At 44.1% G+C, this 60,989-nt stretch overlaps 1 protein-coding gene across 1 annotated transcript; it reads right to left on the reverse strand.

Annotated features, from left to right (window-relative positions):
• Positions 1-8,736: 8,736 nt before the first annotated feature.
• Positions 8,737-40,374, reverse strand: LOC140379541 (MAM domain-containing glycosylphosphatidylinositol anchor protein 2-like; the record flags this gene model as incomplete). The annotated part of the gene is made up of 13 exons (XM_072464214.1): positions 8,737-8,761; positions 8,839-9,016; positions 10,851-10,999; positions 14,230-14,496; positions 14,916-15,090; positions 15,511-15,629; positions 16,865-17,245; positions 23,004-23,276; positions 23,426-23,558; positions 23,988-24,181; positions 38,259-38,433; positions 40,060-40,199; positions 40,273-40,374. Coding segments are annotated over 13 exons (2,311 nt in total), but the record flags the coding sequence as incomplete, so codon positions are not given.
• Between the last annotated feature and the right edge of the window lie 20,615 nt (positions 40,375-60,989).

Below are 60,989 nucleotides of genomic sequence, written 5' to 3' on the forward strand. Positions count from 1 at the left end.
AGTATAAAGTATAGAGTATAGAAAGTATAAAGTATAGAGTATAAAGTATAGAGTATAAAGTATAAAGTATAGAGTATAAAGTATAGAGTATAGAGTATAAGTATAAAGTATAGAGTATAAGTATAGAGTATAGAGTATAAAGTATAGAGTATAAAGTATAGGAGTATAGAGTATAGAGTATAAAGTATAAAGTATAGAGTATAGAGTATAAAGTATAGAGTATAAAGTATAAAGTATAGAGTATATAGTATAAAGTATAAAGTATAGAGAGTATAAAGTATAGAGTATAGAGTATAAAGTATAAGAGTATAGAGTATAAGTATAAAGTATAGAGTATAAAGTATAAGTATAAGTATAAAGTATAGAGTATAGAGTATAAAGTATAAAGTATAGAGTATAGAGTATAGAGTATAGAGTATAAAGTATAGAGTATAGAGTATAGTATAAGTATAAAGTATAAAGTATAAAGTATAAGTAAGAGTATAGAGTATAGAGTATAAAGTATAAAGTATAGAGTATAAAGTATAAAGTATAGAGTATAAGTATAAAGTATAAGAGTATAGAGTATAGAGTATAAAGTATAAAGTATAGAGTATAGAGTATAGAGTATAGAGTATAAGAGTATAGAGTATAAAGTATAAAGTATAAGTATAAGTATAGAGTATAGAGTATAGAGTATAAAGTATAAAGTATAGAGTATAGAGTATAGAGTATAGAGTAAGTATAAAGAGTATAAAGTATAGAGTATAGAGTATAGAGTATAGAAGTATAGAGTATAAAGTATAGAGTATAAAGTATAGAGTATAGAGTATAAAGTATAAAGTAGAGTAGAGTATAAAGTATAGAGTATAGAGTATAAAGTATAGAGTATAAGTATAAAGTATAGAGTATAAAGTATAGAGTATAGAGTATAAAGTATAGAAGTATAGAGTATAAAGTATAGAGTATAGAGTATAGAGTATAAAGTATAAAGTATAAAGTATAGAGTATAAAGTATAGAGTATAGAGTATAAGTAAGTATAGAGTAGAGTATAAAGTATAGAGTATAGAGTATAAAGTATAAAGTATAGAGTAGAGTATAAAGTATAGAGTATAGAGTATAAAGTATAGAGTATAAAGTATAAAGTATAGAGTATAAAGTATAGAGTATAGAGTATAAAGTATAGAGTATAGAGTATAAAGTATAAAGTATAAAGTATGGAGTATAGAGTATAAAGTATAAAGTATAGAGTATAGAGTATAAAGTATAAAGTATAGAGTAGAGTATAAAGTATAGAGTATAGAGTATAAAGTATAGAGTATAAAGTATAAAGTATAGAGTATATAGTATAGAGTATAGAGTATAAAGTATAAAGTATAGAGTATAAAGTATAGAGTATAGAGTATAAAGTATAGAGTATAGAGTATAAAGTATAGAGTATAGAGTATAGAGTATAAAGTATAGAGTATAGAGTATAAAGTATAAGTATAGAGTATAAAGTATAGAGTATAAAGTATAAAGTATAGAGTATAAAGTATAGAGTATAGAGTATAAAGTATAAAGTATAGAGTATAAAGTATAGAGTATAGAGTATAAAGTATAGAGTATAAAGTATGGAGTATAGAGTATAGAGTATAAAGTATAAAGTATAGAGTATAGAGTATAAAGTATAGAGTATAAAGTATAAGTATAGAGTATATAGTATAGAGTATAGAGTATAAAGTATAGAGTATAAAGTATAGAGTATAGAGTATAAAGTTTAGAGTATAGAGTATAGAGTATAGAGTATAAGTATAAAGTATAAAGTATAAAGTATAGAGTATAAAGTATAAAGTATAGAGTATAGAGTATAAAGTATAAGTATAAAGTATAAAGTATAGAGTAGAGTATAAAGTATAGAGTATAGAGTATAAAGTATAGAGTATTAAAGTATAAAGTATAGAGTATAAAGTATAGAGTATAGAGTATAAAGTATAAAGTATAGAGTATAAAGTATAGAGTATAGGTATAGAGTATAAGTATAGTATAAGTATAGAGTATAAAGTATAGAGTATAGAGTATAAAGTATAAAGTATAGAGTAGAGTATAAAGTATAGAGTATAGAGTATAAGTATAGAGTATAAAGTATAAAGTATAGAGTATATAGTATAGAGTATAGAGTATAAAGTATAAAGTATAGAGTATAAGTATAGAGTATAGAGTATAAAGTATAGAGTATAGAGTATAAAGTATAGAGTATAGAGTATAGAGTATAAAGTATAGAGTATAGAGTATAAAGTATAGAAGTATAGAGTATAAAGTATAGAGTATAAAGTATAAAGTATAGAGTATAAAGTATAGAGTATAGAGTATAAAGTATAAGTTATAGAGTATAAAGTATAGAGTATAGAGTATAAAGTATAGAGTATAAAGTATGAGTATAGAGTATAGAGTATAAAGTATAAAGTATAGAGTATAGAGTATAAAGTATAGAGTATAAAGTATAAAGTATAGAGTATATAGTATAAGTATAAAGTATAGAGTAGAGTATAAGTATAGTGTATAGAGTATAAGTATAAGTATAGAGTATAGTATAGAGTATAGAGTATAGAGTATAAGTATAGAGTATAAGTATAAAGTATAGAGTATAGAGTATAAAGTATAAAGTATAGAGTATAGAGTATAGAGTATAGAGTATAAAGTATAGAGTATAGAGTATAAAGTATAAAGTATAGAGTAGAGTATAAAGTATAGAGTATAGAGTATAAGTATAGAGTATAAAGTATAAAGTATAGAGTATATAGTATAGAGTATAGAGTATAAAGTATAGTATAGAGTATAAAGTATAGAGTATAGAGTATAAAGTATAGAGTATAGAGTATAAAGTATAGAGTTATAGAGTATAGAGTATAAAGTATAGAGTATAGAGTATAAAGTATAAAGTATAGAGTATAAAGTATAGAGTATAAAGTATAAAGTATAGAGTATAAGTATAGAGTATAGAGTATAAAGTATAAAGTATAGAGTATAAAGTATAGAGTATAGAGTATAAGTATAGAGTATAAAGTATGGAGTATAGAGTATAGAGTATAAAGTATAAAGTATAGAGTATAAGTATAGAGTATAGAGTATAAAGTATAGAGTATAGAGTATAGAGTATAGAGTATAAGTATAAAGTATAAGTATAAAGTATAGAGTATAAAGTATAAGTATAGAGTATAGAGTATAAAGTATAAGTATAAAGTATAAAGTATAGAGTATAAAGTATAAAGTATAGAGTATAGAGTATAAAGTATAGAGTATAAGTATAAAGTATAGAGTATATAGTATAGAGTTATAGAGTATAAAGTATAAGTATAGAGTATAAAGTATAGAGTATAGAGTATAAAGTATAGAGTATAGAGTATAGAGTATAGAGTATAAGTATAAGTATAAAGTATAAAGTATAGAGTTATAAGTATAAAGTATTAGAGTATAGAGTATAAAGTATAAAGTATAAAGTATAAAGTATAGAGTAAGAGTATAAGTATAGAGTATAGAGTATAAAGTATAGAGTATAGAGTATAGAGTATAAAGTATAGAGTATAGAGTATAAAGTATAAGAGTATAGAGTATAGAGTATAAAGTATAGAGTATAAAGTATAGAGTATAGAGTATAGAGTATAAAGTATAAAGTAGAGTATAAGTATAGAGTATAGAGTATAGAGTATAGAGTATAAAGTATAGAGTATAAGTATAAAGTATAAAGTATAGAGTAGAGTATAAAGTATAAAGTATAGAGTATAGAGTATAAAGTATAAGTATAAAGTATAAGTATAGAGTATAAGTATAAGTATAAAGTATAAGAGTATAGAGTATAGAAGTATAAAGTATAGAGTATAGAGTATAAGTATAAGTATAAAGTATAAAGTATATAGTATAAAGTATAGAGTATAGAGTATAGAGTAAGAGTATAAAGTATAGAGTATAAAGTATAGAGTATAGAGTATAGAGTATAAAGTATAAAGTATAAAGTATAGAGTATATAGAGTATTAAGTATAAAGTATAAAGTATAGAGTATAGAGTATAAAGTATAGAGTATAAAGTATAAAGTATAGAGTATAAAGTATAAAGTATAAAGTATAGAGTATAGAGTATAAGTATAAAGTATAGAGTATAAGTATAGAGTATAGAGTATAAAGTAAAGTATAGAGTATAAAGTATAGAGTATAGAGTATAAGTATAAAGTATAGAGTATAAAGTATAAAGTATAGAGTATAGAGTATAAAGTATAAGTATAGAGTATAGAGTATAGAGTATAGAGTATAGAGTATAGAGTATAAGTATAAGTATAAAGTATAAAGTATAGAGTATAAGTATAGTATAAGAGTATAGAGTAGAGTATAGAGTTATAGAGTATAAAGTATAAGTATAAAGTATAGAGTATAGAGTATAAAGTATAAAGTATAGAGTATAAGTATAAGTATAGAGTATAGAGTTTAGAGTATAGAGTATAAAGTATAAAGTATAAAGTATAAGTATAGAGTATTAGAGTATAGAGTATAGAGTATTAGAGTATAGAGTATAAGTATAAAGTATAGAGTATAGAGTATAGAGTATAGAGTATAAAGTATAGAGTATAGAGTATAAAGTATAAAGTATAAAGTATAAAGTATAAGTATAGAGTATAGAGTATAAAGTATAGAGTATAGAGTATTAAAGTATAAGTAGTATAAAGTATAGAAGTATAAGTATAGAGTATAGAGTATAGAGTTATAGAGTATAGAGTATAGAGTATAAAGTATAAAGTATAGAGTATAGAGTATAGAGTATAGAGTATAAAGTATAAAGTATAGAGTATAGAGTATAAGTATAAGTATAAAGTATAAGTATAAAGTATAGAGTATAGAGTATAAGTATAAGTATAGAGTATAAAGTATAAAGTATAGAGTATAAGAGTATAAAGTATAAAGTATAGAGTATAGAGTATAAGTATAGAGTATAGAGTATAAGTATAGAGTATAAGTATAAGTATAGAGTATAGAGTATAGAGTATAAAGTTTAAAGTATAGAGTATAGAGTATAGAGTATAGAGTATAAGTATAAAGTATAAAGTATAGAGTATAAAGTATAGAGTATAGAGTATAAAGTATAAGTATAGAGTAGAGTATAAAGTATAGAGTATAGAGTATAAGTATAAAGTATAAGTATAGAAGTATAGAGTATAAAGTATAGAGTATAGAGTATAAAGTATAGAGTATGAGTATAAAGTATAAAGTATAGAGTATAAAGTATAGAGTATAGAGTATAAAGTATAGAGTATAAAGTATAAAGTATAGAGTATATAGTATAGAGTATAGAGTATAAAGTATAGAGTATAGAGTATAGAGTATAAGTATAAAGTATGGAGTATAGAGTATAAAGTATAAAGTATAGAGTATAGAGTATAAAGTATAAAGTATAGAGTAGAGTATAAAGTATAGAGTATAGAGAGTATAAAGTATAAAGTATAGAGTATAGAGTATAAAGTATAAAGTATAGAGTAAGAGTATAAAGTATAGAGTATAGAGTATAAAGTATAAAGTATAGAGTATAAAGTATAGAGTATAGAGTATAAAGTATAGAGTATAGAGTATAAAGTATAGAGTATAGAGTATAGAGTATAAAGTATAGAGTATAGAGTATAGAGTATAAAGTATAAAGTATAGAGTATAGAGTATAAAGTATAAAGTATAGAGTATAGAGTATAAAGTATAGAGTATAAAGTATGGAGTATAGAGTATAGAGTATAAAGTATAAAGTATAGAGTATAGAGTATAAAGTATAGAGTATAGAGTATAAAGTAGAGTATATAGTATAGAGTATAGAGTATAAAGTATAGAGTATAGAGTATAGAGTATAGAGTATAAAGTATAAAGTATAAAGTATAAAGTATAGAGTATAGAGTATAGAGTATAGAGTATAAAGTATAAAGTATAAAGTATAAAGTATAGAGTAGAGTATAAAGTATAGAGTATAGAGTATAAAGTATAGAGTATAGAGTATAGAGTATAAAGTATAGAGTATAGAGTATAAAGTATAAAGTATAGAGTATAGAGTATAAAGTATAAAGTAGAGTATAAAGTATAGAGTATAGAGTATAGAGTATAGAGTATAAAGTATAGAGTATAGAGTATAGAGTATAGAGTATAGAGTATAAAGTATAAAGTAGAGTATAAAGTATAGAGTATAGAGTATAAAGTATAGAGTATAAAGTATAAAGTATAAAGTATAGAGTAAAGTATAAAGTATAAAGTATAGAGTATAGAGTATAAAGTATAAAGTATAAAGTATAGAGTAGAGTATAAAGTATAGAGTATAGAGTATAAAGTATAGAGTATAGAGTATAGAGTATAAAGTATAGAGTATAGAGTATAAAGTATAAAGTATAGAGTATAGAGTATAAAGTATAGAGTATAAAGTATGGAGTATAGAGTATAGAGTATAAAGTATAAAGTAGAGTATAGAGTATAGAGTATAGAGTATAAAGTATAGAGTATAAAGTATAAAGTATAGAGTATAGAGTATAAAGTATAAAGTATAAAGTATAAAGTATAGAGTATAGAGTATAGAGTATAAAGTATAAAGTATAAAGTATAGAGTATAAAGTATAGAGTATAGAGTATAAAGTATAAAGTATAGAGTATAGAGTATAAAGTATAAAGTATAAAGTATGGAGTATAGAGTATAAAGTATAAAGTATAGAGTATAGAGTATAAAGTATAAAGTATAGAGTAGAGTATAAAGTATAGAGTATAGAGTATAAAGTATAGAGTATAAAGTATAAAGTATAGAGTATATAGTATAGAGTATAAAGTATAAAGTATAAAGTATGGAGTATAGAGTATAAAGTATAAAGTATAGAGTATAGAGTATAAAGTATAAAGTATAGAGTAGAGTATAAAGTATAGAGTATAGAGTATAAAGTATAAAGTATAGAGTATAAAGTATAGAGTATAGAGTATAAAGTATAGAGTATAGAGTATAAAGTATAGAGTATAGAGTATAGAGTATAAAGTATAGAGTATAGAGTATAAAGTATAAAGTATAGAGTATAGAGTATAAAGTATAGAGTATAGAGTATAAAGTATAAAGTATAAAGTATGGAGTATAGAGTATAGAGTATAAAGTATAAAGTATAGAGTATAGAGTATAAAGTATAGAGTATAGAGTATAAAGTATAAAGTATAGAGTATAAAGTATAGAGTATAGAGTATAAAGTATAGAGTATAGAGTATAAAGTATAAAGTATAGAGTATAAAGTATAGAGTATAGAGTATAAAGTATAGAGTATAGAGTATAAAGTATAGAGTATAGAGTATAAAGTATAAAGTATAGAGTATAAAGTATAGAGTATAGAGTATAAAGTATAGAGTATAAAGTATGGAGTATAGAGTATAGAGTATAAAGTATAAAGTATAGAGTATATAGTATAGAGTATAGAGTATAAAGTATAGAGTATAAAGTATGGAGTATAGAGTATAGAGTATAAAGTATAGAGTATAGAGTATAGAGTATAAAGTATAGAGTATAAAGTATAAAGTATAGAGTATATAGTATAAAGTATAAAGTATAAAGTATAAAGTATAGAGTAGAGTATAAAGTATAGAGTATAGAGTATAAAGTATAGAGTATAGAGTATAGAGTATAAAGTATAGAGTATAGAGTATAAAGTATAAAGTATAGAGTATAGAGTATAAAGTATAGAGTATAAAGTATGGAGTATAGAGTATAAAGTATAGAGTATAGAGTATAGAGTATAAAGTATAGAGTATAGAGTATAAAGTATAAAGTATAGAGTATAGAGTATAAAGTATAGAGTATAAAGTATAGAGTATAAAGTATAAAGTATAGAGTAGAGTATAAAGTATAGAGTATAGAGTATAGAGTATAAAGTATAAAGTATAGAGTATAGAGTATAGAGTATAAAGTATAGAGTATAGAGTATAAAGTATAAAGTATAGAGTATAGAGTATAAAGTATAGAGTATAAAGTATAGAGTATAAAGTATAAAGTATAGAGTAGAGTATAAAGTATAGAGTATAGAGTATAGAGTATAAAGTATAAAGTATAAAGTATAAAGTATAAAGTATAAAGTATAGAGTATAAAGTATAAAGTATAAAGTATAGAGTATAGAGTATAGAGTATAGAGTATAGAGTATAAAGTATAGAGTATAAAGTATAAAGTATAGAGTATAAAGTATAAAGTATAAAGTATAAAGTATAAAGTATGGAGTATAGAGTATAAAGTATAGAGTATAGAGTATAAAGTATAAAGTATAGAGTATAAAGTATAAAGTATAAAGTATAGAGTATAGAGTATAGAGTATAGAGTATAGAGTATAAAGTATAGAGTATAAAGTATAAAGTATAGAGTATAAAGTATAAAGTATAAAGTATAAAGTATAAAGTATGGAGTATAGAGTATAAAGTATAGAGTATAAAGTATAAAGTATAGAGTATAGAGTATAAAGTATAGAGTATAAAGTATAAAGTATAGAGTATAAAGTATAAAGTATAAAGTATAGAGTATAAAGTATAAAGTATAAAGTATAGAGTATAAAGTATAAAGTATAAAGTATAAAGTATAAAGTATAAAGTATAAAGTATAGAGTATAAAGTATAAAGTATAAAGTATAAAGTATAGAGTATAAAGTATAAAGTATAGAGTATAAAGTATAAAGTATAGAGTATAAAGTATAAAGTATAGAGTATAGAGTATAAAGTATAAAGTATAAAGTATAAAGTATAAAGTACTCACTGAGATGTGGATTGACTGGAGCTGAGGAAAAACACAAAACACGGTGAGATCCCAGACTCTGACCATGTGACCGTGAGCCGCGCTGTGATTGGCCGCACCTGTGTAGGCGATGATGCGCTCGGAGGCGTCGCCCTCACCGAAGCGTGTGATTGGTGTAAGTCTGACCAGGTACGACTCGGGTTTGACCAGCTCTGTCAGGTTATGGCTCAGCAGCGCCCCCTTCTGGATCACTGCCTCTATGGGGATCTCCTGCTCCCACCAGCGAGTCTGGGACAACTGAGGGGTCAGAGAGGGGTCAGACTGAGGTCAGACTGAGGTCAGACAGAGGTCAGAGAGTGGTCAGAGAGGGGTCAGACTGAGGTCAGACTGAGGTCAGACAGAGGTCAGAGAGTGGTCAGAGAGGGGTCAGACTGAGGTCAGACTGAGGTCAGAGAGGGGTCAGAGAGGGGTCAGACTGAGGTCAGACAGAGGTCAGACAGAGGTCAGACAGAGGTCAGAGAGGGGTCAGGCTGAGGTCAGACTGAGGTCAGACAGAGGTCAGACAGAGGTCAGAGAGTGGTCAGAGAGGGGTCAGACTGAGGTCAGACTGAGGTCAGAGAGGGGTCAGAGAGGGGTCAGACTCAGGTCAGACTGAGGTCAGACTGAGGTCAGAGAGGGGTCAGGCTGAGGTCAGACTGAGGTCAGACAGAGGTCAGACAGAGGTCAGAGAGTGGTCAGAGAGGGGTCAGACTGAGGTCAGACTGAGGTCAGAGAGGGGTCAGAGAGGGGTCAGACTGAGGTCAGACTGAGGTCAGACTGAGGGGTCAGAGAGGGGTCAGGCTGAGGTCAGACTGAGGTCAGACAGAGGTCAGACTGAGGTCAGAGAGGGGTCAGAGAGGGGTCAGACTGAGGTCAGACTGAGGTCAGACTGAGGTCAGACTCAGGTCAGACTGAGGTCAGACAGAGGTCAGAGAGGGGTCAGAGAGGGGTCAGACTGAGGTCAGAGAGGGGTCAGACTGAGGTCAGAGAGGGGTCAGGCTTAGGTCAGACAGGTCTGACTGAGGTCGGACAGAGTTCGGACAGAGGTCAGAGAGGGGTGAGACTGAGGTCAGAGAGGGGTCAGACTGAGGTCAGACTGAGGTCAGAGAGGGGTCAGACGGAGGTCAGACTGAGGTCAGACTGAGGGGTCAGAGAGGGGTCAGACTGAGGTCAGACCAGGACTAAACCAGGTGTATAAACTTTACGCTGCAGTTTTACATCAGAGTTTCCACGGCAACGATTCATCACCATCAGAAAAATAAGAATGTTTTATTTATACAACGAAAACACCTGAAGTGACTCAGCGTTTGTGAGGACAGAACGAGGACAGAACGAGGACAGAACGAGGACAGAACGAGGACAGAACGAAGACAGAACGAGGACAGAACGAGGACAGAACGAGGACAGAACGAGGACAGAACGAAGACAGAACGAGGACAGAACGAGGACAGAACGAAGACAGAACGAGGACAGAACGAGGACAGAATGAGGACAGAACGAGGACAGAACGAAGACAGAACGAGGACAGAACGAGGACAGAACGAGGACAGAACGAAGACAGAACGAGGACAGAACGAGGACAGAACGAGGACAGAACGAAGACAGAACGAGGACAGAATGAGGACAGAACGAGGACAGAACGAAGACAGAACGAGGACAGAATGAGGACAGAACGAGGACAGAACGAGGACAGAACGAAGACAGAACGAGGACAGAACGAGGACAGAACGAAGACAGAACGAGGACAGAATGAGGACAGAACGAGGACAGAACGAGGACAGAACGAAGACAGAACGAGGACAGAACGAGGACAGAACGAAGACAGAACGAGGACAGAATGAGGACAGAACGAGGACAGAACGAGGACAGAACGAAGACAGAACGAGGACAGAACGAGGACAGAACGAAGACAGAACGAAGACAGAATGAGGACAGAACGAAGACAGAACGAGGACAGAACGAAGACAGAACGAGGACAGAACGAGGACAGAACGAGGACAGAACGAAGACAGAACGAGGACAGAACGAGGACAGAACGAGGACAGAACGAGGACAGAGAAGTCCTGGTCCGGACCCGGTCCTTGTCCCTCACCTGTCTCAGGCCCAGTCTGTAGGCCAGGACCCGGTCCACAGAGTCGGGTTCTCGTTGGGTCCAGAGGAGCCTGAAGCCGTAAACTGAGGCTCGGTTCTGCCACAGACTCGAGTCCAAGTCGTAGTAAAACTCTGGAGCGAAGGCTTTTCCTGCAACACAAGAGTTAAGACACTTACAGAGGGTCAAGGGTCAAACAGAGGAGCCAGCACAACACGGACACTGGCACGACACGGACAATGACACGACATGGACACTGGCACAACACGGACACTGGTACGACATGGACAATGGCACGACACGGACACTGGCACGACATGGACAATGGCACGACACGGACACTGGCACAACACGGACACTGGCACGACACGGACGCCAGCACGACACGGACGCCAGCACGACATGGACACTGGCACGACATGGACACTGGCACGACACGGACACTGGCACAACACGGACACTGGCACGACACGGACGCCAGCACGACATGGACACTGACACGATACGGACACTGGCACAACACGGACACTGGCACGACACGGACACTGGTACGACATGGACAATGGCACGACACGGACACTGGCACGACATGGACAATGGCACGACACGGACACTGGCACGACACGGACGCCAGCACGACATGGACAATGGCACGACATGGACACTGGCACGACACGGACACTGGCACAACACGGACACTGGCACGACACGGACGCCAGCACGACACGGACGCCAGCACGACATGGACACCGGCACGACATGGACACTGGCACGACACGGACACTGGCACAACACGGACACTGGCACGACACGGACGCCAGCACGACATGGACACTGGCACGATACGGACACTGGCACAACACGGACACTGGCACGACACGGACGCCAGCACGACATGGACAATGGCACGACACGGACAATGGCACGACACGGACACTGGCACGACACGGACGCCAGCACAACATGGACACTGGCATGACACGGACACTGGCACAACACGGACACTGGCACGACACGGACGCCAGCACGACATGGACAATGGCACGACACAGACACTGGCACGACACGGACAATGGCACGACACGGACAATGGCACGACACGGACAATGGCACGACATGGACGCCAGCACGACATGGACACTGGCACGACACGGACACTGGCACGACATGGACAATGGCATGACACGGACACTGGCACGACACGGACGCCAGCACGACATGGACAATGGCACGACACGGACACTGGCACGACACGGACACTGGCACAACACGGACACTGGCACGACACGGACGTGAGCACGACATGGACAATGGCACGACACGGACAACGGCACGACACAGACACTGGCACGACACGGACACTGGCACAACACGGACACTGGCACAACACGGACGCCAGCACGACATGGACACTGGCACGACACGGACACTGGCACAACATGGACACTGGCACGACGCGGACAATGGCACGACACGGACACTGGCACGACACGGACGCCAGCACGACATGGACAATGGCACGACATGGACCCTGGCACGACACGGACAATGGCACGACATGGACCCTGGCACGACACGGACACTGGCACGACACGGACGCCAGCACGACACGGACACTGGCACAACACGGACACTGGCACAACACGGACGCCAGCACGACATGGACACTGGCACGACACGGACACTGGCACGACATGGACAATGGCACGACACGGACACTGGCACGACACGGACGCCAGCACGACATGGACAATGGCACGACATGGACACTGGCACGACACGGACACTGGCACAACACGGACACTGGCACGACACGGACGCCAGCACGACACGGACGCCAGCACGACATGGACACTGGCACGACATGGACACTGGCACGACACGGACACTGGCACAAAACGGACACTTGCACGACACGGACACTGGCACGACACGGACACTGGCACGACACGGACACTGGCACGACACGGACGCCAGCACGACATGGACAATGGCACGACATGGACACTGGCACGACACGGACAATGGCACGACACGGACACTGGCACGACACGGACGCCAGCACGACATGGACAATGGCACGACATGGACCCTGGCACGACACGGACAATGGCACGACACGGACACTGGCACGACACGGACACTGGCACGACACGGACACTGGCACGACACGGACGCCAGCACGACATGGACAATGGCACGACATGGACACTGGCACGACACGGACACTGGCACGACACGGACACTGGCACGACACGGACACTGGCACGACATGGACAATGGCACGACACGGACACTGGCACGACACGGACGCCAGCACGACATGGACAATGGCACGACATGGACACTGGCACGACACGGACACTGGCACAACACGGACACTGGCACGACACGGACGCCAGCACGACACGGACGCCAGCACGACATGGACACTGGCACGACATGGACACTGGCACGACACGGACACTGGCACAAAACGGACACTTGCACGACACGGACACTGGCACGACACGGACAATGGCACGACACGGACACTGGCACGACACGGACAATGGCATGACACGGACACTGGCACGACACGGACGCCAGCACGACATGGACACTGGCACGACACGGACACTGGCACAACACGGACACTGGCACGACACGGACGCGAGCACGACATGGACAATGGCACGACACGGACACTGGCACGACACGGACACTGGCACAACACGGACACTGGCACAACACGGACGCCAGCACGACATGGACACTGGCACGACACGGACACTGGCACGACACGGACACTGGCACAACACGGACACTGGCACGACACGGACGCGAGCACGACATGGACAATGGCACGACACGGACACTGGCACGACACGGACACTGGCACAACACGGACACTGGCACAACACGGACGCCAGCACGACATGGACACTGGCACGACACGGACACTGGCACAACACGGACACTGGCACGACACGGACGCCAGCACGACATGGACACTGGCACGACATGGACAATGGCACGACACGGACACTGGCACGACACGGACACTGGCACGACACGGACGCCAGCACGACATGGACAATGGCACGACATGGACACTGGCACGACACGGACACTGGCACGACACGGACACTGGCACGACACGGACGCCAGCACGACATGGACAATGGCACGACATGGACACTGGCACGACACGGACACTGGCACGACATGGACACTGGCACGACACGGACAATGGCACGACACGGACGCCAGCACGACATGGACACTGGCACGACACGGACGCCAGCACGACATGGACAATGGCACGACATGGACGCCAGCACGACACGGATGTGGGTTTGACTCCTGGTGTTTGTCATGAGGTCGTGGGACTCAAACTCACCTGTCACGTGGAAGCTGCACCTGCCGGCTCCTGCCTCGTTGCTGATCTCGCAGGTGTAGACTCCGTATCCTTCTCGGTTCAGAGCCCGGACCTGGTACTGGGTCTGGCCCTGGAGCAGTTCTCCCCTCGTCAAGAGCCTCGAGCCCAGTTTCCACTCGAAGCGCAGGCCCCTGGACGGATGGGCCCCCAGGAGCCCACAGGAGAGAGAGAAGGCCCTGCCCAGAGCCTGACGCACCTCAGCGAAGACAGGCTCCACAACCGGAGGATCTGAGGGAGAGCGAGAAGTTAGAGCTGATGTGACACTCCAGGGGACGCTGTCCTCAGACACATGTGAGCGTCCTCCAGGGGACGCTGTCCTGAGACACATGTGACCGTCCTCCAGGGGACGCTGTCCTCAGACACATGTGAGCGTCCTCCAGGGGACGCTGTCCTCAGACACATGTGAGCGTCCTCCAGGGGACGCTGTCCTCAGACACATGAGAGCGTCCTCCAGGGGGCGCTGTCCTCAGACACATGTGAGCGTCCTTCAGGGGGCGCTGTCACATCAGAGCTGCTTTAAACACATTTTACACTTGGACTTTTACTGTAAAAACACAAAATAGTGTTTGTCTTGTATCTGCAGTGGGTCAGTGGGTCAGTGGGTCAGTGGGTCAGTGGGTCAGTGGGAGGGCATCTGATACACTCACAGTGCACGTGCAGCAGGATCAGCGCTTGTCTCGGCCGCACGTTGAATCCGTTCAGTTGACTCGTCTGACAGCGATACACTCCGGACATTCCTCTGGAGACGTTGGACAGACGCAGCAGTCCGTCTGCACTCTCCCACAGGGGGGGCCCCAGGGGGGCCCCGGTGAGCTCAGGGCCGTGGTACGAGTCCAGGGTCGACCCCCCAAGAGGTTGCTCCGAGTCCTCTACTCGCTCCCCCAAAAGTTTGCTTTTGTCCCCCCCAGACATCCTTGCCCGGGCCCCCTGTGTCCCCCCCTGTGGCCCCCCCTGTGTCCCCCCCTGTGTCCCCCCCAGTGTCCCCCCCTGTGGCCCCCCCTGTGCCCCCCCCTCATGTGTGTCCAGGGTCTGGTTGAGCTGTTGGTTGGATTCCTGCTCCTCTGTCTGCTTCAGAGGGCTGGGCTGTGGGTCCTGGTCCTGGTCCTGGTCCTGGTCCTGGTCCTGGTCCTGGTCCTGGTCCTGGTCCTGGTCCTGGTCCTGGTCCTGGTCCCGGTCCCGGTCTCGGTCCTGGTCCTGGTTCTCCAGCGTCTCGAGGATCCTCTGCTCCTCTCGGGGGCCCAGTTTGTACCACAGAACTGTGGGTTTGGGTTTCCCCGACACGAGGCACTGCAGCTCCACAGACTCCGCCTCCTGCACCAGCAACACCGAGCGGCCCCTGGGAACCACCAGCTCTGGAGGGACTGAACCAGGAGAGACAAGGGTTAATGTGAGACACAGACCAGGACTAAACCAGGACTAACCAGGACTAAACCAGGACTAACCAGGACTAAACCAGGTCTAAACCAGGACTAAACCAGGTCTAAACCAGGTCTAAACCAGGACTAAACCAGGTCTAAACCAGGACTAAACCAAGTCTGAACCAGGACTAAACCAGGACTAAACCAGGTCTAAACCAGGACTAAACCAGGTCTAAACCAGGTCTAAACCAGGACTAAACCAGGACTAAACCAGGACTAAACCAAGTCTGAACCAGGACTAAACCAGGACTAAACCAGGTCTAAACCAGGACTAAACCAGGTCTAAACCAGGTCTAAACCAGGTCTAAACCAGGTCTAAACCAGGACTAAACCAGGTCTAAACCAGGTCTAAACCAGGACTAAACCAGGTCTAAACCAGGTCTAAACCAGGACTAAACCAGGACTAAACCAAGTCTGAACCAGGACTAAACCAGGACTAAACCAGGACTAAACCAGGACTAAACCAAGTCTGAACCAGGACTAAACCAGGACTAACCAGGACTAAACCAGGTCTAAACCAGGACTAAACCAGGTCTAAACCAGGTCTAAACCAGGTCTAAACCAGGACTAAACCAGGACTAAACCAAGTCTGAACCAGGACTAAACCAGGTCTAAACCAGGTCTAAACCAGGACTAAACCAGGACTAAACCAGGACTAAACCAAGTCTGAACCAGGACTAAACCAGGACTAAACCAGGACTAAACCAGGACTAAACCAGGACTAAACCAAGTCTGAACCAGGACTAAACCAGGACTAAACCAGGACTAAACCAGGACTAAACCAGGCCTAAACCAGGACTAAACCAGGTCTAAACCAGGTCTAAACCAGGTCTAAACCAGGACTAAACCAGGACTAAACCAGGACTAAACCAAGTCTGAACCAGGACTAAACCAGGACTAAACCAGGACTAAACCAGGTCTAAACCAGGACTAAACCAGGACTAAACCAGGTCTAAACCAGGTCTAAACCAGGTCTAAACCAGGTCTAAACCAGGACTAAACCAGGACTAAACCAGGACTAAACCAGGACTAAACCAGGTCTAAACCAGGTCTAAACCAGGACTAAACCAGTACTAAACCAGGACTAAACCAGGTCTAAACCAGGACTAAACCAGGACTAAACCAGGACTAAACCAGGACTAAACCAGGACTAAACCAGGACTAAACCAGGACTAAACCTGTGGTGGAGGAGATGTTGACGTCGATGCTGATCTCTGGACTTCCTCCGTTCCTCAAAGAGGCGACGCAGCTGTACGTCCCAAAGTCGGTGAATTTCAGGTCGATGATGTCGAGGCTGGACCGACCCGGGCCCTGACCTGACCCTGGTCCTGACCCGAGTCCTGACCCAAGCCCCGCCCCCAGTGCCGCCGTGTCTGAGTGGGTGATCACCATTCGCTCCGAGCTGCGCAGAGGACGACCATTCTTCAGCCAATCAAACGCCAGCTCCTCTGGGGGTGTGGCCTCCACCTGACATGTGATTTTCACCTCGCGACCAATCTGGATGTGGTCGTCGCCATGGTACGGGTCAGGAGTGATCCAGAACCGGGCGCCGCGCAGACCTGAGGAGACAGGAGAACCATCAACCTCTAAGACCTGAGGAGACAGGAGAACCATCAACCTCTAAGACCTGAGGAGACAGGAGAACCATCAACCTCTAAGACCTGAGGGGACAGGAGAACCATCAACCTCTAAGACCTGAGGAGACAGGAGAACCATCAACCTCTAAGACCTGAGGAGACAGGAGAACCATCAACCTCTAAGACCTGAGGAGACAGGAGAACCATCAACCTCTAAGACCTGAGGACACAGGAGAACCATCAACCTCTAAGACCTGAGGAGACAGGAGAACCATCAACCTCTAAGACCTGAGGAGACAGGAGAACCATCAACCTCTAAGACCTGAGGAGACAGGAGAACCATCAACCTCTAAGACCTGAGGAGACAGGAGAACCATCAACCTCTAAGACCTGAGGACACAGGAGAACCATCAACCTCTAAGACCTGAGGAGACAGGAGAACCATCAACCTCTAAGACCTGAGGAGACAGGAGAACCATCAACCTCTAAGACCTGAGGAGACAGGAGAACCATCAACCTCTAAGACCTGAGGACACAGGAGAACCATCAACCTCTAAGACCTGAGGAGACAGGAGAACCATCAACCTCTAAGACCTGAGGAGACAGGAGAACCATCAACCTCTAAGACCTGAGGGGACAGGAGAACCATCAACCTCTAAGACCTGAGGAGACAGGAGAACCATCAACCTCTAAGACCTGAGGACACAGGAGAACCATCAACCTCTAAGACCTGAGGACACAAGAGAACCATCAACCTCTAAGACCTGAGGAGACAGGAGAACCATCAACCTCTAAGACCTGAGGACACAGGAGAACCATCAACCTCTAAGACCTGAGGAGACAGGAGAACCATCAACCTCTAAGACCTGAGGAGACAAGAGAACCATCAACCTCTAAGACCTGAGGAGACAGGAGAACCATCAACCTCTAAGACCTGAGGAGACAAGAGAACCATCAACCTCTAAGACCTGAGGGGACAGGAGAACCATCAACCTCTAAGACCTGAGGAGACAGGAGAACCATAAACCTCTAAGACCTGAGGAGACAGGAGAACCATCAACCTCTAAGACCTGAGGACACAGGAGAACCATCAACCTCTAAGACGTGAGGAGACAGGAGAACCATCAACCTCTAAGACCTGAGGAGACAGGAGAACCATCAACCTCTAAGACCTGAGGAGACAGGAGAACCATCAACCTCTAAGACCTGAGGAGACAGGAGAACCATCAACCTCTAAGACCTGAGGGGACAGGAGAACCATCAACCTCTAAGACCTGAGGAGACAGGAGAACCATCAACCTCTAAGACCTGAGGACACAGGAGAACCATCAACCTCTAAGACCTGAGGACACAGGAGAACCATCAACCTCTAAGACCTGAGGACACAGGAGAACCATCAACCTCTAAGACCTGAGGAGACAAGAGAACCATCAACCTCTAAGACCTGAGGAGACAGGAGAACCATCAACCTCTAAGACCTGAGGACACAGGAGAACCATCAACCTCTAAGACCTGAGGAGACAAGAGAACCATCAACCTCTAAGACCTGAGGAGACAGGAGAACCATCAACCTCTAAGACCTGAGGAGACAGGAGAACCATCAACCTCTAAGACCTGAGGACACAGGAGAACCATCAACCTCTAAGACCTGAGGAGACAGGAGAACCATCAACCTCTAAGACCTGAGGAGACAGGAGAACCATCAACCTCTAAGACCTGAGGAGACAGGAGAACCATCAACCTCTAAGACCTGAGGAGACAGGAGAACCATCAACCTCTAAGACCTGAGGACACAGGAGAACCATCAACCTCTAAGACCTGAGGAGACAGGAGAACCATCAACCTCTAAGACCTGAGGAGACAGGAGAACCATCAACCTCTAAGACCTGAGGAGACAGGAGAACCATCAACCTCTAAGACCTGAGGAGACAGGAGAACCATCAACCTCTAAGACCTGAGGACACAGGAGAACCATCAACCTCTAAGACCTGAGGAGACAGGAGAACCATCAACCTCTAAGACCTGAGGAGACAGGAGAACCATCAAACTCTAAGACCTGTGAAGACAGGAGAACCATCAACCTCTAAGACCTGAGGAGAAAGGAGAACCATCAACCTCTAAGACCTGAGGGGACAGGAGAACCATCAACCTCTAAGACCTGAGGACACAGGAGAACCATCAACCTCTAAGACCTGAGGACACAGGAGAACCATCAACCTCTAAGACCTGAGGACACAGGAGAACCATCAACCTCTGAGACCTGAGGAGACAGGAGAACCATCAACCTCTAAGACCTGAGGAGACAGGAGAACCATCAACCTCTAAGACCTGAGGACACAAGAGAACCATCAACCACTAAGACCTGAGGACACAGGAGAACCATCAACCTCTAAGACCTGAGGAGACAGGAGAACCATCAACCTCTAAGACCTGAGGAGACAGGAGAACCATCAACCTCTAAGACCTGAGGAGACAGGAGAACCATCAACCTCTAAGACCTGAGGAGACAGGAGAACCATCAACCTCTAAGACCTGAGGAGACAGGAGAACCATCAACCTCTAAGACCTGAGGAGACAAGAGAACCATCAACCTCTAAGACCTGAGGGGACAGGAGAACCATCAACCTCTAAGACCTGAGGAGACAGGAGAACCATAAACCTCTAAGACCTGAGGACACAGGAGAACCATCAACCTCTAAGACCTGAGGACACAGGAGAACCATCAACCTCTAAGACCTGAGGAGACAAGAGAACCATCAACCTCTAAGACCTGAGGGGACAGGAGAACCATCAACCTCTAAGACCTGAGGAGACAGGAGAACCATCAACCTCTAAGACCTGAGGAGACAGGAGAACCATCAACCTCTAAGACCTGAGGAGACAGGAGAACCATCAACCTCTAAGACCTGAGGAGACAGGAGAACCATCAACCTCTAAGACCCGAGGACACAGGAGAACCATCAACCTCTAAGACCCGAGGACACAGGAGAACCATCAACCTCTAAGACCTGAGGAGACAGGAGAACCATCAACCTCTAAGACCTGGAGGGACAGGAGAACCATCAACCTCTAAGACCTGAGGACACAGGAGAACCATCAACCTCTAAGACCTGAGGAGACAGGAGAACCATCAACCTCTAAGACCTGAGGAGACAGGAGAACCATCAACCTCTAAGACCTGAGGAGACAGGAGAACCATCAACCTCTAAGACCTGAAGAGACAGGAGAACCATCAACCTCTAAGACCTGAGGACACAGGAGAACCATCAACCTCTAAGACCTGAGGAGACAGGAGAACCATCAACCTCTAAGACCTGAGGAGACAGGAGAACCATCAACCTCTAAGACCTGAGGAGACAGGAGAACCATCAACCTCTAAGACCTGAGGAGACAGGAGAACCATCAACCTCTAAGACCTGAGGACACAGGAGAACCATCAACCTCTAAGACCTGAGGAGACAGGAGAACCATCAACCTCTAAGACCTGAGGAGACAGGAGAACCATCAACCTCTAAGACCTGAGGAGACAGGAGAACCATCAAACTCTAAGACCTGTGAAGACAGGAGAACCATCAACCTCTAAGACCTGAGGAGAAAGGAGAACCATCAACCTCTAAGACCTGAGGGGACAGGAGAACCATCAACCTCTAAGACCTGAGGACACAGGAGAACCATCAACCTCTAAGACCTGAGGACACAGGAGAACCATCAACCTCTAAGACCTGAGGACACAGGAGAACCATCAACCTCTGAGACCTGAGGAGACAGGAGAACCATCAACCTCTAAGACCTGAGGAGACAGGAGAACCATCAACCTCTAAGACCTGAGGACACAAGAGAACCATCAACCACTAAGACCTGAGGACACAGGAGAACCATCAACCTCTAAGACCTGAGGAGACAGGAGAACCATCAACCTCTAAGACCTGAGGAGACAGGAGAACCATCAACCTCTAAGACCTGAGGAGACAGGAGAACCATCAACCTCTAAGACCTGAGGAGACAGGAGAACCATCAACCTCTAAGACCTGAGGAGACAGGAGAACCATCAACCTCTAAGACCTGAGGAGACAAGAGAACCATCAACCTCTAAGACCTGAGGGGACAGGAGAACCATCAACCTCTAAGACCTGAGGAGACAGGAGAACCATAAACCTCTAAGACCTGAGGACACAGGAGAACCATCAACCTCTAAGACCTGAGGACACAGGAGAACCATCAACCTCTAAGACCTGAGGAGACAAGAGAACCATCAACCTCTAAGACCTGAGGGGACAGGAGAACCATCAACCTCTAAGACCTGAGGAGACAGGAGAACCATCAACCTCTAAGACCTGAGGAGACAGGAGAACCATCAACCTCTAAGACCTGAGGAGACAGGAGAACCATCAACCTCTAAGACCTGAGGAGACAGGAGAACCATCAACCTCTAAGACCCGAGGACACAGGAGAACCATCAACCTCTAAGACCTGAGGACACAGGAGAACCATCAACCTCTAAGACCTGAGGAGACAGGAGAACCATCAACCTCTAAGACCTGGAGGTACAGGAGAACCATCAACCTCTAAGACCTGAGGACACAGGAGAACCATCAACCTCTAAGACCTGAGGAGACAGGAGAACCATCAACCTCTAAGACCTGAGGAGACAGGAGAACCATCAACCTCTAAGACCTGAGGAGACAAGAGAACCATCAACCTCTAAGACCTGAGGAGACAGGAGAACCATCAACCTCTAAGACCTGAGGAGACAAGAGAACCATCAACCTCTAAGACCTGAGGGGACAGGAGAACCATCAACCTCTAAGACCTGAGGACACAGGAGAACAATCAACCTCTAAGACCTGAGGACACAGGAGAACCATCAACCTCTAAGACGTGAGGAGACAGGAGAACCATCAACCTCTAAGACCTGAGGAGACAGGAGAACCATCAACCTCTAAGACCTGAGGAGACAGGAGAACCATCAACCTCTAAGACCTGAGGAGACAGGAGAACCATCAACCTCTAAGACCTGAGGGGACAGGAGAACCATCAACCTCTAAGACCTGAGGAGACAGGAGAACCATCAACCTCTAAGACCTGAGGACACAGGAGAACCATCAACCTCTAAGACCTGAGGAGACAAGAGAACCATCAACCTCTAAGACCTGAGGAGACAGGAGAACCATCAACCTCTAAGACCTGAGGAGACAAGAGAACCATCAACCTCTAAGACCTGAGGAGACAGGAGAACCATCAACCTCTAAGACCTGAGGGGACAGGAGAACCATCAACCTCTAAGACCTGAGGAGACAGGAGAACCATAAACCTCTAAGACCTGAGGACACAGGAGAACCATCAACCTCTAAGACCTGAGGAGACAGGAGAACCATCAACCTCTAAGACCTGAGGAGACAGGAGAACCATCAACCTCTAAGACCTGAGGACACAGGAGAACCATCAACCTCTAAGACCTGAGGAGACAGGAGAACCATCAACCTCTAAGACCTGAGGAGACAGGAGAACCATCAACCTCTAAGACCTGAGGGGACAGGAGAACCATCAACCTCTAAGACCTGAGGGGACAGGAGAACCATCAACCTCTAAGACCTGAGGAGACAGGAGAACCATCAACCTCTAAGACCTGAGGACACAGGAGAACCATCAACCTCTAAGACCTGAGGAGACAGGAGAACCATCAACCTCTAAGACCTGAGGACACAGGAGAACCATCAGCGTGGGAGGGCATCTGGCTCACCTCGCACTAGAATGGTGGTGCTCTTTTTGGCTGGACTGCCCACGTTGTTCATAGCGATGCAGGTGTACACGCCTCCATCCTCCACCGTTACCGCGGTGACAGTCAGAGCGCCGCGATTGGCCGAGCTGTGTTTGGGAAGCTCCGCCCCTCCGGCGCGCACCCAGGCGAGTGTGGGCGGCGGGTCGCCCGCCGAGGGCACGCAACCCAAGGTCACACTCTCACCCGGGTTCACCACGACCGGGTCAGGCAGCAGCAGACGCACGGCAGGGGGCGCTGTGGAGCACACAGAGGTCAGAGAGGTCAGAGAGGTCAGCAGGGGGCGCTCTTGTCTCTCACCTGTAGTGTTGGTGAGCCTGAAGGGGGCGCTCTTGTCTCTCACCTGTAGTGTTGGTGAGCCTGAAGGGGGCGCTCTTGTCTCTCACCTGTAGTGTTGGTGAGCCTGAAGGGGGCGCTCTTGTCCCTGATGCCGCACACGCCTTTAACTGATGCGACACAACTGTATTCGGAAAAGTCGACCGGCCGAAGGTTCTTCAGCTTCAGGATCTTTGTCTCCCCCTGAGGACGAGACTGGTTATAGACCAGGACTAGGTCCAACCCAGGACTAAACCAGGACTAACCCAGGACTAACCCAGGACTAACCCAGGACTAACCCAGGACTAACCCAGGACTAAACCAGGACTAAACCAGGACTAACCCAGGACTAACCCAGGACTAAACCAGGACTAAACCAGGACTAAACCAGGACTAAACCAGGACTAACCCAGGACTAACCCAGGACTAACCCAGGACTAACCCAGGACTAACCCAGGACTAACCCAGGACTAAACCAGGACTAAACCAGGACTAACCCAGGACTAACCCAGGACTAAACCAGGACTAAACCAGGACTAAACCAGGACTAACCCAGGACTAACCCAGGACTAAACCAGGACTAACCCAGGACTAACCCAGGACTAACCCAGGACTAACCCAGGCCGTTGGTACCTGAGTGAAGAGCGGTTCGTAGATGTCGACTCCTTGGTCGGAGCCTTCGCTCAGAGGCGTCTTCCCTCTGAACCAGGTGTATTCTGGACCCGGGTTGGACCGGGCCTCACAGCGAAGGAACACGGTCCGGTCCGAGTAGAACTGGTCCGTCTCCCCCAGACTCTGATGGACCGAGATCACAGGAGGGTCTAAGTCTGAGGACAAAGAGGACCAGGGTTAGACCGGGGCCTGGACTGGGACCAGGACCAGGACCAGGACCGGGGCCTGGACCAGGACCAGGACCAGGACCAGGACCAGGACCGGGACTGGGACCAGGACCAGGGCCTGGAACAGGACCAGGACCAGGACCAGGACCAGGACCAGGACCAGGACCAGGACCAGGACCAGGACCAGGACCAGGACCAGGACCAAGGCCCTAACAGGCTGAGAAATAGATTTTCAAAGTTAGGGGCCTGGGGGGCCAGGGGCCCCCAAGCAATTTCAGGGGCCACAAGCGCGCGGTGTCATAAGAACAAGATAAATGTGTTTTAAAACAGGACGTAGATACCATCCTCATAGCCCCCCGCTGGAGAGTCAAGGTCCCCGTATAAGAAGGGTTATAAAAAACCTGTCTTTCCTAGAGGATTTTTTTAGACGAAATCTTCAGGAGGTATAGACCCCGCCACGAGCCGCACGCACCACGAGCGAGCGGCTCCGCTTCTCCTCCGCTGCACCGGCGTTTCCACGCCCGAACACCGGCTCCGCGCTCCCGCACCCGCCGCCCCGGAGGTCTGTACCTGGGCGAAGGTGTGGCCCCAGCCCGCCACAGGAGCAGACACGGAGAGCGGGGCACCGGCTCCACCCGGAGAAAAGCAGCCCCATACAACCAAGGTACAGCCCTGTTTCTCTGCTTTCCCCGCTCCACAGACGGGGGCGATCTGGTCACAAAACTGGACTCAAATGCGTCTTGATTGGGCTAGAGCAACGCCGGCGTCTGGTATGTGGACTGCCGCTTCTGTCCCAACGTCTTTGTTTTGTTAGTCGTTTCCATTGTTTTGTTTTGTTCCCGCGTCTCTGTGTTGTCTTCTGTCTACATCCCTGTTCCTTAACTTCATCGGACATTACTGCACCGTCCATCGCTCATCTCCTCCCTCACTCCTGGACTATCTACTGCCCTAGCCGCCAGCTAACAGCTGGCTTAACACCTGCGGAGGTCCGTCATGGTATCGCGGGGCCTCCCTGCCGTGCAGACAAGGTCTGGGGCAACCAACGCCACTCACTCCACCAGCTTCAACACCCGGTCCACTGCTGCTTTTTCACAACTCTCTGCCCACCAGCTTCTAGTTAACCAGCCTCTAGCCACCGCCAACATTCTAACTGGATTACTCTCATCTGCTGCTACGTTCCATCTCCTCCTCGGACTATCACTCCCGCGCCTCCAGGCCACCGCTCCACCAACTTCTCGCCTACTCACCTACACCGCTGCTGACCTTCACCTCCTCAACCATAACCACCGTCTCCCAGCTGCTGCTGCCTCTGCAGCTAGCTCAGCTGGGATCCTTCGCCGGCCCCGCTACATCCACAGGAGCTCTGGTCTCTCCCATAACCAACACTCCAACGACGGCTCACCTATCCCCTCACTCTGGACTAGTTTTCGCCCTCCCGTCACCCCCACCTGCCGCACTGCCAACCTCAGCAACCTCCGCCCCCCCACCCCTGCGCCCCCATCCATCTCCCTTGCACTGCTGAACTGCCGCTCCCTCTCCAACAAATCACCTGTTATATCTGAACTGCTACTGGACAATAACATTGATCTGCTTCTCCTCTGTGAAACATGGTAACAGCCCCTGGACTTCTATGCTCTCAACCAAGCCACTCCCTCCAACTACACTTACACTGCCAAACCCCGCCTCTCCGGGCGTGGGGGAGGTCTTGCTGTTATTCATAAAAAATCTACATCCATCACTGAACTGAACCTCAACCTTCCATCCATCTCATCATTTGAATACCTCGCCTTCTCCCTCCCCAACTCTATCACCGCTATCCTGATCTATCGTCCCCCAAAGCCCCACCCCTCTTTCCTCACTGAATTGTCTGAACTCCTCACCATCGCATCCTCTCTCTCTGCCCGCCTCCTACTCACTGGTGACTTCAACATCCACATTGACTGCCCCAACGCCCCACTGACATCCGACTTCCTCTCTCTCCTGGACTGCTTCCATCTCACCCAACATATTGACTTCCCCACCCATACCAAAGGCCACACTCTGGACTTAGTCTGTTCCTCTCTCCTACCCATATCTAAGCCCCACCCCCTCCCCTTCCCACTCTCTGATCATCTCTGCATCCTTTTCTCCGCCCCCCTACCCTCGCCCCACAACCCCAAAAAACGCACCATCACCTACCGCAATATCAAGTCAGTCAACCCCCTCACGCTCTCCCAGCTCATATCCTCTGCTTTCCCCCCTGACTCCCCCCCCTCTTCCCCCGACGACTATGCTGTCATGCTCAACACCACCCTCTCCGACTCCCTTGACTCCCTAGCCCCCTGGAAAACCTCCTCCGTCTCATACATCAACCCCGCCCCCTGGTACACCCCTGAACTCCGCACCATGAAGCAGACTGGCCCCCAACTCGAACGACTCCTCAAAAGAACCCGCCTCACCGTCCACGCCGAAGCTTTCAAATTACACATCTCCTCCTACCGTGACGCTCTCCAAGCCGCCAAATCTGCCCACCTCTCCACCCTCATCAACAGCTCCCACCGGAGCCCTCGCACCCTGTTCTCCACCGTCAACAAGCTGCTCCAGCCACCGGACATCACTCCACCCTCCTCCCCTGACCTCTGCAACTCTTTCCTCCTTGCCTTCAATGACAAAATTTCCAAAATCAACAGCTCCATGACTGCCGTCTCCATTAACTCCATCACCACCCCCACCCCTGCCCCCTCCTCTCCCTGACCACCCACCCTTCCCTCCCCTCACCACCTTCTCCTCTGTTAACTCCTCTCATATCATAGACCTCATCACCGCTTCCAAAACCACCACCTGCTCTCTCGACCTCCTCCCAACGACTCTAACCAAGGCCTGCCTCCCTGCTCTCATCCCCCATCTCACCACCCTCTTCAACCAGTCTTTATCCCTCGGCCATGTTCCTTCCATCTACAAACTGGCCTCCATCACCCCCATCCTCAAAAAACCCACCCTAGACTCCGCCAACCTCTCCAACTACCGCCCCATCTCCAACCTGCCGTTCCTCTCAAAAACGCTGGAACGCATCGTCGCCGCCCAACTTCACACCCACCTCCAGTCAAACAACCTCTATGAACCCCTCCAATCTGGCTTCCGCCCACTTCACAGCACTGAAACAGCCCTGGTCAAAGCACTCAACGATCTCCTCACCTCTGCAGACTCCGGGGCCCTCAACATCCTGTTACTACTAGACCTCAGCGCAGCCTTTGACACTATAAACCATTCCATCCTCCTACAAAGGCTGCGCCAACTGGGTGTTGAGGGCTCTGCACTTGACTGGCTCACATCCTACCTCACCAACAGGCAAGAGTTCATTTCCCTCTCCGGTCACTCATCCACCCTCTCCCCAGTAACGCAGGGGGTCCCCCAGGGCTCAGTCCTCGGCCCCCTCCTCTTCATCTGCTACATCTTCCCCCTTGGTCACATCCTCCGCCAACTCAACCTGGACTTTCACTGCTACGCTGACGACACCCAGATATACCTCACCACCAAATCCACCCAAAACCCTCCCCTCAGCCACATCCACACCCCCTCACCCACACCCACACCCACACCCACACCCCCTCACCCACACCCTCCCCTCAGCCACATCCAAACCTGCATCTCTACAATAAAATCATGGCTCACTCTCAACTTCCTCAAACTGAACAGTGACAAAACAGAGCTCCTCCTCATTGGCACCAAATCCACTCTCAATAAAACTGGTCCCTTTTCACTCAGCATCGACACCTCGACCATCACCCCCTCTACCCTGGTACGCAATCTCGTTGTCATCATGGACCCCACCCTCTCCTTCACTCCCCATGTCAGCCACATCGTCAAGACCTCATACTTCCACCTCCGCCGCATCGCCAAAATCCGACACTGCCTCACCCTCCCCGCTGCTGAATCCCTCATCCATGCCTTCATCTCCTCCCGCTTTGACTACTGCAACTCCCTCCTCACTGGCATCTCCTCCCATTCCCTCCACAGACTCCAAATGGTCCAAAACTCCGCTGCCCGCCTCCTCACCCACACCCGCCTCCTCACCCACACCCTCCTCCTCACCCACACCCGCCTCCTCACCCACACCCTCCTCACCCACACCCTCCTCACCCACACCCGCCTCCTCACCCACACCCTCCTCACCCACACCCGCCTCCTCACCCACACCCGCCTCCTCACCCACACCCTCCTCACCCACACCCTCCTCACCCACACCCGCCTCCTCACCCACACCCGCCTCCTCACCCACACCCTCCTCCTCACCCACACCCGCCTCCTCACCCACACCCGCCTCCTCACCCACACCCTCCTCACCCACACCCGCCTCCTCACCCACACCCGCCTCCTCACCCACACCCGCCTCCTCACCCACACCCTCCTCACCCACACCCTCCTCACCCACACCCGCCTCCTCACCCACACCCTCCTCACCCACACCCTCCTCCTCACCCACACCCTCCTCCTCACCCACACCCTCCTCCTCACCCACACCCTCCTCACCCACACCCTCCTCCTCACCCACACCCTCCTCCTCACCCACACCCTCCTCCTCACCCACACCCTCCTCACCCACACCCGCCTCCTCACCCACACCCGCCTCCTCACCCACACCCTCCTCACCCACACCCGCCTCCTCACCCACACCCGCCTCCTCACCCACACCCGCCTCCTCACCCACACCCGCCTCCTCACCCACACCCTCCTCACCCACACCCTCCTCACCCACACCCGCCTCCTCACCCACACCCGCCTCCTCACCCACACCCTCCTCACCCACACCCTCCTCACCCACACCCGCCTCCTCACCCACACCCTCCTCCTCACCCACACCCTCCTCACCCACACCCTCCTCACCCACACCCTCCTCCTCACCCACACCCTCCTCCTCACCCACACCCTCCTCCTCACCCACACCCTCCTCACCCACACCCTCCTCACCCACACCCTCCTCCTCACCCACACCCTCCTCCTCACCCACACCCTCCTCACCCACACCCTCCTCACCCACACCCTCCTCCTCACCCACACCCTCCTCCTCACCCACACCCTCCTCCTCACCCACACCCTCCTCCTCACCCACACCCTCCTCACCCACACCCGGTCCCGTGATCACATCACTCCCGTTCTCCTCTCTCTCCACTCTCTCCCCATCAAGCAGCGCATAAACTTTAAAATACTCCTCCTCAAAGCTCTTCACCACCGCCCCCCCTACCTGTCTGACCTCCTCCTCCCCCACCGCCCCCCCCTACCTGTCTGACCTCCTCCTCCCCCACTGCCCCCCCCCTTCCTGTCTGACCTCCTCATCCCCCACCGCCCCCCCCTACCTGTCTGACCTCCTCATCCCCCACCGCCCCTCCCGAGCTCTCCGATCCTCCTCCTCTCTCACCCTGGCTGCACCAACATCCCGACTCAAAACTTTTGGCGACAGAGCATTCTCCCGAACAGCACCCCGACTCTGGAACTCCCTCCCCCAACCTGTCCGCCACTCTCCCTCACTCACAACATTCAAATCCCGCCTAAAAACATGACCTCTTCACCCAAGCCTATGACCTCCCCTACCCCTAGCCTCCTCTACCCCATTTCCTCCTCTTCTACCCCCTGTTACATCCCCATCTTTCTCTCTCTACTTCTTCTGTCTTGTTCATTTTATCTGTTCATTAATGTGTTCTGTACGTGTTGTCCCCCCTGTCTGTAAATACCCCCCCTTTTTTATTATGTTCAGCGTCTTTGGGTCACTGAAAAGCACTATATGAATAAAAGTTATTATTATTATTATTATTAGGCCCGAGCGCCACAAGCTGTGAGAGGCCTATTAATCTCGTAAGGCCGTGTGAAGCACGGCTGCGAAAGTGCGCACGTAGTGCGCACGAAATCGAGCACGAAGCGCTCGCCCACTTCCAAACACTCACTAACGCACTCCTTCACTCATGCACGCCCCGTGCATATTAATTAGTAGTAGGAAAATGGAACATTACCGTTGTAAACGGGCGAAGCCCGTGCAAAAGTTCGCACTAAACGAGCACTTTACATTGGGATGACGTCATCCCCATATAAAGCACTCGTTTGCTCTAAGTGTCTCACGAACACGTTCCATCTCCTGCATGTTCCGTTCATATAAACATGTGATGCAAAAATTGAACATTATTACTGTTTAGAGGGCCAAAAACACAAAGTGGGCGGAGCCCACTCAAAATTAAGGAAAGTACCCGTCAGTGACCAGGGACCCACACCATGAGGTAGAAAATGTATAGTTTATGATATTTGAAAAATGGGAAACATTGTTTTCGCATCGGAATATTCTTCTTCTTCTTCTTCTTCTTCTTCTTCTTCTTCTTCTTCTTCTTCTTCTTCTTCTTCTTCTTCTTCTTCTTCTTCTTCTTCTTCTTCTTCTTCTTCTTCTTCTTCTTCTTCTTCTTCTTCTTCTTCTTCTTCTTCTTCTTCTTCTTCTTCTTCTTCTTCTTCTTCTTCTTCTTCTTCTCGGGACCACCCAGAGACATTGACGAAAAGTCACAAAAATGTTCACACCTCTAAAAATCGTGCCTCTTTCCCTTTTCTATAATAAAATAATGTGCTCGTCAGCGCCCCCAAATGTACCAAAAATGCATTGAGAGATGGGAAATGACCCAAAAAAAATCTGATTGTAGAATCATGAAATTTGGCGCAGAGGTAGATGGTGACAAGAGAAGTAAAAAATATTATTACGACAACGCCGTCCGCCCAACCAAATGTCGGCCATATTGGTTCAAAAATGGCTAAACATGACTTCGGAGTTTTTCCAAATGTCGTACTTTTATGAACTCCTCCCAGGGCGTTGGCCCTAAAAAGCTGAAATTGTGTGAAAATGCTACTGAGGAGTGGGACATCAAAAGTTATCAAATGACATTGACCCTGTCACGGTCTCTGAGCGGCGAAGCCACAAACTGTAGCTAGAATTTCAGAAATCTCCCAAATTTAACATTTCTGCCGTTTGCGCAGATAAAGTCCGAATTGCGTCAAATTAGAATCAGTTGTTAAACTCTTTGCCCTAAACCTACTTGAAGTGAAATAAAGTTTTCATATGGAGGTTAAATGTTTAGTTTTGCGAAATTATATGAAATTTGACACAAAACTCAATTTTGGCCCCATCAAAACAGTCAATGACTCATGTCATAATTGTTATGGCGTTGTCGTAGCGATGACCAAAACCTTTCATGTTATTCCAATGGGGAAATCGCCAGAACATGTTTACACTTTAGACTTTCACAAACTCCTCCCCCTCAGGGCGTTGGCCCTATTAACCTGAAATTTGGTGAGACTCATCTTCAGGACCATCAAAAGTGATCCACATTTTTATTCAAAGAGTCACGGTCTCTGTGCGCTCTTCTCTTTGCCGCACGTTTTGCCAAGAATTCAAAATAAAATAGCTTTTTGATGTAAAACAAAGGGGAGAAGATGTGACAGCGTCACAGATTCAGCAGTAGGCGTAATAAAAGGACCATTGGGGCGTGTTAGCCACGCCCCCTCCTCTTGCGGCGTGGCGAGGGCCGATCATTGCCGCTTGCGGCTTTAATAATTATTATTATTATTAGCTGTAAAACAATGTAAAGTACTTTGATCTGTTCTTTGATATGAAGAGCACAAATACTGCATCATATACATATATACATATATACATATATACATATATACATATATACATATATACATATATACATCATATACATATATACATCATATACATCATATAAACCACAGATCATGATCTTTACCGTTTCATTCAATATCATCATATATATATATATATATATATATATATATATATATATATATATATATATATATATATATATATATATATGTGTGTGTATATATACATACATACACATATACATTATAAACATATATACATTATATACATATATACATTATATACATATTTACATTATATACATATATACATTTGTAGGGGACCCATATGTCCCAAAAAGACGATTGAAAGACAGCACCTTTTCACAGCTCAACACACTGTTGCAGAAATCAAAGCTAGTGTTGGTGTAAAGGAACGTCCCCCACGGAGAGGACACTGTCCTCACCGGAGCCCCGCCCCCTGGATCTGATAAGAGACATTCCTCAGGACTAAGTTTCTTAATGACTATATTTCACATCTAAACTGACTGTGTGATCGAAACTAAATCATGTTTTAGTTTTGTTTGCCACAGGAACTGGTTTGAAGTGTTCATGTCGTACTTCATGTACTTTCTCATTACCACATATTGTTGTGTATTTTATTATGGTCACATGTCATTTTTGCTGGTTTGAGTTAAATTTGCCCAAACTGAGAATAAGTTTGACCAAGAGTTAAAGCCACTCCCATTAGGCCACTCCCCCAAGGTCAATAAAAGAGCAGACTCAGTTCTGCTCTCTCCCTCTTCTTCCCATCGGCACGTGACCTGCCAGGACGACACACCGGGTTGGGGACCCCCGCAGGGGCCCCTCCCCCACCAGAGAGGCTGCATTGTCTCCCAAACTCGGCTTTCACCAAACAACCCGAACATCTTCATCAAAAAATGCACAATTCAACGAACCCTGGACTCATCAAACTCTTCGAATGCTAAACTTGCTCAAGCATCAGCACCGCGGACAGCTCCAAGGACGCAAAGGACTCTGAGAACACAAAGACGTGGGAGGCCTCGCTCCACACCTTCCTTGGACACGTGAGACCTGAGAGGGGCTGATTACAGAGCGGCATTTAAAGACCTTGAATTATTCCCCAAAACCAAATTCTTACACCAGCATTTATTGACCTGCATCGAGCCACAGCCTGTGAAGCCAATGTCTATGAAACCACTGGTTTATAGAGACATTATCCTTTATAGAGACTTTATCCTTTATAGAGACATTATCCTTTATAGAGACTTTATCCTTTATAGAGACATTATCCTTTATAGAGACTTTATCCTTTATAGAGACATTATCCTTTATAGAGACATTATCCTTTATAGAGACTTTATCCTTTATAGAGACATTATCCTTTATAGAGACTTTATCCTTTATAGAGACATTATCCTTTATAGAGACTTTATCCTTTATAGAGACTTTATCCTTTATAGAGACATTATCCTTTATAGAGACATTATCCTTTATAGAGACATTATCCTTTATAGAGACTTTATCCTTTATAGAGACATTATCCTTTATAGAGACTTTATCCTTTATAGAGACATTATCCTTTATAGAGACTTTATCCTTTATAGAGACTTTATCCTTTATAGAGACATTATCCTTTATAGAGACTTTATCCTTTATAGAGACATTATCCTTTATAGAGACATTATCCTTTATAGAGACATTATCCTTTATAGAGACTTTATCCTTTATAGAGACATTATCCTTTATAGAGACATTATCCTTTATAGAGACATTATCCTTTATAGAGACTTTATCCTTTATAGAGACATTATCCTTTATAGAGACTTTATCCTTTATAGAGACATTATCCTTTATAGAGACTTTATCCTTTATAGAGACTTTATCCTTTATAGAGACATTATCCTTTATAGAGACTTTATCCTTTATAGAGACTTTATCCTTTATAGAGACTTTATCCTTTATAGAGACATTATCCTTTATAGAGACTTTATCCTTTATAGAGACATTATCCTTTATAGAGACTTTATCCTTTATAGAGACTTTATCCTTTATAGAGACATTATCCTTTATAGAGACTTTATCCTTTATAGAGACTTTATCCTTTATAGAGACTTTATCCTTTATAGAGACATTATCCTTTATAGAGACTTTATCCTTTATAGAGACTTTATCCTTTATAGAGACATTATCCTTTATAGAGACTTTATCCTTTATAGAGACATTATCCTTTATAGAGACTTTATCCTTTATAGAGACTTTATCCTTTATAGAGACTTTATCCTTTATAGAGACTTTATCCTTTATAGAGACATTATCCTTTATAGAGACTTTATCCTTTATAGAGACATTATCCTTTATAGAGACTTTATCCTTTATAGAGACATTATCCTTTATAGAGACATTATCGTTTATAGAGACATTATCCTTTATAGAGACATTATCCTTTATAGAGACATTATCCTTTATAGAGACATTATCCTTTATAGAGACATTATCCTTTATAGAGACTTTATCCTTTATAGAGACATTATCCTTTATAGAGACTTTATCCTTTATAGAGACTTTATCCTTTATAGAGACATTATCCTTTATAGAGACTTTATCCTTTATAGAGACATTATCCTTTATAGAGACTTTATCCTTTATAGAGACTTTATCCTTTATAGAGACATTATCCTTTATAGAGACTTTATCCTTTATAGAGACTTTATCCTTTATAGAGACATTATCCTTTATAGAGACTTTATCCTTTATAGAGACATTATCCTTTATAGAGACTTTATCCTTTATAGAGACATTATCCTTTATAGAGACTTTATCCTTTATAGAGACATTATCCTTTATAGAGACTTTATCCTTTATAGAGACTTTATCCTTTATAGAGACATTATCCTTTATAGAGACTTTATCCTTTATAGAGACTTTATCCTTTATAGAGACTTTATCCTTTATAGAGACATTATCCTTTATAGAGACTTTATCCTTTATAGAGACTTTATCCTTTATAGAGACATTATCCTTTATAGAGACATTATCCTTTATAGAGACTTTATCCTTTATAGAGACATTATCCTTTATAGAGACTTTATCCTTTATAGAGACATTATCCTTTATAGAGACTTTATCCTTTATAGAGACATTATCCTTTATAGAGACTTTATCCTTTATAGAGACATTATCGTTTATAGAGACTTTATCCTTTATAGAGACATTATCCTTTATAGAGACTTTATCATTTATAGAGACTTTATCCTTTATAGAGACATTATCGTTTATAGAGACATTATCGTTTATAGAGACATTATCCTTTATAGAGACATTATCCTTTATAGAGACATTATCGTTTATAGAGACATTATCCTTTATAGAGACATTATCCTTTATAGAGACATTATCCTTTATAGAGACATTATCGTTTATAGAGACATTATCCTTTATAGAGACTTTATCCTTTATAGAGACATTATCCTTTATAGAGACATTATCCTTTATAGAGACATTATCGTTTATAGAGACATTATCCTTTATAGAGACTTTATCATTTATAGAGACTTTATCCTTTATAGAGACATTATCGTTTATAGAGACATTATCCTTTATAGAGACATTATCCTTTATAGAGACATTATCCTTTATAGAGACATTATCCTTTATAGAGACTTTATCCTTTATAGAGACATTATCCTTTATAGAGACATTATCCTTTATAGAGACATTATCCTTTATAGAGACTTTATCCTTTATAGAGACATTATCCTTTATAGAGACATTATCATTGTCGGTCAATGAATCGTGTTCTTCAGAGAATGAGACGAGGCGATGTTCATGTTTTGCCACTTTAAATATAAATATGAACATTAAGTACATAAAGTGCTGCACGTGTCGTCCACGATGACATGGCTCGTCCCAGAGAATATACTTTACATCTTTGTACAAATGTGTGAGCAAGAAACGAGTATAATTACCCTACACATTATATACATATAAACATTATATACATATATACATTATATACATATATACATTATATACATATAAACATTATATACATATATACATTATATACATATAAACATTATATACATATAAACATTATATACATATATACATATATACATATATACATTATATACATATAAACATTATATACATATATACATATATACATTATATACATATAAACATTATATACATATATACATTATATAGATATATATACATTATATACATATATACATTATATACATACATACATTATATACATATATACATTATATAGATATAAACATTATATACATATATACATATATACATTATATAGATATAAACATTATATACATATATACATTATATACATATATACATTATATAGATATAAACATTATATACATATATACATATATACATTATATACATATATATACATTATATACATATAAACATTATATACATATATACATTATATACATATATACATTATATAGATATAAACATTATATACATATATACATATATACATTATATACATATATATACATTATATACATATATACATTATATACATACATACATATATACATTATATAGATATAAACATTATATACATATATACATTATATACATATATACATTATATACATATAAAAATTATATACATATAAACATTATATACATATATACATTATATAGATATAAACATTATATACATATATACATCATATAGATATAAACATTATATACATATATAAATTATATACATTATATACATATATACATTATATACATATAAACATTATATACATATATACATTATATAGATATAAACATTATATACATATATACATCATATAGATATAAACATTATATACATATAAACATTATATACATATAAACATTATATACATATAAACATTATATACATATATACATCATATAGATATAAACATTATATACATATATAAATTATATACATTATATACATATATACATTATATACATATAAACATTATATACATATATACATTATATAGATATAAACATTATATACATATATACATCATATAGATATAAACATTATATACATATAAACATTATATACATATAAACATTATATACATATATACATTATATACATATAAACATTATGTACATATAAACATTATATACATATATACATTATATACATATAAAATTATATACACATATACATTATATACATATAAACATTATATACATATATATATTATATACATATAAACATTATATACATAATATACATATATACATTATATACATATAAACATTATATACAGATATACATTATATACATATAAACATTATGTACATATATACATTATATACATATAAACATTATATACATATAAACATTATATACATATATACATTATATACATATAAACATTATATACATATAAACATTATATACATAATATACATATATACATTATATACATATAAACATTATATACAGATATACATTATATACATATAAACATTATATACATATAAACATTATATACATATATACATAATATACATATATACATTATATACATATAAACATTATATACATATAAACATTATATACAGATATACATTATATACATATAAACATTATATACATATAAACATTATATACATATATACATTATATACATATATACATTATATACATATATACATTATATACATATAAACATTATATACATATAAACATTATATACATATAAACATTATATACATATAAACATTATATACATATATACATTATATACATATATACATTATATACATATGAACATTGCCCCGAAAATTAGAGCGGGCATTTCCGAGGACACGTGAACGCAACACGAACACAGCGGCCAATCAGATGTCGGCTTTCATCGATATTACATCACGGAGACCGCTCGGCCAATGAGAAACGAGAAGACGTGCGAAGTGGGCGTGTCTGTCAAAACCAAACTTAAGCGATGAAAATGCCCCGAATATGAACAAATTACTAGTTAAATCTTGATTTTTTTGGAAGAGGGCCCCGGGGGGCCCCGGGGGGCCCCCTCCTATTTCAAACCACGGGCCCGCCGGATATTCTACTGCTTGTGGGCCCCGGGCCCCTGTCTATTTTGCAGCCTGCCTAACTACACCTGTGGACAGATATAAGAGCTACTTTTACCTAAATCAAACATTTAAAATAAAGAAAAACAATAGCAGTATTTACAGTAGTAATAGTAGTAGTAGTAGTAGTATTTGATGTAATAGTATTTTCAGTAGTAGTAGTAGTATTTACAGTAATAGTAGTAGTAGTAGTAGTAGTAGTATTTGCAGTAATAGTATTTTCAGTAGTAGTAGTAGTATTTGATGTAATAGTATTTTCAGTAGTAGTAGTAGTATTTGCAGTAGTAGTACTCACAGTACACGTCGACCCTGACGGAGCGTATCGCTGGTGATCCTTGTCCGTTCTCAGCCTTGCAGTAGTAGCGCCCCCCCTGGTGGCGGCTGATGGACTCGATCCTCAGAGTGTCGTTGGGCGGAGCCGCGTCGCCAAGACGATCAAGAGCCCCGCCCGCAGTCTTCGTCCACCGGATCTGCATCAGGACCGTGGACGTATGAATATAATATGATAAGACACGCCCCCTTTGCCCAGGATCCAAAGTGAGTAGTGGCCGCTCCCGGTACTGCAGCCTCACGGCCCAGACATGACCCACAATGCAATGCACTCTAAAATCCTTCAATCACATTTTTGACATCACGGTGAACGGTGTGTGTAATCCAGGTCTAAACCAGGTCTAAACCAGGTCTAAACCAGGACTAAACCAGGTCTAAACCAAGACTAAAGCAGGTCTAAACCAGGACTAAACCAGGTCTAAACCAAGACTAAAGCAGGTCTAAACCAGGACTAAACCAGGTCTAAACCAGGTCTAAACCAAGACTAAAGCAGGTCTAAACCAGGTCTAAACCAGGTCTAAACCAAGACTAAAGCAGGTCTAAACCAGGTCTAAACCAGGACTAAACCAGGTCTAAACCAGGTCTAAACCAAGACTAAAGCAGGTCTAAACCAGGTCTAAACCAGGACTAAACCAGGTCTAAACCAAGACTAAAGCAGGTCTAAACCAGGTCTAAACCAGGACTAAACCAGGTCTAAACCAAGACTAAAGCAGGTCTAAACCAGGTCTAAACCAGGACTAAACCAGGTCTAAACCAGGTCTAAACCAAGACTAAAGCAGGTCTAAACCAGGTCTAAACCAGGTCTAAACCAAGACTAAACCAGGTCTAAACCAGGTCTAAACCAAGACTAAAGCAGGTCTAAACCAGGTCTAAACCAGGACTAAACCAGGTCTAAACCAAGACTAAAGCAGGTCTAAACCAGGTCTAAACCAGGACTAAACCAGGTCTAAACCAGGTCTAAACCAAGACTAAAGCAGGTCTAAACCAGGTCTAAACCAGGTCTAAACCAAGACTAAAGCAGGTCTAAACCAGGTCTAAACCAGGACTAAACCAGGTCTAAACCAGGTCTAAACCAAGACTAAAGCAGGTCTAAACCAGGTCTAAACCAGGACTAAACCAGGTCTAAACCAAGACTAAAGCAGGTCTAAACCAGGTCTAAACCAGGACTAAACCAGGTCTAAACCAAGACTAAAGCAGGTCTAAACCAGGTCTAAACCAGGACTAAACCAGGTCTAAACCAGGTCTAAACCAAGACTAAAGCAGGTCTAAACCAGGTCTAAACCAGGTCTAAACCAAGACTAAACCAGGTCTAAACCAGGTCTAAACCAAGACTAAAGCAGGTCTAAACCAAGACTAAAGCAGGTCTAAACCAGGTCTAAACCAGGACTAAACCAGGTCTAAACCAAGACTAAAGCAGGTCTAAACCAGGTCTAAACCAGGACTAAACCAGGTCTAAACCAGGTCTAAACCAGGACTAAACCAGGTCTAAACCAGGTCTAAACCAGGTCTAAACCAGGACTAAACCAGGACTAAACCAGGTCTAAACCAGGTCTAAACCAGGTCTAAACCAGGTCTAAACCAGGACTAAACCAGGTCTAAAGCAGGTCTAAACCAGGTCTAAACCAGGTCTAAACCAGGTCTAAACCAGGACTAAACCAGGACTAAACCAGGTCTAAACCAGGTCTAAACCAGGTCTAAACCAGGTCTAAACCAGGACTAAACCAGGTCTAAAGCAGGACTAAACCAGGTCTAAAGCAGGACTTTACCTGAGGTCGTGGATGTCCCGACACGAGGCACAGCAGCTCCAGAGTTTGTCCTTCTCTGATGCTGTGAACTCTCTCAGTGAAACGCTCCTCGTCCACGTCACAGGCCGGAGCCGCGTGCACGATCCGCACAGTAGGGGGCGCTGCAACCGCGAGAGAGAGAGGCCAGGGTTAGACCAAGGTCAGACAAGGACCAGCGCCCGGCCATTTCAGCACCCCGGACAGCTCTGGTGTTGGTCAAGTCCATCTGAAAGTTTCTTAGTTTGGTGCAGACACAGGGAGAACTTGCAAACTCCCCAGGACCCTCTCGCTGTGAGGCTAGAACAGTGAAAGCAATAACAAAGGAGTTTGATCCCGTTTGGATTTCACTTTCAACTCGTGACGTAACTTACCCAGAATGCACTGTGCTCAGCTCAAACCACAGATCAGACGTATCGAGCCACAAACCGTCAGGAACTCACAGTCGTGTCAAAAACGTGGACTAAAACTCAACAGTCTGTGATCAAATATCTGTTGTGGCCACTTACTGAGCTGAGCACGGGTTCAGCACCACGGACAGCTCCCGGTCCTGACGCAGACGCGGAACAAAGCAACACATTTGATGCATTTGACATTTCAGCACCAGAAACTCTCCAAAAGCAAATCATGAGGAACGACACGAGGCACTGAACACGCTGAACACGCTGAACACGCTGAACACGCTGAACACGCTGAACACGCTGAACACATACTAAACACACTGAACACACTGAACACGCTGAACACACTGAACACGCTGAACACATACTAAACACACTGAACACACTGAACACGCTGAACACACTGAACACGCTGAACACATACTAAACACACTGAACACACTGAACACGCTGAACACTCTGAACACGCTGAAAACACTGAACACACTGAACACTCTGAACATACTGAACTCACTGAACACTCTGAACACTCTGAACACACTGAACACTCTGAACATACTGAACTCACTGAACACTCTGAACACTCTGAACACACTGAACACTCTGAACACGCTGAACACATACTAAACACACTGAACACGCTGAACACGCTGAACACACTGAACACATACTAAACACACTGAACACACTGAACACGCTGAACACACTGAACACGCTGAACACATACTAAAAACACTGAACACACTGAACACGCTGAACACGCTGAACACGCTGAACACATACTAAACACACTGAACACACTGAACACGCTGAACACGCTGAACACGCTGAACACATACTAAACACACTGAACACGCTGAACACGCTGAACACGCTGAACACGCTGAACACATACTAAACACACTGAACACACTGAACACGCTGAACACACTGAACACGCTGAACACATACTAAACACACTGAACACGCTGAACACGCTGAACACGCTGAACACATACTAAACACACTGAACACACTGAACACGCTGAACACACTGAACACGCTGAACACATACTAAACACACTGAACACACTGAACACGCTGAACACTCTGAACACGCTGAAAACACTGAACACTCTGAACACACTGAACACTCTGAACACACTGAACACTCTGAACACGCTGAACACACTGAACACACTTAACACGCTGAACACGCTGAACACACTGAACACGCTGAACACGCTGAACACACTGAACACGCTGAACACTCTGAATAATATGAACACACTGAACACTCTGAACACACTGAACACTCTGAACACACTGAACTCACTGAACACTCTGAACACTCTGAACACACTGAACACTCTGAACACAATGAACACTCTGAACACTCTGAACACGCTGAACACGCCGAACATGCCGAACACGCCGAACCACGGAACACTCCGAACACACCGAACACGCCGAACACGCTGAACACGGTGAACACGCTGAACACACTGAACACACTGAACACGCTGAACACGCTGAACACACTGAAAACTCTGAACACACTGAACACACTGTACACATACTAAACACACTGAACACACTGAACACGCTGAACACTCTGAACACTCTGAACACGCTGAACACACTGAACACTCTGAACACACTGAACACTCTGAACACACTGAACGCTCTGAACACACTGTACACACACTAAACACGCTGAACAGGCTGAACACGCTGAACACACTGAACAAACTGAACACGCTGAACACGCTGAACACACTGAACAAACTGAACACACTGAACACACTGTACACACACTGAACACATTGAACACACTGAACACTCTGAACACGCTGAACACTCTGAACACGCTGAACACGCTGAACACGCTGAACACGCTGAACACTCTGAACACACTGAACACTCTGAACACACTGAACGCTCTGAAAACACTGTACACACACTAAACACGCTGAACAGGCTGAACACGCTGAACACACTGAACAAACTGAACACGCTGAACACGCTGAACACATACTAAACACACTGAACACACTGAACACGCTGAACACACTGAACACGCTGAACACATACTAAACACACTGAACACACTGAACACGCTGAACACTCTGAACACGCTGAAAACACTGAACACTCTGAACACACTGAACACTCTGAACACACTGAACACTCTGAACACGCTGAACACACTGAACACGCTGAACACACTGAACACACTTAACACGCTGAACACGCTGAACACACTGAACACACTGAACACGCTGAACACACTGAACACGCTGAACACTCTGAATAATATGAACACACTGAACACTCTGAACACACTGAACACTCTGAACACACTGAACTCACTGAACACTCTGAACACTCTGAACACACTGAACACTCTGAACACAATGAACACTCTGAACACTCTGAACACGCTGAACACGCCGAACATGCCGAACACGCCGAACCACGGAACACTCCGAACACACCGAACACGCCGAACACGCTGAACACGGTGAACACGCTGAACACACTGAACACACTGAACACGCTGAACACGCTGAACACACTGAACACACTGAAAACTCTTAACACACTGAACACACTGTACACATACTAAACACACTGAACACACTGAACACGCTGAACACTCTGAACACGCTGAACACTCTGAACACACTGAACACTCTGAACACACTGAACACACTGTACACACACTAAACACGATGAACAGGCTGAACACGCTGAACACACTGAACAAACTGAACACGCTGAACACGCTGAACACACTGAACAAACTGAACACACTGAACACACTGTACACACACTGAACACATTGAACACACTGAACACACTGAACACTCTGAACACGCTGAACACACTGAACACTCTGAACACGCTGAACACGCTGAACACGCTGAACACTCTGAACACACTGAACACTCTGAACACACTGAACGCTCTGAAAACACTGTACACACACTAAACACGCTGAACAGGCTGAACACGCTGAACACACTGAACAAACTGAACACGCTGAACACGCTGAACACACTGAACACACACTGAACACACTGAACACACTGAACACGCTGAACACACTGAACACACTGAACACGCTGAACACACTGAACACGCTGAACAAACTGAACAAACTGTACACAGACTAAACACACTGAAAACACTGTACACACTGAACACACTGAACACTCTGAACACACTGAACACTCTGAACACGCTGAACACACTGAACACTCTGAACACATGGAACACACTGAACACTCTGAATAATATGAACACTCTGAACACACTGAACACTCTGAACACATTGAACACTCTGAACACAATGAACACTCTGAACACAATGAACACTCTGAACACGCTGAACACGCCGAACATGCCGAACACGCCGAACACGCCGAACACACTGAACACGCTGAACACGCTGAACACACTGAACACACTGAACACACTGAACACTCTGAACAATCTGAACACACTGAACACACTAAACACACTGAATACACTGTACACACACTGAACACATTGAACACACTGAACACACTGAACACACTGAACACTCTGAACACTCTGAACACACTGAACACACTGTACACAAACTAAACAGGCTGAACACACTGAACACTGTGAACACACTGAAAACTCTGAACACACTGAACACATTGAACACGCTGAAAACTCTTAACACTCTGAACACACTGAACACGCTGAACACGCTGAACACGCTGAACACACTGAACACACTGAAAACTCTGAACACACTGAACACACTGTACACATACTAAACACACTGAACACGCTGAACACTCTGAACACTCTGAACACGCTGAACACACTGAACACACTGAACACTCTGAACACACTGAACACTCTGAACACACTGAACGCTCTGAACACACTGTACACACACTAAACACGCTGAACAGGCTGAACACGCTGAACACACTGAACAAACTGAACACGCTGAACACGCTGAACACACTGAACAAACTGAACACACTGAACACACTGTACACACACTGAACACATTGAACACACTGAACACACTGAACACACTGAACACACTGAACACTCTGAACACGCTGAACACGCTGAACACGCTGAGCACGCTGAACACTCTGAACACGCTGAACACACTGAAAACTCTGAACACACTGAACACTCTGAACACACTGAACGCTCTGAAAACACTGTACACACACTAAACACGCTGAACAGGCTGAATACGCTGAACACACTGAACAAACTGAACACGCTGAACACGCTGAACACACTGAACACACTGAACACACTGTACACACACTGAACACACTGAACACTCTGAACACGCTGAACACACTGAACACTCTGAACACACTGAACACGCTGAACACACTGAACACGCTGAACAAACTGAACACACTGTACACAGACTAAACACACTGAAAACACTGTACACACTGAACACACTGAACACTCTGAACACACTGAACACTCTGAACACGCTGAACACACTGAACACTCTGAACACACTGAACACTCTGAACACATGGAACACACTGAACACTCTGAATAATATGAACACTCTGAACACACTGAACACTCTGAACACAATGAACACTCTGAACACAATGAACACTCTGAACACAATGAACACTCTGAACACGCTGAACACGCCGAACCACGGAACACTCCGAACACACCGAACACACTGAACACACTGAAAACTCTGAACACACTGAACACACTGTACACATACTAAACACACTGAACACACTGAACACGCTGAACACTCTGAACACTCTGAACACGCTGAACACACTGAACACTCTGAACACACTGAACACTCTGAACACACTGAATACTCTGAACACACTGAAAACTCTGAACATGCTGAACACACTGAACACTCTGAACACACTGAACACGCTGAACACACTGAACACGCTGAACAAACTGAACACACTGTACACAGACTAAACACACTGAAAACACTGTACACACTGAACACACTGAACACTCTGAACACGCTGAACACACTGAACACACTGAACACTCTGAACACACTGAACACTCTGAACAAACTGAACACTCTGAAAACTCTGAACACTCTGAACACACTGAACACACTGAACACTCTGAATAATATGAACACTCTGAACACACTGAACACTCTGAACACACTGAACACTCTGAACACACTGAACTCACTGAACACTCTGAACACTCTGAACACACTGAACACTCTGAACACAATGAACACTCTGAACACAATGAACACTCTGAACACAATGAACACTCTGAACACTCTGAACACGCTGAACACGCCGAACATGCCGAACACGCCGAACCACGGAACACGGTGAACACGCTGAACACACTGAACACGCTGAACACGCTGAACACGCTGAACACACTGAACACACTGAAAACTCTGAACACACTGAACACACTGTACACATACTAAACACACTGAACACACTGAACACGCTGAACACTCTGAACACTCTGAACACGCTGAACACACTGAACACTCTGAACACACTGAACACTCTGAACACACTGAACGCTCTGAACACACTGTACACACACTAAACACGCTGAACAGGCTGAACACGCTGAACACACTGAACAAACTGAACACGCTGAACACGCTGAACACGCTGAACAAACTGAACACACTGTACACACACTGAACACATTGAACACACTGAACACTCTGAACACGCTGAACACTCTGAACACAATGAACACTCTGAACACAATGAACACTCTGAACACTCTGAACACGCTGAACACGCCGAACATGCCGAACACGGCGAACCACGGAACACTCCGAACACACCGAACACGCCGAACACGGTGAACACGGTGAACACGCTGAACACACTGAACACGCTGAACACGCTGAACACACTGAACACACTGAAAACTCTGAACACACTGAACACACTGTACACATACTAAACACACTGAACACACTGAACACGCTGAACACTCTGAACACTCTGAACACTCTGAACACACTGAACGCTCTGAACACACTGTACACACACTAAACACGCTGAACAGGCTGAACACGCTGAACACACTGAACAAACTGAACACGCTGAACACGCTGAACACACTGAACAAACTGAACACACTGAACACACTGTACACACACTGAACACATTGAACACACTGAACACACTGAACACTTTGAACACTCTGAACAGGCTGAACACGCTGAACACGCTGAACACGCTGAACACTCTGAACACGCTGAACACACTGAACACTCTGAACACACTGAACACTCTGAACACACTGAACGCTCTGAAAACACTGTACACACACTAAACACGCTGAACAGGCTGAACACGCTGAACACACTGAACAAACTGAACACGCTGAACACGCTGAACACACTGAACAAACTGAACACACTGAAAACACTGTACACATACTGAACACACTGAACACACTGAACACTCTGAACACGCTGAACACACTGAACACTCTGAACACACTGAACACGCTGAACACACTGAACACGCTGAACAAACTGAACACACTGTACACAGACTAAACACACTGAAAACACTGTACACACTGAACACACTGAACAAACTGAACACGCTGAACACTCTGAACACTGTACACACACTAAACACACTGAACACACTGAACACGCTGAACAATCTGAACATGCTGAACACACTGAACACACTGAACACACTGAACACTCTGAACACTCTGAACACTCTGAACACACTGAACACAATGAACACTCTGAACACACTGAACACAATGAACACACAAAACACTCTGAACACGCCGAACACGCCGAACACTCCGAACACTCTGAACACACTTAACACTCCTAACACTCTGAACACTCTGAACACTCTGAACACACTGAACACACTGAACACTCTGAATAATCTGAACACTCTGAACACACTGAACACTCTGAACACAATGAACACTCTAAACACACTGAAAACTCTGAACATGCCGAACACGCCGAACCACGGAACACTCCGAACACACCGAACACGCTGAACACGCTGAAGACGTTGAAAACGCTGAACACGCTGAACATGCTGAAAACGCTGAACACGCTGAACACTTTGAAAACGCTGAACACGCTGAACACTCCGAACACGCTGAGCACACTGAACACTCTGAACACTCTGAACACACTGAACACTATGAACACACTGAACACTCTGAACACGCTGAACACACTGAACACACTGAAGACTCTGAACACATGGAACACACTGAACACTCTGAATAATATGAACACTCTGAACACACTGAACACTCTGAACACATTGAACACTCTGAACACAATGAACACTCCGAACACAATGAACACTCTGAACACGCTGAACACGCCGAACATGCCGAACACGCCGAACACGCCGAACACACTGAACACGCTGAACACGCTGAACACACTGAACACACTGAACACACTGAACACTCTGAACAATCTGAACACACTGAACACACTAAACACACTGAATACACTGTACACACACTGAACACATTGAACACACTGAACACACTGAACACACTGAACACTCTGAACACTCTGAACACACTGAACACACTGTACACAAACTAAACAGGCTGAACACACTGAACACTGTGAACACACTGAAAACTCTGAACACACTGAACACATTGAACACGCTGAAAACTCTTAACACTCTGAACACACTGAACACGCTGAACACGCTGAACACGCTGAACACACTGAACACACTGAAAACTCTGAACACACTGAACACACTGTACACATACTAAACACACTGAACACGCTGAACACTCTGAACACTCTGAACACGCTGAACACACTGAACACACTGAACACTCTGAACACACTGAACACTCTGAACACACTGAACGCTCTGAACACACTGTACACACACTAAACACGCTGAACAGGCTGAACACGCTGAACACACTGAACAAACTGAACACGCTGAACACGCTGAACACACTGAACAAACTGAACACACTGAACACACTGTACACACACTGAACACATTGAACACACTGAACACACTGAACACACTGAACACACTGAACACTCTGAACACGCTGAACACGCTGAACACGCTGAACACGCTGAGCACGCTGAACACTCTGAACACGCTGAACACACTGAAAACTCTGAACACACTGAACACTCTGAACACACTGAACGCTCTGAAAACACTGTACACACACTAAACACGCTGAACAGGCTGAATACGCTGAACACACTGAACAAACTGAACACGCTGAACACGCTGAACACACTGAACACACTGAACACACTGTACACACACTGAACACACTGAACACTCTGAACACGCTGAACACACTGAACACTCTGAACACACTGAACACGCTGAACACACTGAACACGCTGAACAAACTGAACACACTGTACACAGACTAAACACACTGAAAACACTGTACACACTGAACACACTGAACACTCTGAACACACTGAACACTCTGAACACGCTGAACACACTGAACACTCTGAACACACTGAACACTCTGAACACATGGAACACACTGAACACTCTGAATAATATGAACACTCTGAACACACTGAACACTCTGAACACAATGAACACTCTGAACACAATGAACACTCTGAACACAATGAACACTCTGAACACGCTGAACACGCCGAACCACGGAACACTCCGAACACACCGAACACACTGAACACACTGAAAACTCTGAACACACTGAACACACTGTACACATACTAAACACACTGAACACACTGAACACGCTGAACACTCTGAACACTCTGAACACGCTGAACACACTGAACACTCTGAACACACTGAACACTCTGAACACACTGAATACTCTGAACACACTGAAAACTCTGAACATGCTGAACACACTGAACACTCTGAACACACTGAACACGCTGAACACACTGAACACGCTGAACAAACTGAACACACTGTACACAGACTAAACACACTGAAAACACTGTACACACTGAACACACTGAACACTCTGAACACGCTGAACACACTGAACACACTGAACACTCTGAACACACTGAACACTCTGAACAAACTGAACACTCTGAAAACTCTGAACACTCTGAACACACTGAACACACTGAACACTCTGAATAATATCAACACTCTGAACACACTGAACACTCTGAACACACTGAACACTCTGAACACACTGAACTCACTGAACACTCTGAACACTCTGAACACACTGAACACTCTGAACACAATGAACACTCTGAACACAATGAACACTCTGAACACAATGAACACTCTGAACACTCTGAACACGCTGAACACGCCGAACATGCCGAACACGCCGAACCACGGAACACGGTGAACACGCTGAACACACTGAACACGCTGAACACGCTGAACACGCTGAACACACTGAACACACTGAAAACTCTGAACACACTGAACACACTGTACACATACTAAACACACTGAACACACTGAACACGCTGAACACTCTGAACACTCTGAACACGCTGAACACACTGAACACTCTGAACACACTGAACACTCTGAACACACTGAACGCTCTGAACACACTGTACACACACTAAACACGCTGAACAGGCTGAACACACTGAACAAACTGAACACGCTGAACACGCTGAACACGCTGAACAAACTGAACACACTGTACACACACTGAACACATTGAACACACTGAACACTCTGAACACGCTGAACACTCTGAACACAATGAACACTCTGAACACAATGAACACTCTGAACACTCTGAACACGCTGAACACGCCGAACATGCCGAACACGCCGAACCACGGTGAACACGGTGAACACGCTGAACACACTGAACACGCTGAACACGCTGAACACACTGAACACACTGAAAACTCTGAACACACTGAACACACTGTACACATACTAAACACACTGAACACGCTGAACACTCTGAACACTCTGAACACACTGAACACTCTGAACACACTGAACGCTCTGAACACACTGTACACACACTAAACACGCTGAACAGGCTGAACACGCTGAACACACTGAACAAACTGAACACGCTGAACACGCTGAACACACTGAACAAACTGAACACACTGAACACACTGTACACACACTGAACACATTGAACACACTGAACACACTGAACACTTTGAACACACTGAACACTCTGAACACGCTGAACACGCTGAACACGCTGAACACGCTGAACACACTCAACACTCTGAACACGCTGAACACACTGAACACTCTGAACACACTGAACACTCTGAACACACTGAACGCTCTGAAAACACTGTACACACACTAAACACGCTGAACAGGCTGAACACGCTGAACACACTGAACAAACTGAACACGCTGAACACGCTGAACACACTGAACAAACTGAACACACTGAAAACACTGTACACATACTGAACACACTGAACACACTGAACACTCTGAACACGCTGAACACACTGAACACTCTGAACACACTGAACACGCTGAACACACTGAACACGCTGAACAAACTGAACACACTGTACACAGACTAAACACACTGAAAACACTGTACACACTGAACACACTGAACAAACTGAACACGCTGAACACTCTGAACACTGTACACACACTAAACACACTGAACACACTGAACACGCTGAACAATCTGAACATGCTGAACACACTGAACACACTGAACACACTGAACACTCTGAACACTCTGAACACACTGAACACAATGAACACTCTGAACACACTGAACACTCTGAACACAATAAACACACAAAACACTCTGAACACGCCGAACACGCCGAAAACGCCGAACACTCCGAACACTCTGAACACACTTAACACTCTGAACACTCTGAACACTCTGAACACACTGAACACACTGAACACTCTGAATAATCTGAACACTCTGAACACACTGAACACTCTGAACACAATGAACACTCTAAACACACTGAACACTCCGAACACACCGAACACGCTGAACACGCTGAAGACGTTGAAAACGCTGAACACGCTGAACATGCTGAAAACGCTGAACACGCTGAACACTTTGAAAACGCTGAACACGCTGAACACTCCGAACACGCTGAGCACACTGAACACTCTGAACACTCTGAACACACTGAACACTATGAACACTATGAACACACTGAACACTCTGAACACTCTGAACACACTGAACACTCTGAACACACTGAACACACTGAACAAACTGAACACACTGAACACACTGAACACACTGAACACACTGAACACTCTGAACACACTGAACACTCCGAACACACTGAACACTCCGAACACTCTGAACACACTGAACACATTGAACACACTGAACACACTGAATACTCTGAACAAACTGAACACTCTGAACACGCTGAACACACTGAACACTCTGAACACACAGAACACTCTGAACACACTGTACACACACTAAACACGCTGAACACGCTGAACACACTGAACACTCTGAACACACTGTACACAAACTAAACACGCTGAACACGCTGAACACTCTGAACACACTGAACACTCTGAACACACTGAACACAGTGAACACACTGGACACTCTGAACACGCTGAACACACACTAAACACACTGAACACACTGAACACTCTGAACACACTGAACACTCTGAACACACTGAACACTCTGAAGACACTGAACACATTGAACATGCTGAAAACGCTGAACACTCTGAACACTCTGAACACTCTGAACACACTGTACACACACTAAACACGTTGAACACGCTGAACACACTGAACACTCTGAACACACTGAACGCTCTGAAAACACTGTACACACACTAAACACGCTGAACAGGCTGAACACGCTGAACACACTGAACAAACTGAACACGCTGAACACGCTGAACACACTGAACAAACTGAACACACTGAAAACACTGTACACATACTGAACACACTGAACACACTGAACACTCTGAACACGCTGAACACACTGAACACTCTGAACACACTGAACACGCTGAACACACTGAACACGCTGAACAAACTGAACACACTGTACACAGACTAAACACACTGAAAACACTGTACACACTGAACACACTGAACAAACTGAACACGCTGAACACTCTGAACACTGTACACACACTAAACACACTGAACACACTGAACACGCTGAACAATCTGAACATGCTGAACACACTGAACACACTGAACACTCTGAACACTCTGAACACTCTGAACACACTGAACACTCTGAACACACTGTACACACACTAAACACGCTGAACACGCTGAACACACTGAACACTCTGAACACACTGTACACAAACTAAACACGCTGAACACGCTGAACACTCTGAACACACTGAACACTCTGAACACACTGAACACAGTGAACACACTGGACACTCTGAACACGCTGAACACACACTAAACACACTGAACACACTGAACACTCTGAACACACTGAACACTCTGAACACACTGAACACTCTGAAGACACTGAACACATTGAACATGCTGAAAACGCTGAACACTCTGAACACTCTGAACACTCTGAACACACTGTACACACACTAAACACGTTGAACACGCTGAACACACTGAACACTCTGAACACACTGAACACTCTGAACACTCTGAACACACTGTACACACACTAAACACTATGAACAAGCTGAACACACTGAACACTATGAACACGCTGAACACTGAACACATTGAACATATTGGACACGCTGAACACGCTGAACACACTGAACACATTGAACACGCTGATTACGCTGAACACGCTGAACACTCTGAACACTCTGAACACAATGAACACTCTGAACACACTGAACACTCTGAACACACTGAACACACTGAACACTCTGAACACACTGTACACACACTAAACACGCTGAACACGCTGAACACACTGAACACTCTGAACACACTGAACACACTGTACACAAACTAAACACGCTGAACACGCTGAACACTCTGAACGCACTGAACACTCTGAACACACTGAACACAGTGAACACACTGGACACTCTGAACACGCTGAACACACACTAAACACACTGAACACACTGAACACTCTGAACACACTGAACACATTGAACACGCTGAAAACGCTGAACACTCTGAATACTCTGAACATACTGAACACGCTGAACACTCTGAAATCTCTGAACACTCTGAACACTCTGAACACAATGAACACGCTGAACACGCTGAACACACTGAACACGCTGAACACACTGAACACTCCGAACACACCGAACACTCCGAACACTCCGAACACACCGAACACACTGAACACACTGAACACGCTGAACACGCTGAACACTCTGAACACGGTGAACACGCTGAACACGTTGAACACGCTGAACACTCTGAACACTTTGAACACGCTTAACACACTGAACACACTGAACACACTGAACACACTGAACACTCTGAACACACTGAACGCTCTGAACACACTGTACACACACTAAACACGCTGAACAGGCTGAACACACTGAACAAACTGAACACGCTGAACACACTGAACACACTGAACACTCTGAACACACTGAACACTCTGAACACGCTGAACACTCTGAACACTCTGAACACACTGAACACACTGAACACTATGAACACGCTGAACACATTGAGCACACTGAACACTTTGAACACGCTGAACACACTGAACACACTGAACATTCTGAACACTCTGAACACTCTGAACACGCTGAACACGCTGAACACACTGAACACTCTGAACACTATGAACACGCTGAACACTCTGAACACTCTGAACACACTGAACACACTGAACACTATGAACACGCTGAACACTGAACACATTGAACATATTGAACACGCTGAACACGCTGAACACGCTGAACACTCTGAACACAATGAACACACTGAACACTCTGAACACTCTGATCACGCCGAACACGCCGAACACGCCGAACACCCTGAACACGCTGAACACGCTGAACACGCTGAACACGCTGAACACGCTGAACATTTTGAACACGCTGAACACGCTGAACACGCTGAACACACTGAACACTATGAACACGCTGTACACGCTGAACACATTGAGCACGCTGAACACTTTGAACACGCTGAACACACTGAACACACTGAACATTCTGAACACTCTGAACACACTGAACACTCTGAACACGCTGAACACACTGAACACTCTGAACACGCTGAACACACTGAACACTATGAACACATTGAACACAATGAACACTCTGAACACACTGAACACGCCGAACACGCCGAACACTCTGAACACTCTGAACACACTGAACACTTTGAACACAATGAACACTCTGAACACACTGAACACTCTGAACACAATGAACACACTGAACACACTGAACACTCTGAACACGCCGAACACGCCGAACACGCCGAACACGCCGAACACGCCGAACACTCTGAACACGCTGAACACGCTGAACACGCAGAACACACTGAACACTCTGAACACACTGAACACTCTGAACACGCTGAACATGCTGAACACACTGAACACTCTGAACACGCTGAACACACTGAACACTATGAACACGCTGAACACTGAACACATTGAACATATTGAACACGCTGAACACACTGAACACATTGAACACGCTGATTACGCTGAACACTCTGAACACAATGAACACTCTGAACACACTGAACACTCTGAACACAATGAACACACTGAACACTCTGAACACGCCGAACACGCCGAACACGCCGAACACGCCGAACACTCTGAACACCCTGAACACGCTGAACAAGCTGAACACGCTGAACACCCTGAACACGCTGAACAAGCTGAACACGCTGAACACGCTGAACATTTTGAACACGCTGAACACGCGGAACACACTGAACACTCTGAACACGCTGAACACACTGAACACTATGAACACGCTGAACACGCTGAACACGCTGAACACTCTGAACACTCTGAACACAATGAACACTCTGAACACACTGAACACTCTGAACACGCTGAACACACTGAACACTATGAACACGCTGAACACTCTGAACACTCTGAACACGCTGAACACACTGAACACTATGAACACTCTGAACACGCTGAACACATTGAACACTCTGAACACACTGAACACACTGAACACTCTGAACACCCTGAACACGCTGAACACGTTGAACACTCTGAACACCCTGAACACGCTGAACACGTTGAACACGCTGAACACGCTGAACATTTTGAACACGCTGAACACACTGAACACTCTGAACACACTGAACACTCTGAACACTCTGAACACGCTGAACAAACTGAACACTATGAACACGCCGAACACGCCGAACACTCTGAACACCCTGAACACGCTGAACAAGCTGAACACGCTGAACACCCTGAACACGCTGAACAAGCTGAACACGCTGAACACGCTGAACATTTTGAACACGCTGAACACGCGGAACACACTGAACACTCTGAACACGCTGAACACACTGAACACTATGAACACGCTGAACACGCTGAACACGCTGAACACTCTGAACACTCTGAACACAATGAACACTCTGAACACACTGAACACTCTGAACACGCTGAACACACTGAACACTATGAACACGCTGAACACTCTGAACACTCTGAACACGCTGAACACACTGAACACTATGAACACTCTGAACACGCTGAACACATTGAACACTCTGAACACACTGAACACACTGAACACTCTGAACACCCTGAACACGCTGAACACGTTGAACACTCTGAACACCCTGAACACGCTGAACACGTTGAACACGCTGAACACGCTGAACATTTTGAACACGCTGAACACACTGAACACTCTGAACACACTGAACACTCTGAACACTCTGAACACGCTGAACAAACTGAACACTATGAACAAGCTGAACACACTGAACACTATGAACACGCTGAACACTGAACACATTGAACATATTGGACACGCTGAACACGCTGAACACACTGAACACATTGAACACGCTGATTACGCTGAACACGCTGAACACGCTGAACACTCTGAACACTCTGAACACAATGAACACTCTGAACACACTGAACACTCTGAACACGCTGAACACTCTGAACACTCTGAACACGCTGAACACACTGAACACTATGAACACTCTGAACACGCTGAACACATTGAACACACTGAACACACTGAACACACTGAACACTCTGAACACCCTGAACACGCTGAACACGTTGAACACTCTGAACACCCTGAACACGCTGAACACGTTGAACACGCTGAACACGCTGAACATTTTGAACACGCTGAACACAATGAACACACTGAACACGCTGAACACGTTGAACACGCTGAACACGCCGAACATGCCGAACACGCCGAACACTCTGAACACCCTGAACACGCTGAACACGTTGAACACGCTGAACACGCTGAACATTTTGAACACACTGAACACACTGAACACGCTGAACACGCTGAACACACTGAACACTATGAACACGCTGAACACTCTGAACACTCTGAACACATTGAACACTCCGAACACCCTGAACACGCTGAACACGTTGAACACGCTGAACATTTTGAACACGCTGAACACACTGAACACTCTGAACACACTGAACACACTGAACACTATGAACACGCTGAACACGCTGAACACATTGAGCACGCTGAACACATTGAGCACGCTGAACACTTTGAACACGCTGAACACACTGAACACACTGAACATTCTGAACACTCTGAACACACTGAACACGCTGAACACACTGAACACTCTGAACACTATGAACACGCTGAACACTCTGAACACTCTGAACACACTGAACACACTGAACACTATGAACACGCTGAACACATTGAGCACACTGAACACTTTGAACACGCTGAACACACTGAACACACTGAACATTCTGAACACTCTGAACACACTGAACACGCTGAACACACTGAACACACTGAACACTATGAACACGCTGAACACTGAACACATTGAACATATTGAACACGCTGAACACGCTGAACACTCTGAACACACTGAACACATTGAACACGCTGAATACGCTGAACACTCTGAACACTCTGAACACAATGAACACACTGAACACACTGAACACGCCGAACACGCTGAACACGCCGAACACGCCGAACACGCCGAACACGCCGAACACTCTGAACACCCTGAACACGCTGAACACGTTGAACACGCTGAACACGCTGAACACGCTGAACATTTTGAACACTTTGAACACGCTGAACACACTGAACACACTGAACATTCTGAACACTCTGAACACCTTGAACACTCTGAACACGCTGAACACACTTAACACACTGAACACTATGAACACGCTGAACACTCTGAACACACTGAACACATTGAACACTCTGAACACACTGAACACACTGAACACATTGAACACGCTGATTACGCTGAACACGCCGAACACTCTGAACACCCTGAACACGCTGAACACGTTGAACACGCTGAACACGCTAAACATTTTGAACACGCTGAACACGCTGAACACACTGAACACTCTGAACACGCTGAACACATTGAGCACGCTGAACACTTTGAACACGCTGAACACATTGAGCACGCTGAACATTTTGAACACGCTGAACACGCTGAACACTCTGAACACTCTGAACACACTGAACACATTGAACACGCTGATTACGCTGAACACGCTGAACACACTGAACACGTCGAACACACTGAACACACGCGTGACACAGGAGCGTGTGCGGTTGGTATTCTGTGACATTTCCTGAACTCTCAGAGGATCAGGATCAGTTTGAAGAAAAAACAGGACAAATAACACAGTATTCATGAGGGAGTTAATTTATGCAAAGATATGCAGGGTTTAGTCCTGGTTTAGTCCTGGTTTAGTCCTGGTTTAGTCCTGGTTTAGTCCTGGTTTAGTCCTGGTTTAGTCCTGGTTTAGTCCTGGTTTGGTCCTGATTTAGACCTGGTTTAGTCCTGGTTTGGACCTGGTTTAGTCCTGGTTTAGTCCTGGTTTAGTCCTGGTTTAGTCCTGGTTTGGACCTGGTTTAGTCCTGGTTTAGTCCTGGTTTAGTCCTGGTTTAGTCCTGGTTTATTCCTGGTTTATTCCTGGTTTAGTCCTGGTTTAGTTCTTATGTAACAGTTCTATTTGTGTCTCAGTCAGTGGGACAGGTATAAATAGACACTCGGCTCTTATTGGTCGATACGAGGGAGAAGGCACGTGATTGGTTGCAAAAACACACACAAACATGTCCTTCAAGTGTTTTAGTTTTAGTCCAGTTTAGACACATTTCACACGCGAGGCACCAGCAGGAGGCCGCTCCATGACTCTGGCACCAGCAGGAGGCCGGTCCATGTTAGGTCCTGACCCTTGGGGCCCCCCACAGGTCAGGGTCATGTGGTCTGAGACACAAAGTACTTCCTGTCTTCCAGATAGGACCTTCACCAGTTTAGGGCGGGGCCAGTGATGTCCAGTCATCTAGTCTCTGTAAGAGGATCCCATGATGGACAGTGTCAAAAGCAGCATCAGATCCAACAGAATTAAGACTGAGGCTTTGCCCGTGTCAGTGTTCAGGAGGATGTCATTTGTCACCATGACAACAGCAGTCTCAGTCACCATGACAACAGCGGTCTCAGTCACCATGACAACAGCAGTCTCAGTCACCATGACAACAGCAGAGTCAGTCACCATGACAACAGCAGAGTCAGTCACCATGGCAACAGAAGTCTCAGTCACCATGACAACAGCAGTCTCAGTCACTATGACAACAGCAGTCTCTGTCACTATGACAACAGCAGTCTCAGTCACCATGACAACAGTCTCAGTCACCATGATAACAGCAGACTCAGTCACCATGACAACAGCAGTCTCAGTCACCATGACAACAGCAGCCTCAGTCACCATGACAACAGCAGAGTCAGTCACCATGACAACAGCAGAGTCAGTCACCATGACAACAGAAGTCTCAGTCACCATGACAACAGCAGTCTCAGTCACTATGACAACAGCAGTCTCAGTCACTATGACAACAGCAGTCTCAGTCACCATGACAACAGTCTCAGTCACCATGATAACAGCAGACTCAGTCACCATGACAACAGCAGTCTCAGCTCTAAAACCTGAAAAAACTAAATATAAAGGACTTTGGCCCTAAACGTCAGATTAGAGATGGGCCGGTCCTGACTCAGTGGTGCCCCTCCCCCTGACCCCCCCTGACCCCCCCTGACACCTGCTCTTCTTTAGCAGAGGCTTTATGACCGTAGTTTTCATAGTAGACATTGTGAATGTTCCAGATTGAAGCTTTAACTATGTGAGTGATGCAAACACAGACTTTATAAATCTGGAGGCTCACACATGGAGCAGCTGTAGATGAACTCAGACTGTGATGATCTCATGGACAGTTTTGTCAGTTACAGGTGCAAAGTGAGTCCGCTCTAAGTGTCCAGGTGGTTTTAGGGTCATTTTATGCATTGTGGGATTATGTCATTTTTAATGTTCAGTTTCAGGATTTGCTTGTCTCTAAATGTTCCTCAGGTTCAGGAGATATTCATATTCATATTCAGAGAAGACTAAATATTAAAAGTGTCAGTTTTGACTTGTTCTGGACATGAAAAATTCAAACACTGTAGATTTATATGACTAAAACCAGGTCTAAACCCTCTCTCTCTCTCTCTCTCTCTCTCCTCTCTCTCCCTCTCTCCCTCCCACTCTCTCTCTCTCTCTGTCCCTCTCTCCCTTCTCTCTCTCTCTCTCTCTCCCTCTCTCTCTCTCTCTCTCTCTCCCTCTCTCTCTCTCTCTCCCTCTCTCTCTCTCCCTCTCTCCCTCCCACTCTCTCTCTCTCTGTCCCTCTCTCCCTCTCTCCCTCCCACTCTCTCTCTCTCTCTCTCTCCCTCTCTCTCTCTCCCTCTCTCCCTCCCACTCTCTCTCTCTCTGTCCCTCTCTCCCTCTCTCCCTCCCACTCTCTCTCTCTCTCTCCCTCTCTCCTCGCTCCCTATCTCTCTCCCTCTCTCTCTCTCTCTCTCCTCGCTCCCTCTCTCTCTCTCCCTCTCTCCTCTCTCTCTGTCCTCTCTCCCTCTCTCCCTCCCACTCTCTCTCTCTCTCTCCCTCTCTCCCTCGCTCCCTCTCTACTCTCCCTCTCTCTCTCTCTCTCGCTCCCTCTCTCTCTCTCCTCTCTCTCTCTCTCCTCTCTCACCTCTCTCTCTCTCTCTCTCTCGCTCCCTCTCTCTCGCTCCCTCTCTCCTCTCTCTCTCTCTCTCTCCCTCTCTCCCTCTCTCTCTCTCTCTCTCTCTCTCGCCCTCTCCCTCTCTCTCTCTCCCTCTTCTCCTCACTCTCTCTCTCTCTCTGTCCCCTCTCTCCCTCTCTCTCTCTCTCTCTCCCTCTCTCTCTCTCTCTCTCTCCTCTCCCTCTCTCTGTCCCTCTCTCTCCTCTCTCTCCCTCCCTCTCTCTCTCTCTCTCTGTCCCTCTCTCCCTCTCTCTCCTCTCTCTCTCTCTCGTCTGTCCGTCTCTCCCTCTCTCTCTCTCTCTCTCCCTCTCTCTCTCCCTCTCTCCCTC

The sequence above is a fragment of the Eucyclogobius newberryi genome, unplaced genomic scaffold (genome assembly GCF_026437365.1).
Source record: "Eucyclogobius newberryi isolate DKJ021-1_F unplaced genomic scaffold, fEucNew1.0.hap1 SCAF_411, whole genome shotgun sequence".
Classification (NCBI taxonomy): Eukaryota; Metazoa; Chordata; class Actinopteri; order Gobiiformes; family Gobiidae; genus Eucyclogobius; species Eucyclogobius newberryi.